Source organism: Danio rerio, chromosome 19 (assembly GCF_052040795.2).
Source record: "Danio rerio strain M-AB ecotype USA chromosome 19, GRCz13ab, whole genome shotgun sequence".
Lineage (NCBI taxonomy): Eukaryota > Metazoa > Chordata > Actinopteri > Cypriniformes > Danionidae > Danio > Danio rerio.
In genome coordinates, this window is record NC_141039.2 from 41,572,117 (window position 1) to 41,644,205 (window position 72,089).

General features: G+C 33.2%; 1 long non-coding RNA gene and 1 other non-coding gene across 2 annotated transcripts; both read left to right on the forward strand.

The window, feature by feature from the left end:
- Positions 1 to 8,188: 8,188 nt before the first annotated feature.
- LOC147832629 (uncharacterized) lies at positions 8,189 to 37,378 on the forward strand. The gene is made up of 3 exons (XR_015945399.1): positions 8,189 to 8,221; positions 19,985 to 20,093; positions 35,794 to 37,378. It is a non-coding gene; the product is annotated as an uncharacterized LOC147832629 (transcript).
- Positions 37,379 to 47,764: 10,386 nt separating this feature from the next.
- Positions 47,765 to 50,090, forward strand: LOC148679816 (uncharacterized). Its single transcript, XR_015945400.1, has 5 exons — positions 47,765 to 47,830; positions 48,613 to 48,657; positions 48,888 to 49,031; positions 49,215 to 49,294; positions 49,558 to 50,090. It is a non-coding gene; the product is annotated as an uncharacterized LOC148679816 (long non-coding RNA).
- Positions 50,091 to 72,089: the final 21,999 nt, after the last annotated feature.

The window sequence follows — 72,089 nt, forward strand, 5'->3', positions numbered from 1 at the left end:
CAAAAGACGCAAATGAAGGTGCAGCTGTTTGTCTGCATTGCAGACAACCATATGCAAATCCATATCCACAGACAACCATATCCATGCTGGCACATAAAACCTAAGGATGTTCCATATTGAATCTAGTTTCGTTATTTAACTATTTATAGTATAGTAAATATTTATATCTATTTTTTACTGAGGATTTGCATCATGTTTATTTGGACTTTATTTGGACTTTGACACATTATTTATTATTTTCTTATTTTTTTATTTGTTCATTGTAAGTGGTGTTGTTTATAGTAACTGAAAATATATTATTTGGAAAAAGTCAAATTTGCTTCACTGTTCTATTATTTTGTAACATTTGTAACATACCGTATACCGCGAGACCATCAAACCGTGGTATTGTTTTAGACGATTATCATACCGTAAAAAATTCATACCGTTACAACCCTATTGCTGACGCTTCCATCGGCGCTTGAAAAGTTTAGAAAGTCCCAACTTCTGCATCGAGCAACAGCACTGAATCGGTGCCGACGGATCCACAATGCAGTGGTGCACAATTCAAAGTGAATGGGAAGCCTTGAAGCTGATGCCCCGTGTAAATTTGGCGCTATACTTTTCCCCCATTCAAAACTATCCCAGTGACATGTCTTGTGTATTCTACAGTCTTTGGTATCTGTCGTTATGATGAATGAAGTCTCGCCTTCTAGTAGAGCCACTGATCAATCGAAATAAACTGACAATTCCCACGAGACCAAACGTGAATTCTTGAAGATTTTGTGTGATTTGAATGTTTAGAAATGAAACTTTATAAAGTAAACTAATGAGACAGTTGTTTATTTTATCGTTGGTTCCTTACATGAAATTTAATCATAAGCTTGGTAAGTAATTTTGGAGAATTTGATGTTTCCCCATTCAGACAGACCGCCCTAGAGGCGTTTTAAAGATGGCGGCCGAGTGAAATGACTTGCTTTACTTTGGTTTAGGTTTGTGGTATAGGGTATGAATCTAAAAATCTACTATGTATCTACTGTATCTACTACGACTCAAAATGTCAAAACTGTACATTTCACCTATTAAAATTTGCAGTGCCATTGTGAATCACTATTACCATTTACTCATAAATATATTTTAAAATATAATTTCTGTAAAAATTAAAGGTCACACTTTATTTTTTTATGGTCTGTTTGTTCAATTTAGGTTACATGGCATCTACATGCCAACTACTCTCATTAGACTATAGGTAGACTGTTAGGTTGGGGTTAGGGTTAGTGTAAGTTAATATGCACATGCAAAGTTTCTTATAGTCAGTTAAATGTCTGTTGAAGTAGCAGTATCAACATATTAAACAGAAAGTCTACTAATGCTCAAATGGACCATCAAAATAAAGTGTTACCATAATAAAACTAAATTTCCCAGCCCGATTCAAGAGAAAATGTAACAAATTGTCAGAAAAGTGGCTAATTCTTGAATTCATGCGATTTCATTTGCATGGTCACATAGGATTTTTAAAAAGGAAGCATGCACCCGAAGCACAACACCCCAAACCCCTACCATCATTGGGGGATGAGCAAATCATACTAAAATATATGAATGAGATTGCACAAGTTCATAATAAACCCTTAAACAGTTATGAATTCCTGTGAGATTACATAAAATTTTTCCAGTCTTTAGTGCCACATGATCCTTTAGTATTGTGTTGATTTGGTGCTCAGCAACATTTCCTATCATTTTCAAAGCTATAAATTCAACCCAAGCTCATTCTGAAAATGTAGTCCTGTGGACGTTTCTGGAGACCGCGAAATATGTCCCTGGAGGTACGTATGTCTGCATTTAATTTTTTAAGCGAACGCTGCAGGGCGGTGTGACGTTTCCTTTCGCGCTTGCCGGCTGACCGCTTACCTTCATGTGGAGGGTTTTCCCGCCACAATCAGTTTGTCCGGCCAGCTCATCGTGTGCGTCGGCGGACTTCAGATGCAGAGAGGAGGAGTTGACAAAGGCGTCCGGGTTCGAGCCCGGGGAAGAGCGGTTCCAGAAATCAGGTAAGACAAAAACAGAATCCAAAAAATAAAGCGAACGAGTTCATAACAGGGTGAGAACGTGGTGAAATCCGAAAACGTGGATAAAAAAAAAAAAAAATAAATAACAGGTGAGGGCTTTTCTTTTTCTAGACGGCTTTTCTAAATTGTTGCTCGGGTTTAGGGAAATGAGCGGGCAGTCGGATCAATAAGTAAAACTGGTTGGGTTCAGGGAAGAAGGAGGGTGGGTCAGCCGATAGGCCAGTCGCGCAGTCAATCATTCGGTCAGTCAGACAGCGCCAGAACAGCACGGGCGCGAACGGCACTCGCGAGAGACGTTCGAGATACAAAAAAGCGCACACAGCGGCCTCTCGCGGATTCGCGAAAACAAAAACTGCACAAATACGTACCTTGCTGTCTCCAGAAACCGCTGGACTACGTTTTCAGAATGAGCCTGGGTTGTATAAATTGCTGTTAAACACATTTTCGAGGATGTTCTTATTAATAAAAACACCAAAATGACACCATTTATATGAAATGGAAACCTTTTACTAACATTATAACTGTTTTGGTGACAGTTTGGATTGATGTACTGCATCCTTGATGAATAAAAGTAAGTTGTTGTTGGTGTTGTTTAATAAAATAAGTGCTCCAAACTATATTATTGCTATCATTAAGGCCAAAACGAAGAGAAAAATATGCGTTTATTAACAAAAATGTATTAGTTTGGACATGGCCAAAATTACCTTTAAAGCTGCTTAAACTGTGTTCAAAGCAGTGCAGTTAACTGATCTAAAATTATGTTTTCATACATTTACAGAATAATGTTTCCTTTAAATATATCTGTGCAGCTTGAGGCTGATTTTTTTGGTCCAGGATCACATAAAATAAAGAGCTGATTCTTTCAGCTGATGGTTCATTCATGCTTCCCTACGGTTTTGCGACAAATTCAGTCAAATTCATTGGAGAATCTCTGTTGGGGATTGGCCTTTCTGTGCCTTTGAGTAAACCACTTAACCTCCCCTCAATAATTATCCCCTCACTTAAGTCAAGTCATTATTTAAACGCTACTCACAGCAAAAAACAGGGCCTGAATGGACTACAGGGGGCTAATTTAAGAAGAGGAGCCATGTAAAATGAAAACTTCCCTCGATCAGGGATGATTTTGTCGTAAATGAAGCAAACCCGACTGATGGACCGACTTCCCTTTAAGGCTACTTTTATTATTATTTTTTTTTCATAGAAAGGCCCGGAAAGGTTTGATGTGTAATGAATTGAGTTTGGTGGATTAATTGAATTGAGCTTTATGGCCACTAATCACTCCGACACAAAATAATGATGAGCCCAAAAAGGGGGGAATTCCCTCAGATTTGGCCTCCAGGTTCTGGCTCCATCGATAAATTAGCGGCTGAATGTGACTGAATGAAAAGTAGCTCCCAGGCCTGGTGGAGGAAAATGAATTAAAAGAGGTCTATACGTGTGTCTTTCCGCCTTAATGTCATTCCCCTCCAACTTCCTTCCCTCCATTCCTGCACTAATTTAATTCCGCTAAAATCCAATCAGAATCATTTGACATTAAAATCGAGTCTCAGAGGAAAAAGACGAGAGAGAACTGTGGAAAAGCCAGTGAAAGGAGGATAACGCTCTTTCCCTTTCATCCGCACCAGACTCTTTTCATTAGGACTCTACATTTCGGAGAGAATCGGCTTGGATGGAGCCTGTTTGACGGCCCCGAGGCCTGGAGTGGATGACAAGCCAACCTAATGAAAAGTCTCAGTCACAGTAGCAAGGCTGACACAGCGACCCTGCATATAATTACACCTTAAATAATACATGTCCACGCGTACATTCTCATACTCTTTGAGTCCTTCTTACAATGGCTGGCCTGAATATTCTTGATTTTTTTTTTCGGCTTGGTTGTTGTTGTAGCTCAATGGCTCCTTCTTACTTGGTCTGTGATGAATAAGTTGTGCAATGACGGTGCCCGAGCGCTGCGAGGACGTAATCAGGTAGGCAGTCGTATCATATTACTCACACTTTCACAAGAAAAATAATTTACATGTCTAGCATGGCATGCTAATGTGTGTGATTTACATCCCTCCTCCTGCTGAGTGTGGAGCTCATGAGTCAGTAACACACGCTGTTGTTCAGCGCGGACCTTTTTCACCACTATAAATCACAGATTCCGATGCAAACGTGTTGTGACCCACTTTTCAATTATCTGCTTTCTTCTTAGGGCGTTTTTTGCTATTTCTCTGTCTAAAGTGGAGACAACTCCAGTTGTTTTGGGGGGGCAAATATTTTTTTCTTTCTACTTAAGGAATTCCTTTTCTGTGTTGGGGGATTTCTTTTTCTTTTTTGTGTAGCAAATGTCCTTTTTTTATTCCTGTTTCATGTCCTAACAACACGTGATGCGACATGATTCACCAAAAATGACACGACATGACAGAAACATTAAAAAACTAGCCAAAGCACTATGAAATGGCAAAGGTGTTTAATCTAATCAATACATATTATTCCTCTTTGAAAGAGTACATTTACATGGACACCAATAATCAAATTTTAATAAGATTAAAATAATACTCTGATTAAGAGTCTACCACAGGGGTCACCAATCTCAGTCCTGGAGGGCCGGTGTCCCAGCAGGGTTTAGCTTCAACTTGCCTCAACACACCTGCCTGGATGATTCAAGTATACCTAGTAAGACCTTGATTAGCTTGTTCAGGTGTGTTTGATTAGGGTTGGAGCTAAAATCTGCAGGACACCTGCCCTCCAGGAACAAGTTTGGTGACCCCTGGTCTACCATGTAAACAGCGATTTTTAATCCAATTAAGGTCAAAATCAAACTGAACAGATATCGGATTAGGAAATGTGGAGTATGCCGATTTTAGTAGCATTATTAAAGTGCAGCACAGACATGTACAGACCGTAATCAAACTATTACCATCCTGTAGAACTGTAGAATAGTCTATACACACACGGCTGTTTAACACTATTCTCTGCATGCAAAAACATGCAAAGTTGTTTTTGTTTTTTTCATACTGCGTGCGGTATCAAATTTTATTAAAACAACATTGTTATAGCAGTTCATACTCGTATCCTGACTGACGTGAGTCACAGTTGTGACTTTCATTTTCAGACCGTCTGCTAGTTCTGCAAGTTCTGAGGTGAACTATCTGCTGCTGCTTTCAGTAGTATGGCAGTAAATGTCATGTAACATGGTATTTAAATTCACCTTGGAAGCGTTTAACACTGAATAAAGTACATAATCAGTATCTGAGGTGATCTTTGTTATATAGTTGATTAGGGTTATATAGTTGATATGCTGTTGTTTTGCTGCGACTTCACAAAAACAGAAAGCATTTCTAAAATAGTGATTTCTTGCATCCCCGCTGTAGATGGTTGGGGTGTTCATTTGCGGAAAATGTTTTGTATGAGCCACATATGGGCAAAATCAGCGTGCACATATATTTTTTCAACCCAGGCTCATTCTGAAAATATAGCGCTAGGGCTGCTCGATTATGCGAAAAATCATTATCACTATTATTTTGGTCATAATTGTAATCACGATTATTCAAAATGATTATCAGTTAAAGTCAAAATTATTCGCCCTTCTGTGAATTGTTTTTATAAATAAATATTTCCCAAATGATGTTTAACAAAGGAATTTTTCACAGTATTTCCTCTAATATTTTTTTCTTCTGGAGAAAGTCTTATTTTTTTTTATTTTGGTTGGAATAAAAGCAGTTTAAATATTTTGAAACCTATTTTAATAGCTCAATATCTTTAGCCCCCTTAAACAATATATATGTTTGATTGTCTGCAGAAGAAACTACTGTTATACAATGACTTGCCTAATTACACTAATTAATATTTTGAATGTCACTTTAAGCTGAATACTAGCCTCTTGAAAAATATGTAGTAAAATATAATGTACTGTCATCATAGCAAAGATAAAAGAAATCAGTTATTATAAATGAGTTATGGAATCTGTTATGTTTAAACTGTGCTTTAAGCATCTTCACTGTAAGGAAAAAAACTTTAGCTACAAACGTCCTTCAGTCAAGAGCAGTGAGGGATTTTCTCCATTTGTTGTTTTAATGATAAAAACAGTCGGCAACAGGAATATTGCGCGCTGTCACTTTAGGAATAGTGCGGCTCTGATATGGTTTCTTTTTCACGTGTCTTTTGATTCTCAACTCATTTGTTTATAACACAAGTGAGGGTTAATTTGAATAATCACTAAACATCGCGCTCTGACAAAAAAGTGCATGTATTTGACCATTAAAGCACTCACATTAAGATGGCGTTAAATGTGTGTGCCCTGCTTGTCTCAGAGCCTGTTCGAGGCTAAGCGCGGTGCGCACACACACAAGAGTATGTGCTCTTTTTGGCGCTTTTAAAAAAATATGAATGATTCGAACGTATATCAATGAATGATCAGTGCATGATGATTGCAGCATCCTGTGCTGCAAAAGTTACATTACAGAACATGCTTTTAGTTGTTTTCACGTGGAACTGAGCTTTGCAGAGCAACACGTGTACAACTGTAAAGGGGGCGGTATAGGATGGAATAATCGTTTATCCTAATTAATGGTTTTTCAGAATCGTACGAAGCCAAATTCGAAATCGAAACAGGATTTTCGGTTAATTGCACAGCCCTGCATACCGCTCTACATTTCTGGAGAGTGCCAAATACATCTCAGGAGCTAAGTTTTTTTTTGCAGTATTTGATTTTGCGAGTCCCCATCCCCAGAGGCCACTGTGTACACTTCTTAAGACCTTAAATTTTGTGTCATTTGTGCCTGCTTTTCTTGCATAAATCCACCAGAGGCCCCTGTCGACTGACTGACCGACCGATCAACTGATCCAACCTCCTCCTTCCCTAAACCCAACCAATAGTATTTTCTAAATCACCAATTGACCTGTCCACCCATATCCGTAAACTCAAGCAACAGTGTTTTCAAAAGCAATCCAAAAAAAAAAAAGAAAAGCCCCCTGATTTTTGGGATATGGGGGTAAACTGTCAGCAGGTAAGCTTGAAAAGGAACAGTGTCAAACAGCACTATAGCATTTGTTTTAAAGAACAAATGCATTCATATGAACTTCTGGCTACATAATTTGCGATCTTCAGAAATGTACATAGGGCTACATTTTCAGAATGAGCCTATGTTGTATTTTTTTGGTTTGTTATCTCTTTGGGGGAATTTCTGTACAGCTTTGGATAATGAGCTGCATGTCACTGTATGTGTTCAGTTGTTTGTCTGCGAGAAGCTGTGAATGATTGGAAGTGTGAATGTTTGGTTGTTTTTGAGGTCCATTCTCACCATCTGGACTAAAATAATCTGATCAGTTCATGGCTCTGTGAAGCGCAAATTAGGCTGAGAGTGTATTGTAAGTCAATATTGATTTGCTCAAAACATTACCAATTTACTGAAGCAGTACAAACAAATCAATTTTTTACAAATTGTGCCATTTAAAAAGAAAACAAGTAGGCATCACTTTAAAATATAGAATAACATAGAATATGGCACCAACAGCTAGTTCATTAGCTCGTTTTTATGATCTGAAAAACAAAATTTTACCAAATCAATAAAAGACCAAGGAAATAGACATATCTTTATATTAAAACAGAAAAAGAAAATAGCAAGACATTGAAAAAAAAAAAAAAAAAACTGAATTTAACAGAATTATTTTTTACATTTTTTTTTGTACGAAAATACAAAAATGCAAAATAATCTGCCAATGGAGTGAGTAAAATAATCTTGATTTCACTTTGAAATCAGATTATTTTTATTGTTTTAGGAAAACATATTACTTACTTTTGACTTACTGTTTCTGAAAACAAGACAATAATCTGTTCCTGTCAAGTAAATGCTTCCTCATAAGAATGCTTCTTGAATTTTTTGATAGAAGTCAAAACTCTAAGTAAGAAAACTTAATTAACGTACACACAGATTTTTATTTTTTTTTAATTTTATTATTATTATTTTTTGCAGTGTATATGGTAACATTACAAAAAGAAATAAGAAATCATATCTGTAAAGTACAGTTTCCGCATTTCTCAGGTCCTTTGGGAACTGACAGAACATTACACCCTTATTGTGATCAATGGGTCATTTCACACAGCAGTTGATCATCGTGCAACACTTTCTCTGACTAATTGCTTTTTCTCCGTTTCTAAGGATCAAAGGTGCAGATGATTCTTTCACCACAGAGTAAGATGTATCTGGCATCAAATCCCACTCGTGTTTGCATTTTCCATTACCATTTGCATATTATTATTGATCATTATTTCTAAAACAAAGATAAACTGTGACTTTAATCTGCAAAGTCATATTTGAACTAAAGTTGTAAGACTTTGCAGTGCAGCACTGGTTGATCCTGTGGGAAAAACAGCTCTCGCTCAGCAATTATTGGGCGCCTGTCATCAGTGACCTAACAGAAGCATATGAATAAAGTGACATGTAAATGCTAGTTATTGTTTTGCATTTAATTTTATCCCCTGGCTGGTCTTCAGCTTATCAGAACTCTTTAAAACCAGTCTAAATTTTATGATATTAATCTCACATTATAATGACTGTAATCTTAAGATGTTTTTTTATTATTTATTTATTATTGCTTGGCCCTTTATATTATATTATATTATATTATATTATATTATATTATATTATATTATATTATATTATATTATATTATATTATATTATATTATATTATATTATATGTATTAAATGTATGATTTTAAAAAAGGAGGCGTGGCACGCAACCGTCATTGGGGAAAGAGCAAATCATACTAAATTGTACATATAAAATTGTACAAAATAGGCGTCACAGTGGCACAGTGAGTAGCACGATCGCCTCACAGCAAGAAGATGGCTGGTTCAAGTCTCGGCTAGTCCATTTTGCATTTCTGTGTGGAGTTTGCATGTTCTCCTCGTGTTCGTGTGGGTTTCCTCCAGGTTCTCCGATTTCCCCCTCAAGTCTAAAGACATGCACTATTGGTGAATTGGGTGAGCTAAATTTTCAGTAGTGTGTGAGTGTGAATGAGTGTGAATGTGATGTTTTCCCATGGATTGCAGCTGGTAGGGCATCCACTGCGTAAAACATATGCTGGATTAGATGGCGATTCATTCTGCTGTGCTGAATACTGATTAATAAAGAGACTAAGCAGAAAAAAAATGAATGAATGAATGAATAAAATTGTACGAATTTATACAAATTAGTCTCTAAATTAAAAATTATGAATTGGCGTAACATATATTATATTTGTAGGCATTTGTTGTCTAATCTAGATTAATCTAGATTAAAATGGCTCATATGAATTCTGTCGAAGGCATCCAGAATATGTGTGCTACCCAAATAATGACTAAAAGTAAGTCTTTGAGAACGGGTTTCTCAAGCCAAATGGTGGATTAGACCAGGGGCTCATCTCCTGTAAACAAAACGCATCACAAACTGCTTGAGAAACTGTTCTACTATGATAATTGGTGATGAAAATAAATGAGGTTCAATAAGATGTACGCGTGTTACTATTTATTCAGTTAAACATGAATTTTGAACTGCAGGCCTACATAAGCTCCAAACAGCGATTGTTGATCATCTTAATCCAATTAAAGTCATAACTGAACTAAACAGCAATGGAATTAAAGAGCCCCTATTATACATGAAATAGGCTCATATTTTGGTTTGAAGGGTCTCCAACAACAGTCTAATAAGCATGCAAGGTCAAAAAAAACTTTCGGGGTTTTATAATCTGCATTTATTTTACTTAATTATCCCAGCGATTCTAATATGAATCGTTCAGTGATTAATTTTTTCCCAAACCCCTCCTTAGCGTGAAGCTAATCTGCTTCTCTGGCTGTCATCTGATTGGACCAATGACAGCCAGAGAAATGGCTAATTCCCTTTAAACCCAAGTGAGCAAATATATCCATTTTCTACCCCATTAAAGGCTTCTTTTTCATTATGTAGTCAATAACAAAAGATATACATGTTTTTGGCTGTGAGACGTAGTTTGGACGAAGTTGTCAGCGATTATATAGTAAAGTCATGCAATGTGAAAGTCCCTGTCGCCGATCCATCTTGCAGTTTAAACAAAGCAGCAACGAAACACTAGCCCAGATAGTCAAGCAGTGTGAAAACACCTGTGACACGACTACTTTTAAAATCATGCAGTCTGAACTCGGCATTAGTGAACTACATCCATGTTAGCACGTCACAATTTATGTTGCAATTCGAATACACAAATACACACAGGTTCGAAGACTCGTTCTCGCCAACTACAGTGCAATTTGGCCAGTTATACATTCGCACGAAAATATCAAGGTGAAAGTTATCAAAGCTTGCGTAGAATTGCCCCAGCTCCCAACCCAGCTTTGAGAATAGATTAACAGCGATATTTTTTTTATCACCCGATAAGAGTCTTGCGTTAACACAGCACGTTAACGCTGATAACAGCTCACAACTAATTATATTACTTATAATTTATAGTATATCTTTCTTTTCTTTAGAAAAAAAAACTTTCGAAACACTTTTACAGCATTTTTATTCAACTTTTTAATGAGATAAAAAGACAACTGCACCTTTAAACCTTGGTCATGTTTCTAATTAAATCATTTTACTTAATGATTAGCTGTTCATTTCAGTGATACAAGCATATGCAAGCCACATAGATTAAATGAACATTTGTGAAATCCCTACAGAGCAAAAAATACGCTTGCCATTCTCTTTTATAAGCAAACTTTGTGCAGAATTAAGCACTCAGAAGGAGAGCGACAAGCTCATTTGGCTGCAGGCTGTCCGTGGTCAGTCATCACAGACTCACAGATCATAAAAGGATCTGTTTAATGAACTGAACCGGGATGAAACATTCCCCCCCAAATTCGAGTAGAAGCTCTCTGTGTGCGAATGTGCGGGCTCATGTAATATTCAGCTCTTTTCTGGCGGACTGCGATTAAAATGCGCCCGGCGTGAATCCAGCAGTTTAGATGGTTCGGTTAGATGACCCCCCCACACACAAATGTCTCTTTTTTTTCTGGCTTCATTCACGCTCCGCAAGTCCACTCGGTCATCCATTCATTCTCCTAGAGTACACAAGCAAGCTCTAACACACTCCAATTCACTCTTCCTTTTTCTTGTCAAAGCTTGCTGTTGTCTTATATACTCCGTTTCTCTTTCCCTCTCACACACACATCCTTCATTTGGCCTCATTCTGGGTCATCATCCTCAAAGCCAGCAGTCTATTAATGTTATTAAAAATATATCAGCAGATTCTGAGAGCCATCTTTCAGCTCTCTTGATCTGTCGTTTTTATCATATTTCTAACCTCCCACATGAGTTGAGCTTTTCTACTAAAGCCTCGGTCCCTTGTGAGCTGGAGGAGTGTCGAGAAGCAAAAAAAAATAACAGTGTCTCAAGACTTTCTGCAATATATTTTCTCTGGAGAGATCTCCACTAGTGTCTGTGGCTTGGCGAAGTTGCACAAGTTATGCATGGATTACGAGATGTACTGATGAGGGCATGGAACGTTTGAGAGGTGGAAGTATACTATCGCATTTGAAGCTTTCTTCTGGGAACTAATGCTATATAAACTGATTGTGAACATTATGTATGATGCTGCAAACATGCACTGTAAAAATAAATATGTAAATAAAGATTCATAAAAAAGTCACTCTTTTACTGTATATGCTAAACTAGGAGATTAAAGATGGATAATGCAATACAAAAAAATAAATAAACACACTAATTAATAAAATAAAATAAATAAAGTTTAATAAAATAAATCATGTTGGAATTAAAGATTAAAAATAAAATGAAATTAAAAAATAAATTAAAATAAAATAAAATAAAATGAATGCTGTGGTATACCATAAAAAGAAAAACAACTAAATTTAATAATTACAAAATACATAAAATTAAAAATAATAATAATTAATAAAATAACAAAAAATAAAAACAAATAAAAGAACAAACAAACAAACACACACTAATTAATCATAAAATTGTAAAAATAATAATAATAATAACCATAAATAAAATAACAAAAATAAAAATGTTGTAATATACCATTAAAAAACTAAATTAAATTTAATTATTTAAAAATATATAAAATAATAAAAATAATAATATAAAATAAATTAACATAACACAAAAAATAAATAATTAATAAACAAACAAACACACTTATTAATCAAATAATAATAATAATAATAATAATAATAATAATAATAATAATAATAATAATAATAATGAAATGTACCATAAATAAAATAAAATAAAATAAAATAAAACAAAATAAAAATATTGGATTATGCCATTAAAAAAACTAAATTAAACTTAATCAAATAAAAACATATAAAATAAAAATATATAGTTTATAATAAAATAACAAAATAAAATAAATAAATAAAATAAATAATAAATAAGCAAACAAACACACACTTAACAATCATAAAATAAAAAACAAAAATGATGAAATGTATCATAAAATAAAATAAAATAAAATAAAATAAAATAAAAATACTGGTATATATTATTAAAAAACTAAGCAAAATTTAATTTGTTAAAATATATTAAAATAATAGTAATATTAATATAATAAAAAAGTATATAATAAAATAACATAAAACAAAATAAAAAATACAAATTAATTAAAACAAACATAAATAAATTAATTAACCATAAAATAATATATAAAAATTCAATAATAAAATTAAAAATAAAAATGTTGGAATGTACCATTACAAAACAATATTAAATTGAATTATTAAAAAATATATACAATATTTTATTAAATATAAAATAAAACAATTAATATAAAATAGTAAAGTTTTTACAATACCTCTGACGTGAAGCAATTGATTTGCAATGCTCACTTTGTTACATAGTAAATGAAACTTCTACTATAGTGCAGCTGGATGTGATGTGACGCATCAACGCATCGATTGTTAAAGACTGTATTTTTCCACAACTGCACACGCTGCCCTGCACAGTATGTTGTGATGTATGAGGCATCTCTATCAGATTATTTTGTTCATGATCCTGAGTTTGTCTCTCTCTCTCTATTTATCTCCTACTATGTGCACAAATTGGTGGGTGGGGCTAAAGAGTCAATGATGTAAAAGTGGGCGTTAATCATCAACAGCAGAGGTGCTCTTTTGCAAATTAACACAGGGTCAAAAATAAGCAGATCCAATGATAATCAAGTGTGAGTCATTTACCAACAACACAGATGAAAATGGAACATTCTATTTTTTGGAGCGGGGGTGAGTTTGAGTGGCAATAAATAATGATGCATATAAAACAACATTAATTACTGTGAACATTAATAAATATCATTTGAATAATAAACATCCTCCACCCATAAATACTGCATGATAGAAGAACACTCCCACAAATGCATTTTCAATTAGGTTTGTGTCAAAAGATAATTGCCTATGCCTTTGCATCACTTTTTTATGTAAGCTGTTAGTTCATCTGAACGATAATGCAGAGAGTTAAATTAAATGTTAACTAATCAATTTTTTACAGTGTAAATATGAAACATTCATCAGCACTGTTATTATTCACATACCTAAAAATCCTCAGACCTGTAGCAGAGCTGACAGTTAGTCAGACATGAATAAAGGTGAATGAGAGCAGGTCTGTGCTGCAGGAAAGCTGACAGTGATTGGTGGAGAGGGAAATCAACGGACACATGCTGTTAAATCTGCAAACTTCTGACATGTTAGAGTATTTCTCTGAGGAGTATAGAGTAATGTCATTTGTTCACTTGAATCGAATGTGTATCTAAGCTTATTAGGTAAAAGGTAGCAAATCAATATGTTATTGACAACGTTGATATAGTTTAAAAGATTTTGTTCGTTGTTATTTGAAGGCGGAGTGTTGACAAGACAATTCTGACTTTGGAAACAAGCCAAACAGATCCATCCTCCAAATCAATACATGGTGGAAATGATGTTTAGGACTGGGTTCTGAAGTTTTTGAAATCTATAAAAGATGGTGTAAAACATTTGAGCAAATGTGAAGTTTAATTTAGTTTAATTTAATTTCATTCAATTTATTTAGTTTTATTTTAATTTGATTAATTTAGTAATTTATTTTAAATAAATTAATTTAAAAAATGTATCATTTAGTATGATTTAAATTTAAATACTTTAATATGTAGTAATTTAAATTAATTACTTTTGTATTTTATTTTAATTGTTTTAATTTATTTTAAATAATTCAGTTATTGTATTGAAATATTTTAATTTATATTTTATTTTATATTTTCTTACTTTAATATAAATAATTTAGTAATGTATTTTAAATAATTTAGTAAATAAATTACATTTGTTTAATTAATCTATTTGATTATTTATTTTAGTGTAATTTAACCTCATTTTAATAATTTGGTATTTTAATTCAAATAATTTCATTTTGTTTTATTCAAATTCAAATAATTTAGTAATTTAAATAATTAAATAATTATTTTTTATTTTTTTATTAAAAATACTAATAACTTAGTAATTTTTTAATTACTTTTATATTTTATTTAGTTTTATTTTAATTTAAATAATTTAGCAATTTAATTTAAATAATTTAATTTAAATTTAATATAATTTTGTTTTATATTTTGTTTTACTTTAAATTATTGTAGTTTTATTTAACCTAATTTTAACAATTTAGTTTTTTAATTTAAATAATTTAATTTAATTTTGTTTTATTTAAATTTAAAAATTTTATTAATTTAATTTAAATAATTTAAATATTAATGAAATAATTCAATAAAAAATTTTTTTCAATTTCAATAATTTGATAAGTTAGTAATTTAAATAACTTAGCATTTTGTTTTATTTTAATTAGTTTTATCTTATTTTTAAACAATTTAGTAATTTAATTTTAAATAATTAAATAAAGAAATATTTGTTTTAATTTAATTTAAATAATTTTGTAATTTAATTTAAATAATTTAATCATTTTTTTATTATTTTATTATTAGTATAATTTAATTTAAATCACTTAATTTAATTGAATGTTTTTGTACACAAAAGGCTAACTATAAACATATATATCTGTATGCAGACACTACCATACACATATAATGCAGGATGTGATGGATGCAATGTTAAATTCATTATCTCCAGTTTGACCGCTGTAGTAAGTAATGTGGTGCTGTTTCTTTAGGCTGAACTGTCAAATGTGATCTGCACTGTCGATCTGTCTCTGTTTATTTTGTCCTTGCGGTGTGCTTTTGTTTGCTACTGAAGAGTCATTTTCTCTCCGTTGTGATTGGTGCACCAGGCCTTTCCTAATTGCCAATTAACAGCGCTCACAAAGCAATCAAGCCCCAGCAATGCCAGATGCAAAGGAAAATTAGCTTGTTTATAATTTATCGGGCTTAACTTTAGGTCTATTTTGGAGAAGAGACACTATAATGAGGGAAATTATTCAGAATATTCCTCATTCTGGTATGTGCATCTACACAGGGCTGTACCCCTGAATGCAATCTGCCTAATGTGGGATTCACTTGATGCCATTTTATCCTTGTGAAGATTTTTCCTTTTCTCTCTTTTTTTTCCCAATTTAAAAGAAAATGCACTTTGAAGTTATTTTTAATTGCTTCTTGAACAGATAATGAAGCAACCGTCATTAAACGCAGTCATATTAGCAGAGTTCGCCCTCACTCGCAGATCTTTTAACACTGGGAGCAACTCCATTAAATGGAGATGTTTCGTTTTAACTGTCCCCCCGCACTCATAATTAGCCAAACACATTTTCTAAGCAATTCCTCCCCACCCCGACATAATACTAAAAAAAGCAAAGCTTGTAAACACTTTGTCATTTAGACATAAGTATTGAGTGTGAGGGCTTAAAGTAATAAGAAACAAATACTGTAGTTGTAGCTCTTATTTGTCCAAGCATCAGGTTCTTACAGCCTGCTGCAGTAAATCAGTTTTAATTACACAGTGTACAAAATGTTAGCTCAAGCTTAGCACTTAAAGTAGGTTATACATAAACACAAACACAGACACAGAGTCGGGCATGTTACTTAAAAAAGTAATTAGTAGTGCTGGGAAATGGTTCATTGCGATTAATCGAATCCAAAATAAAAGTTTTTTTTTTTTTTCTATAATATATGTGTTTGTATATTCATTATGTATATACAAATATACACATGCATGCAAATCTTTGAGCAAATGCATAATTATTTTAAGATCTAAAATATATACAGTATGTTTTTTGATACAACTTGTATATAAATATATTTGTTTTGTTTTGTTTGTTTTGTATCACATATACAAGATAAAAATATATAATACACACACATATATCAAAACGAACTCCTTTTTTGGGATGTGATTATTAACTAATCATCCACAGTTATGAGGTTGTCCCACCCCTAAACACAAAGTGCCAAACATAATAAGATATGTGCCCCACTACGCCCTGCAACAAACACACTAGAGCAGACAGACATTACTGCTGAGAGTGTATAATCAATAAAATGACTAAGTATTAGTCATTGAATTAAATATATTATATGTAATATATTGAATATGTGATAATATATTAAATGTGTAATACATTAATTACATATATGTAATAAAACTGTTTGTTTTTATGCATGTTTGTGTATCACAAAAACATAGTAAGATATATAATACACACACACATATTAAAGCTAACTCCTTTTTTTGGATGTAATTAATCACTTATCATCCTCAGTTATGTGGTTGTCCCAACCCTACACACAAAAGTGGTAAACATCATTAGATATGTGCCCCACTATCAACTGCAACACACACACACACACACACACACACACACACACACACACACACACACACACACACACACACACACACACACACACACACACACACACACACACACACACACACACAGACTAGAGCAGACAGACATTACACTCTATGTTGGGTTGTTTAAACCTAAATTGGATAAAACATGGACTAACACAAACACTAAGTTAAATTTGGTCCTATTCATTTTATTAAAAAAATAAATAAATAAATAAAATAAAAAACAGCAGTTGGTTTAGTCGGACAATCAAGGTCCCATAATGAAATTAAAAGTTGTATGGTAAATAACAAGAACCTCTGAATTACAAACCTAAAATACAGTATGCGGCCCTGGACCACAAAACCTGCAGTAAAATACTGTAGTTATAGCTCTTTTTTGTTGGTGAATCAGGTTGTACTGCCTACTGCAGTTTTAAATACATAGAGTACAAAATGTTAGCTCAAGATAACTCTTAAAGTAGATTATAGATAAACACACACATACTCAGCAATCATCAATTAATCATCGTCAGTTATGTGGTTGTTCCAACCCTACAAACAATTAAAATCATATGGTAAATTACCAGTAAGAGCCACTGAATCACAAACTTATAATACAGTATGTGACTAATATATTATAATATAATATTAGCATATATAACTGAGAACTGAGATACACCTATTTGAAAATGAAAATGCTAAAATCAAGCATTTTTCTAATGCTTTTTAGCATAAAAGAAACTAATTTTGATTATATAATATAATACAATCTACTTTTGACTATTGCCCCAAAATACCCACACAACATAAGACAACATACATACAGTGGTCACAAATAATCAATATGTACCTAAAAATAGTCTAAAAATCTACCAGAAAACAGTGTTAGTGACCAGAAACATCCCCATATTTTGTATATTAAATATGAAATCCTGACAGCAGCACTCATCCATAGGCATAAACTTTAAAAATAGCTCTTTTTTTTCTCCTCACCATTTCTGCAGCTGCTGTATGGAGTGAGAGAAACTATCAAAACCACTTGACAAGCTCACACAAAGAAGTCGCTAACTTGTCGAAACGATCAGTCACGTTGGCGTTTGTGGGTGTTGGAGTGGCCACAAATCTCATTTCCCATTTCCTCTCCTTGTACGCTCGTGTCAAGATACCAATTCTAGCTTCAGATGGCCTTTCTTGAGCACAGGGACACAGGTGGAATAAAATTAGTGAAGAGTGGAGCCACGTCCCAAGCCGCTTCCTACTGACTATCTAGTGCACTACAGTGAGTATCTGGGATTTTGTTGTGGTGGCCAACTCGTTCATTCATTCATGTTTCTTCGGCTTAGTGTCTTTTTTATCAGGGATTGCCACAGCAGAATGAACCGCCAACTATTCCAACATATGCTTTACGCAGTTGATGCCCATCCAGTCGCAACCCAGGACTGGGAAACACCCATACACTCACATTCACACACACACACACACACACACACACACACACAAACACACACACACAAACACACACACACACTGATACGCTACAGGCAATTTAGTTAATCCAATATATATAGTCCTTGTGTTTGGACTGTGGGGGAAATCGGAGCACCCGGAGAAAACCCAAGCCAAGGGAGAACATGCAAACTCCACACACAAATGTCAACTAGCACAGCCGGGACACGAACCAGTGACCTTCTTGATGTGAGGCAACACGCCATGGTGCTGCTTGAGTGAACAACTTAATACCCTAAATTCATTCATTGCTTTTTATCCACAATCCACCCTGTTTTTGTTGTACGATCATCCAGTACTGTAGTTTTTTTATGTTAAAGGAATAGTTTGCCCAAAACCAACATTTTTGTCATTATTTACCTCACGTTTACTTGTAAACAAACCTGTTTGAGTTTATTTCTTCTGTTGAACAAGAAAGAAGATATTTTGAAAAATGTTAGAAACTGATAACTATTAACCTAAATAATATTTGCTTTTCCTGCTATGAAAGTCAATGGTTACCATTTTTCAAAATTCTTCAAAAGATCATACCCATTCATTCATTCATTCATTCAATCATTTATTCATTTATTTATTCATTTATTCATTCATTCATTAATTCATTTTAATTTATTAAATAATTTGTTTATTTATTAAATATGATCAAAAAGTGAATATGCACGACATATATGTATTTTGTCCTCTTTTTCCCTTGTGTTCTCAAACAATACAATAAATTTCAGACATGGTAATTAGAAAAGTACACTGTAAATAAAATCTGTAATTTAATCTTTTTTTTTTTTTTTTTTTTGGCAGCTGGGGTGCCGGAACATAAAAAAACGTAAAATAACATCCGTTAAATTGTGAAAAAGTTCTCACATTCTAATTTCTGTAATTTAACAGTCATAATTTTACATTTTTTGGGGAAACACAAACTTTTTTATTTATTTATTTATTTATTTATTTATTTATTTATTTATTTATTTATTTATTTATTTATTTATTTATTTATTTACTCATTTATTTATTTATTTGTTTGTTTATTTATGTACTTATTTATATATTTGTTTATTTATTTGTTTGTTTGTTTACTCAATTATTTTTATTTATTTATGTACTTATTTTATTTATTATTTTATTTATTTAATTGTTTTTTTACTTATTTATATTTATTTACTTATTTTTATGTATTCATTTATTTATTTTATTAATTGTTTACTTATTTATATATTTATTTACTTATTTATTTAATTATTTTTTTATTTATTTAATTGTTTATTTATTTAATAGATTATTTACTTTTTATTTTATTTATTTATTTATTTATTCGTTCATTTTATAAATGTAGTAAAAATAAATAAGCATGTCATGCATGTGTATTTGATCTCTTTTTTTCTTTTGGTATCAAATAATACAATAAATTCGACAAATAAACAGTGGCATTCAACAGTATAAAGTCACAAAGGAAAGAATTGTTGTCATGTCTTTTACTATTTTAATTAATTAAACGAGAGAGCAGATTTGGACACAGCTTAGGGCAGAAGTGTCTGCTCTGAACTGTCACGACCCTTTTCCATAATCCTCCTCAGTCACACTCGCACACCTGCTCAAGTGATTCCTCAAATCATGTCTGATTACTGCAGAGAAACACACACACGCTCTCGTCTATGATTGCAGGACCAGTTATCTAATATCCAAATTTCTTCCACAGGTGCAAACGAGTCTCATATGAAGAGTCAAAGGAGGAGTGACATCATAACTGAGTCTGCAAAAGAACAGCTTAATTCACTGATCCAGAAGATCTCACAGATCAGAGTACAGTGAGTCGCTTCTATAGGATACTGAGAGCTTGAAAAGAAAAGCTATAGATGAAGGAGTAATTAGCATGAGGAATGGTGGGATGAAGCAATGCATTTAAAGAACACACGGCTGGTATTTGACACTTGTAAATTATATATTCATCTTCAAGCATATGATACTGTGTTGGAAATGGATTTTGCTAGGCAATATGGCTGGTATTTGCAGAGCTTCCCACAGTTTCTAATCGGATTTTAGAAGGAAATGTGTGAAATGTGGTAGAATAGATTGAAAGCAACATGGATTATATTATTTGGTAATAATAACAATAAAAATAGTAATAATAATATTAATAATATGACTACTACTAATAATAATACCCACAACAACAACAAAATAATAATAATAATAATAATAATAGTATTAATTTATTTATAAATTTTCCTTTGGCTTATTCTCTTTATTCATCAGGGGTCGCCACAGCAGAATGAACCCCCAACTTATCCAGCATATGTTTTACACAGCGAATGCCCTTCCAGATGCAACCCAGTACTGGGAAACACCCATACAAACTCATACATTACGGCCAATTTAGTTTATTCAATTCACCTATAGCGCATGTATTTGGACTGTGGGGGAAACCAGAGCACCCAGAGGACACCCACGCCAACATGGGAAGAACATGCAAACTCCACAGAGAAATGCCAACTGGCCCAGCCAGGACTTGAATCAATAAACTTCTTGCTGTGAGGATACAGTGCTAACCACTGAGCCACTGTGTCACCAATAATAATAACAAAAAAACTACAAATACTACTGGTAATAATAATAATAATAATAATAATAATAATAATAATAATAATAATAAAAGTATAGTAGTAGCAGTATAGTAGTAGTTTTATTTAATTTATTTTACTTTATTTTATCTATTAAATTAAATTAAACTAAATTAAATTTATTAATTTAGTTTAATTTAATTATTTTATTTAGTTTATTTAATTATATTCAATTTAATTGTATTTCTTTTAATAATTTAATTTAATTTAATTTAATTTATTTATTTAATTTATTTGTTTATTTTATTTTTTTGTGTCTGTGAGGGAACCACGATATACAACCATTCAGAAGACTGGGCTACAGTATACTTATGACAGGAATTCATAAGTAGTGTGAAAATTAAACTATAATATTTTTTTTTCACTTGTAATAAATAGGAACGAACGAATGAACTAATAAACAAAAAAAATATATATTTTATTTCAGCTGGTTTCTAAGATACTTTTTTTTTTAATTTTTCAATTTATGATGACATGACAAATGCACAAAAATAAGATATCTGACAAAACAAAGTTATTCTATATTAATAAAATAAAATTATCTACTATAATGATATAATATCTGAATTGTATTTAACAATTCATCAATACAGGCTGCCTGGTGTGAAAGTAAGAGTGTATAGATGTTTCCGAGTAATGGGTTGCAGCTGGAAGGGCATTTGCTGTGTAAAACATATGCTGCATTTGATGGTTCATTCCACTGTTGCAACCCCAGATTAATCAAGGGATTAAGTCAAAAAGAAAATGAATGAATGACTGAATGAATTCATTAATAAAAGTTTCTAAAGAGTTCTGTTTCAAACAACATCATTTTTTAATATTAATACTATTTTGAATAATTAAACGAATGGATGAATAATAACTGCAAAAAAATGTTTAATAAATATTTTTTATGGAAAAAAAAGATGTGAAAAAAAAGATTTGTCATTACTATTTATAATGTTTAGGGTAAAAAATGCCATTGATGTGCATTTTATGAAGCAAGGCCTATGCTTTCTTTTTAAAATGTTATGTTTATTTCACTTACATGCCATTTTTGTAAAGATTAGTGAAATTTTTAATACTAGATTACAATTGTCCAGTAAATAATAGTATACATTGTTTTTCTTTCAGTGCACATGTCACAGGCAACATAATAAATATTCTTGAGTAAAGCTATATCACTCTTTTCAGTTAGACATATACTGTAAATCTAGTCTATTGCATTAGACTGAACCGTCAGATTGTCTTTGGATCAGATTGACTGTAATTAAGCCTCATGGTGTTCTTGTTAGAGAGCTCTGTTTCCTGATGGATTACCAAAAATAAGAAAACACCTGTATTAATGTCCGAACAAAGGATAACAAAACTGTTATCACCTGCGCCCCTTTGTTGTATTGATCGTTTAATTGCACTGTCTTGGTTAAAACATGGATCAATGTTGAGGAAAGCAACAAGACCAGAGCACAAGCACTGAATTAATCATTCAAAATAAATGGCCAAGCACTTTAAGACCTGTCCACAAGCATCAACCTCCTCCAACACAAAGCAGATAGAGAGCAGCAGCAGACATGAGAATTCCACATAAGGACACATGAGAGACAGAGAGATAGAGGAGGGAAAGAGAGAAAGAGGCATTGACTTTATATAGAGCTTTTGTAGAAATTACAATATAACCTTTTTTCCTTTACAGTCCATGATTGTATATAAAATATACAAGACACTCTCCATTACATTAAAAGAGAGGAATAAAATAAAATAAACAAATTAACTAAAATAAGCAATAATATAAACAAAATAATAAAAATAAAAAATAAACAACCAAACAAAATAATTAAAGATTATGATTAATTAATAAGTAAATAAATAAATACACAAAATTAAACAATATAAATTATAACATATAAAAATAAACAAACAAAACAATTACCAAAAATAAGTAATGGTTAAGTAAATATATAAATATACAAAATCAAAACAAAACAAAACATAAAATATAAAAACAAACAAAAAAATATTTACCAAAAATATATAATTAATTAATAATTAAGTAACTAAATAAATACACAAAATGAAACAAAACAAAACATAAAATATAAATAAATAAATAAACAAACAAAATAATTACCAAAAAATTATAAACACTTAATAATTATGTAATTAAATAAATACACAAAATAAAAAAAACATAAAATATAAATAAATAAATATAAACAAACATACAAACAAACAAACAAAATAATTACCAAAATATAAAATTTATTAATAATAAAATAAATAAATAAAAGTATTAAAAAAAAAAAATATATATATATATATATATATATATATATATATATATATATATATATATATATATATATATATATATATATATATATATATATATACAAAATGAAAACAAAACAAAACAAAAAATGCAAAACTGAAAAACAACACAAAACTAAATATAGAGTATGTACAATACCTACAATAAACAAACAAAATAAAATAAACAGTAATATATGTCATTTAAAGTATAAAAACAAATTAAATAAATAACCAAACTAACTAAATAATTAACTAATATATATATATATATATATATATATATATATATATATATATATATATATATATATATATATATATATATATATATATATATATATATATATATATATATATATATATAACTAACAACTGAAACAAATAATATTATATAAAAATACATTAAAATAAATAAAAATACATTAGTTAAAAAAACAAACTAAGTAATTAACTAAATCAAATGAATAATAATTAAAAACAAAACAAAACCTTAACTTATTTTAATTTCCAGTGTGGCTTCAGGCAAATGAACTGGTTAATATGATCATTTCTAGCCCATTTTTGGAAGGGTTTGTAAGACCTCCAAAAATCTGTTGTGACATAAATGTCCTAATATGTTCAATTTCCATTACCTGAACTCTTCCAAAAACATGTCTTTTAAGTTGAAGTGGAAACAGATGGCTGTGAGTCTCAGTTTAAATCTAATTTGTGTCCCCTTTTTAACTGCGCTTCTACATCACAGGCTTCTGTGAAAGTGACTCTCAGTCTGAACTCACTCCACTTGATCAAACCAGCACTTCCTGTTTGTTTATTAAATGAAACATGTTCTTCTTGGACATTTGCCATCAAACTGGAACCTCTTGTTCTGAATCAAGTTCTTTGAAAGGGGAAAAAGGTATTTGCAACAAGTGTTTATGAGAATTAATGAGAGCGCACACTTATTAATCAAATATGTGGACGAGCACTTGACTGAATTAACTGTCTCATAAAACCTTTAATATAAATTAGTTTTGATTATTATCTTGAATAATTATGTATCGCATCTGGTTACTGTATTGTGTGTACTTTATTCAGTCATTCATTCATTCATTCATTCATTCTTATTTATTCATTGATTTGTCTATTCATTAATTCATTTTTGTTAGTCTTTATTTTTTACATGTTTATTGCTTTTATAATTTTTTAATTATTCCTTTTGGTCATTCAGTTATTCATTCAATCATTTTTTTATTTAATCTGTTCCATTCTTTTATTCCTTTGTTCATTCTATTTTCTTTCTGTCTTTTTTATCTATTCATTCATTCATTCATTCATTCATTCATTCATTCATTCATTCATTCATGCATGCATTCATTCATTCATTCTGTCTTTATTTTTGTGTTTATTTATTAATTTATTAATTCATTCTTTCTTGTTTGTGTGTTTTTTTATTTGTATAATTTTCATTCATTCATTCATTCATTCATTCATTCATTCATTCATTCATTCATTCATTCATTCATTCATTCATCATTAATTTATTATTTCGTGTGTTTATTTGTTCATTTATATATTAATTTCTATTTTCATTCATTCATTCATTCATTCATTCATTCATTTATTCATTCATTCATTCATTCATTCAATGATTTAATCATTCATTCATTCATTCAATTATTCTTTCTTGTTTGTGTGTTCATTTATTTTATAATTGTCATTCATTCATTCATTCATTCATTCATTCATTCATTCATTATTTCTTCCTTGTTTGTGTGTTTATTTGTTAATTTATATATTAAATACTTTTATTTTCATTCATCCATTCAATTATTATTTTTTGTTTGTGTGTTCATTTATTTTTTTTATTCATTTATTATTTCTTCCTTGTTTTTGTATTATTTGTTCATTTCTATATTAATCAGTTTCTATTTTCATTCATTCATTCAATTATTCTTTCTTGTTTGTGTGTTCATTTATTTTTATCATTTTCATTAATTAATTAATTTATTCATTTTTCGTTCATTTATTATTTCTTGTTTTTGTGTTTATTTGTTAATTTATATATTAATTAATTTCTATTTTCATTCATTCATTCATTCATTCGTTCATTCATTCATTAATTTAATTTTTTCATTCATTCATTTAATCTTTCTGTCTTGTCTGGGTGTTTATTTGTTAATTTTTATATTTGTTAATTCCTATTTTCATTCATTTTTTATTCATTCATTAATGTATTTTATTCTTTCTTGTTTATGTGTTTATTTTTTATTTATCCATTTATTAATTTCTATTTTCATTCATTTGTTCATTCATTTCTTGTGTGCGTTTGTTTATTTAATCATTTATTCTTTTTTACCCATTCTTCTTTATATTCATTCTTTCTTTCTTGTTTGTGTGTTTGTTTATTTATTCATTTAATTATATTTTATTCGTTCTTTCATTTCTTTTTTATTAGTTTATTTATTTATTTTTTATGTTTGTTTGTTTGTTTATTTATTTATTTATTTATTTATTTATTTATTTATTTATTCATTATTCTTCTATTTATTCATTCATTCTTGTTTGTGTGTTTGTTTATTTATTCATTTTTATTTGCTCTTTCTTTTCATTCATATGATCTCTTTCTCTGTCTTTATTTCATTTAATAATTCATCTTTTTATTATTTATTTATTATTATTTCTTTCTTGTTTGTGTGTTTGCTTATTTATTTAATTATGTGCTTTTCATTCATTTTTTCTTGTTTTCATTTATTCAATAATTCATTCTTGTTTGTAATTATTCTTTATTTGTTTTTTTATTCATTCATATTCATTCTTTCTTTCTTTTATTTATTAATTCATATTTTTGTTAATTATTTCTTTCTTATTTGTGTGTTTGTTTGTTAGTTTATTATTTATTTATTTAATTTTCATTCATTTGTTCTTTTGATTAATTTATTCATTATATTTCTTTGTTTTTTTACCTATTATTTATTCATTTTTATTCATTCTCTCATTCATTCATTCATTATTTCTTCCTTTTTTCTTTCATTGTTTGCATATTTATCCTTTCCTTCTTTTTGTTTGTTTATTAATAAAAATGAATTTTTATTAAATTAATTCTAACCAGTCAAAGAGCTGAAGAAAAAATTACTCTTAAATATATTGTCCTAAATATATTTCAATATTTCAAAAAATGTGTGCTAACAATATTATAATTAATAATTTATGTTTTTATTTACAAAATTTAGCCCAAAATAAATTTAAAAGACTGAAACTTTATATCGCTTGGGTTTAGCTTGTATGCATTTGTTTATTAATAACAATTATAAAATGAAAATATTTAATCAGTTGGTCAATTAATCAAAAAGTTCATTATTGCTTTAAAACAATAGTTAAATTAAATTAGTTTGAACAGGCTAAAATATTAAACATCTTGGCTTTAACTTGTAATTATTTCTCTGCATCATTTCCATCTATTCATCTAAATAGATTACAGTTTTCCTGACTTCAGCACTATTCTAAACAGCGGGACAGATATTAATAATAAGGAACAAGTACAGACACATCGACCCATTTGACTAATGGAATGGCAGGTGTCTGTACCTTAAAGCCAACTTTATAGAGCAATTTGTGTTGTTCCTCTGAGACAAGCAGCAAACAGAGCATCTCTAACTCATGTAAATGAAGCAGTAATAATGACAGGTGTAGTTCTCTCTCTCTCTCTCTCTCTCTCTCTCTCTCTCTCTCTCTCTCTCTCTCTCTCATACAATCAGAACAAGCTACACTGCAATATCTCTTAATTGCGACTCCATAATGATGATATAGCACATCCTCCAGATCAGAAAATAAATAAATACATTTATTTATTTATTTATTTATTTTTGCTTTTTCAAATATTTATCAAATGATGTTCAACAGAGCAAGGATTTTTTTCACTGTATTTTCTATAATGTTTATCTTCTGAATAAAATATATTCTGTTTTAATAAAAAAAGAAAGAAAATAAATAAAAGAAAACTAAGGCCAATATTATTAGCACTCTTAAGTAGGGCGTCACAATATTAGAAAAACATCTATCAATGCAATATTTTGTTATTCTGTCATATACAGTTGAAGTCAGAATTACTGACTTGATTTTTTTTTTTTTTTTTTTGACATTTTCCAGTATGTCTGATAAGTTTTAAATTTTTTAAAAGCCATTTTAAGGTAAAAATTATTAGCCCCTTTAAGCTATTAAACCATTGTTATACTACTAACCTGCCTGGTTAACCAAATTAACCAACGCAATCTCACGGCAATTCATAACTTTTTGATTCAGTGGCTAATTCATATGAATTCGTACAATCTAATTCGTACAATTTTGTACAATTTGCTCATTGCCCAATGATTGTTGGGGTTAGGGGTGGGGTTGGGTGCCACGCCTGCTTTTTAAAATCTTAGTATTTTCGTACGACTGAACTCTTACGAATTCGTACGAATTAGCCACTAAACTGGTAAAACGTAAAATACTTACTTTTCCTCATGAGATCAGGCTGAATTAAGTTAAGCCTTTAATCTGTGAAGAAGTGACTAGAAACATATCTAGTAAATATTATTTACTGTCATCATGACAAAGATAAAATAAACCAGTTATTAGAAATGATTTATTAAAACTATTATGTGTGGAAAAAAATCTTCTCTGCGTTAAAAAGAAATTGGTGTAAAATAAACATGGGGGCTAATAATTCGGGGGTGGGGGGGTTGGGGGGGCTAATAATTCTGACTTTATATATTGAAACATGAATACAATTTCACCAGATGACTTCAATATCTCTATTTGGAAAGAAATTACTATTTTAGACTGATTAGGGTGAATCTGTATGGGAGTATATCTGCATATAATCTAATAAACAACCTATAAATACAATAAAAAAAATGTATAATTGAAATAAATAGTGTTTTGTCCTTTTCCGAGTCTAACAGTGTTCAGGTACAGTAATTGAATAACACAATAATAATAATAAATCGATCAAATTAATCGTTATTAAAGTTACAAACAAAACAGTTTCTTATGCCTAAATGTTTTAAAATCATTATAAAGTCAAAAAAACACATGCAAATAATAAACTATATTACAATATCAGCATCATGGTTTCCGCTACATTCATTCTATGAATCAACACTGAAATTCATCCCGCTACAGGTACATTACATCTTCTCATTCAAAACATTCAGTTGTTGTTGTTTTTTTTAAATAGAGGGTTATAATTACACAAAAACATATTAAAAGGTAATTGAATTATAGCAGCGCAAACTTTTGTGTAACCCTAGAAGTGCTGTGAATAATTAGTTTAACCCTTTATGGTGACATGCTGACTGACTGACAGGGCTGTGCGATGCGTGAGGCCAGCAAACACGACGTAGATTTCAGTTAAGATGAACACAGTTTCCTTAATCATACTTTATAGATAAAGGTCTGTTCTGCAATAATGACTTATCTTGCTGGAGTTTTTGGCGTTTCACTTTACTTCAGGACGCATCAATGCTGTTCTGTAGATCTAATGGAGACATTTATAAATTTTCCTAGCAAATCTAATAAATGTTGGAGACATACTCGTTACATAAACGCACTATATCGCACTTTAGCAGCCTTTATTTGAGCGCGCACAAGAAAATGCGCTTGAGCAGCGTATATTCGAGGGCGTGCAAGAATTTTTGTGCACAAACAGAGGAAATCAGCATGGAAGCAAAGAGATTTGCATGCTCGTATTACATGAATGCAATCTCAAATTAAAATACCATGCTCAGGACTTTTGTCATTGAAATAACGCCATATGGTAGTTGGTAGATCTGCGTAAAAGGTCTGCCACCACAGCTGGAAAAAATGCTAAAGGAAACACTGAACATTGCATATCCTGTCATGTGACTATTGTGACTAATGATCAGACTAACGATCAGATTGTGATATCGATGCTGCAAGGGTACATTGTACAGCTGTAATCTTACGCAATATTTTCTCCCTCATTGTCTACAGCAGTGTTTCTCAACTGGTGGGTCGCGACCCAAAAGTGGGTCGTAGAAACATTTTCAGTGGGTCGCGGAGTGTGTGGTCAAAAAAAGAAAACAAAAGTTTAGTTTAACTTATTTTGCCTATACTGGACTTTTACTTTGAAATGCATGCGCGACAACCCTACAGTTTGACAAGTGAAATTTAATTTCATTATAGCAACAAATATATTGAAGCGCAAGTGTGACCCCTAATATGTAAAGTATGGATTTACATATTTTGACGACAAAAAAGACCTAAAGCCTCAGTGTCATATGTAGGGAGGTGCTCTCAAAAGAGAACATAAAACCTTCTGAATTAAAACGACATTTAGAAACCAGACAACATGTTTTATTAACAGTTCAGTTTAGTTCATGGTAACTGAACCTATCATTACCCTAACCACTGTTTACAGTATTTGTCGTTTTTACTCTGTAATATTTCTATAGTTTGATACATTTTGTTAAATGACAGCAATAAAATATAGTTTATTTGTAAGTCTTGGTGATTTTCTTATGATTTATCTGTCACTACTTGTGTATGTTAACATATAAATACAAATTAATTATAATTCCTAAAATTGTATTATTGTTCCTAAAAATTTGGGCCGCGGCCTGATGACCATGTAAAAATGTGGGTCCCATGGCCAAACCAGTTGAGAACCCCTGGTCTACAGAACAAACCACTGTTAATAATAGCTTGCCTAATTACCCAAACTTACTAATCACTAATTAACATAGTTAAGCCTTTAATAGTCACTTTAAGCTGAATACTAGTATCCTAAAAAATATCTAGTAAAATAGTATTTACTGTCATCATGGTGGAGATAAAATAAATCAGTTATTAGAAATGAGTTATTAAAACTATTACGTTTAGAAATGTGTTGGAAAAAATTTTCTGTCCGTTAAACATAAATTGGGAAAAAATATACAGGGAGGGTTAATTTAGTACGGCTAATAATTTGGCTTCAACTGTAAGTCATTGCTGGAATTAATGATCTGCTTTACATTCAGATGTGGTGATGAGGAGATGTTGTGATGCTCTGATTGGTTGAGGGATCTAGGCTCATAGTGGCAGGAGGAAGGGAAGTGGACTGATTGGGGACAGAGCAGAGAGGCGGAGGGCAAGGTCCTCTTTAGTGAAGAGAATTGCTTTGACCAACCGAGCTTGGCAGAAGATCACCTTTCTCACCCCAGTCAAGAGGAACTTTAAATGAAGATGACTGGGCGGAGAGCTGAGAGAGAAACCAAACAAGGCCTTAAAGCTGAGGATTTACTCAACTTTTTTTGCACACAGCAAATTTTATATGATGCAATTTACTGCACAATAGCAATCCATCTGAACCAAATAATAGTTCTAGAAAAGATATATGAATTAAATTCATTTTAGTGCAACTTGATTTGCTTCTACAGTATGTAAATTGGGATTGTTATACAGCTGTCAATTATTAACCAATTATTAGTCAATGATTAACCATCTTGTGAATCTTTGTATAAAATATTTTTATTTTATTTTATTTTAAGTAATGTTTAATAGAGCATTTTCATAGTATTTCCTATAATTCTTATAATATTTCTTTTTCTAAAGGATATTTTTATTCTAAAGGAAGTCTTTTATCTTTTTTTTTAGTTTGGCTGGAATTAATTTTTTTTTTTTAGCCGATGGATGGATGGATGGATGGATGGATAGATGGATGGATGGATGGATGGATCGATGGATCGATGGACTGAAATATAGAATAATAGATGGATGGATGGATGGATGGATGGAAAAATATCCTTTTAGTATAAGTAAATGTATGTATGGATGTATGGATGTGCTCAACGAACAAATGGATGAATGGAAGGATGGATGAATATAAACATACTCTTTAGAATGGATGAATGAATGGATGTGTTCAATGATCCATGGATGGATGAATGGATGGAGGGGTGGATGGATGTGATTAATGAACGAATGGATGAATTGATATAAAAATACTCTTTAGAATGGATGGATGGATGTGTTCAATAAATTAATGGATGAATATAAAAATACCCTTTAGGGTGGATGGATGGATAAGTTAACCTAATAACCTTTAAATTGCAGTTTAAGCTGAATCCTAGTATCTTGCAAAATAACTTGAAAAACATGTGTCATAAACAAATTATTCTAATTCTAATGAGTTTTTTTAGTTGATCAACAACATTCAGCAAACATTCAGTGTCAAAAACATGCTAGAAACAGATTATTGAATTAATTACTCAGTACCTTTTAGTGAATCAAAAACATTCAGTGCAAGCAGCATCTAATTCTTGAACTAATTACAAAACAAGACAAAACAAATAATCTAGACTCAAAACAAAACAAAACAAGACAAAACAAACAATCTAGTCTCAAAACAAAACAAGACAAAGCAAATAATCTAGACTCAAAACAAAACAAGACAAAACAAACAATCTAGTCTCAAAACAAAACAAGACAAAACAAATAATTTAGACTCAAAACAAAACAAAACAAACAATCTAGTCTCAAAACAAAACAAGACAAAGCAAATAATCTAGACTTAAAACAAAATTAGGCAAAAGACAATCTATCTATCTATCTATCTATCTATCTATCTATCTGTCTGTCTGTCTGTCTGTCTGTCTGTCTGTCTGTCTGTCTGTCCGTCCGTCCGTCCGTCCGTCCGTCCGTCCGTCCGTCCGTCCGTCCGTCCGTCCGTCCGTCCGTCAATCCATCCATCCATCCATCCGTCAATCCATCCATCCATCCATCCGTCAATCCATCCATCCGTCAATCCATCCATCCGTCAATCCATCCATCCATCCATCATTACTTTTTTAACTCAAGGATTTATATCAGTATAAAGATGAACAGAACTAAAATGTCTTGCTGCCTCACTACCACGTCATCCACTTATTTCTCCATTTCTAATGACTCAGTACTATCTCCAGACTCTGTCATATCCGCCGTCAGCAGATGCTGAACTGGAAACGTCTGCATGTGTTCCCAGCATATGGGACACAATGACTGGCACGGACAGATCCTGCCCTGCACTGCAAAAACTCTGCCAGGCACACTGGATGTCCCCTCAGACTAGATGCCAGGGTGCATTTGTAATAGGATGGATTATCTAGACGCAACCCAATCCTGTCTGGGAAGTCATGTGCGGTAATTCACTTTGCCACTAAATGACAAGTTACCAGGTCACCAAATGAACAGACTGTTGCACAAGCAAGAATTACAATTTTCCGTAATCACATGTTGTCAACCTGATGTTCAGACCAAGTAAATAATGCAAAACAACTTCATGTGTTTGCAATTCAACAGCTCTGTTGCAGGAGTTTAAACTGACTTTAAAGGGCACCTATTTTGCAAAATCAACTTTTGGAAGCTCTTTGGACCGAACTGTGTGTAGGTTTATTTTCATATTGGAGTGATATAAATGCACGTCTCTTTTTTTCATTCTCTGCTTCTAAAATAGAATCAAAATCCCTGTGATTTTCAGGCCCACCACAACATGACATAGGAATGCTGTTTTTCCCAACCACCGAATTGATTGACATGCGCGTATTAACATGTCTCTAAAGTAACATGCATAAACATGTCCACAGAACAGGATTTGCAAAGAAACTGGGATTAAATTTTCTGTTCCAACTCTCTGTGATCATCTGCAGCTCGTAAATGAGTTTTACAAGTTTAAAGAGCCCATATTATACATGAAATAGGGTCATATCTTGGTTGTAAGGGTCTCCAACAACAGTTTAATATACATGCAAGGTCAAAAAAACACTTTCATGGTCTTATAATCTGCATTTATTTTTACCTAATTATCCCAGCGACTCCCGTATGAATCGTCCAGTGATTCATTTGTTCCCAAACCCCTCCTTAGCGCGAAGCTAATCTGCGCTGATTGGACCAATGACAGCCTGTTGCGATTGGTCGACTGCCTTCAGTCAGAGAGTGAAAAGCCAAACAGCTAATCAGCAATATAAAAGTAATCACAGTTCATACACGCTCGATAGTGTAGGCGTGGATTTTAGCTGCCAGTGGGTCAATGTAAATACAGACTATAGACTTGAAAATTCAGACGACTAACTATTTTATTGAGCAAAAACTCCAAAAACAGTTGAGGAGATCTCCTAGCTTCTCACTCTGCTCTTTTCACAGACACACACACACATATTGCACACACACACACACACACGCACTTAACCCTGCTCCGGACGACAGCGCGCGCACACGCACACACAGACACACACACTTCTCATCGTCCACGGAGCTCCGTTAACAAAGCAGCACGCGTCGCGTTTTTAACGTGACTTTGCACACGATAAGAGAATATAGCCAGTTAACCTGATACAGTACACGCGGTTACAAGTAACAAATCACAACTAAATACATTTGCAAGCTAGAGTAAACGAGGCAACTTTAATCGCACGTACTTACACTTGAGAAATGGAGGAAGAAAAATCCATCCTGACGTCCAGCAGTAAGTTGCTCTTTACTGATCCTTCCTTTAACAAACGCTGATGAAGTATTCTTTGTAGCATGTAGTTTCCAGAAGTTTCCAGTAGTTTCTAACTGCTTGGCTATATTGCTGAGGTTTCATCTTTGGGTAGAGACTCAATATAATATCCATCTGCATTGTGACTTCAATCGACCGGCATGTTTGTGTGTGTGTGTGTGTGTGTGCGTGTGTTTGTGGGTGTGTGTGTGTGTGTCTGGGTTTCTGCGTCAGAGGGCGGGGCCTCAGGTTTGAAATCTCCCGGGTTTGCGCGTGCACGTGAATAACTTGGTTTCGTTCGTATGTCATGGCGAAACACCTAATGAATCGGTATCAAGGCGACTCGTTTGAAGCACTATGAGTCGACTCTTTTATAGATGAATCAACAGTTTTAAACACTGTATTCTTACAGATTTAAGCCTTAGCTGGATACTTCACTTCACTTAGAGCTGTGTTACACACTACATGGAGGGGAATTTTCAAAAACCCATAATATGGGCTCTTTAAAACATTTTAAAACAGTGCATCTAAAAATAATTTAATTAATTAATTAATTAATTAATTAGTTGTTTTGAACAATAATTATTGTGAAATGCGCTATACAAAAATACTTGAATTTAATAATAGGACAATTTTATGTGTATTAAAGATAGTTGGGTCTTAAAGGGATAGTCAAGTTTTAAGCAACATGAAAGTGATTATCACGATTTCTTTTTAAGTAAATTATCCAACTAACTTTTATAAACATGGATACTCTCAATGCAGCTATCGTATAACTCTACTATATACAGTAGGCAACATTTGAAGAGGATCAAAAACAATTATTTAAAGTTTAATACACATTGGTTTAAGGACAACTTTGATAAAAGACTTTGATCCACTTCAAATGTGGACTACTGTATATATTGTACTTTATATATACAGAACTTTTTTCACCTTATTCTGCCCTATTCGCACTCTTCTCAGCATCCACTATAGGCCAAGGCATGAATAATTAATATGTCTTTTGCTTGCCAGGTTTATTTACATAGTTGCTGATTTTGTTGTCATGTTTAATAATGTATTGTTTTGTTGAGATTTTTCAAGGGTATTGAGGTGTTGTTTTTCAGTATTTTAAGACAGCAAGCACTTCTTTTTATCTCTAAAATAAACTGTACATTTCACATAAAAACCTGAGATTGAACTTATATCAAGATTAGATCATGAATATACAAATATCATTGTATAACAAATAAAAATAACAAATGCTACAACCATAAAATTCTATTTTAAATTGGCATTAGCTTTCTTCTTAGGGGCCAATTACATGACAAAGTTTTCAGCCAAACCCAGGAATCGTTAAATGTGTTTTGCTCATTTATTTACTTTTACTTTTATGGATCAAACCCCATAATCTTGAAAACGTGCACTTTTTTATTTATTAATTTTTAATTGAGATGCATCATATACATATGAAAAAATTCCAAATACAACACCTCTCAATTCTAAATCAACCGCTGTTATGTAACCTTTTAACTCTTCTAGAGAATAAAAATACTATGTTTTTTTAAGAAACACGTTAACAGTGTCTCAACAGGGTGTTTTCACACCTCTAGTTTGAAAAAAAGTCAGGTGGGAGTATCGAGCTGCGAAGGAGGGAAGGGTTTGCATGAAAAGGGGAGTTTCATTACATGCACAACAGCTAATTTCACAGTGGCAACACGAACACAGATGCAGGGGAGCTAGACAGTGATTTGAAGAGCAGCATTTACAGCGGATCTGCTGACGATATTAACTAACTTTTTTATCTGAATAAATGACAACCCAACACAATATAATTTAATGCAGTGTTTGGTCTGTTAACCACTTAAAATCATATCTCAGTCAGTAGAGCTGCACGATTCTGGCTAAAATAAGAATCACAATTTTTTTGCTTAAAATAAAGAACACGATTCTGTAGATGATTAATAAAGATTAATATGAGTAGGTTATTATTATTGTTAATTCTCAAACATATGGTTAAACAACACTAAGAATATTAGGCCTATGTGTTGGTCTAATGATGGTTAAAATGCTACATTTTGTATAGACATGAAACAGTGGACTTGAACAGACTTTAAATATGTCCTGTTTGTTAATTCGCAGAAAAGTGATTATCAGAAGGCGACGCAGTGGCGAAGTGGGTAGCATGTTCGCCTCACAGCAAGAAGGTTGTTGGGTCGCTGGTTCGATTCTCGGCTCAGTTGGCGTTTCTGTGTGGAGTTTGCATGTTCTCCCTGCGTTCGCGTGGGTTTCCTCCGGGTGCTCCGGTTTCCCCCACAGTCCAAAGACATGTGGAACAGGTGAATTGGGTAGGATAAAATTGTCCGTAATGTGTGTGTGTGTGTGTGTGTGTGTATATGTTTCCCAGAGATGAGTTGCAGCTGGAAGGGCATCCGCTGCGTAAAAACTCGCTGGATAAGTTGGCGGTTCATTCTGCTGTGGCAACCCCGGATTAATAAAGGGACTAAGCCGACAAGAAAATGAATGAATGAATGTGATTATCAGAATACAACTATTCTTAATTATGTTATAATTAAGTTATTATGTTTAAGACATGTGCTTGTTTTTTGTCATTGACAACATTATCAGACCATTTTTTTTACAGGTAAAATCAGACATTTGTCATTATCAGATTCCTTCTTGCATTATGATCATATCACCCCAATTTTATTCTCCTTACACTGGCTGCCTGTTAAGTTTCGTATTAAATTTAAAATATTGCTTCTTACCTAAAAAGCTTTAAATAATCTAGCTCCTGTTTATCTAACCAACCTTCTGTCTCGCTACAATCCAACTCGCTCTTTAAGATCTCAAAACTCAGGGCTTCTGGTAGTACCTAGAATAGCAAAATCGAGTAAAGGAGGTCAAGCCTTCTCACTTATGGCTCCTAAACTCTGTTTCGAGACTCAGACACACTCTCCCAATTCAAAACTAGATTAATTATCTATCTGTTAAGTAAAGCATAAACTCAGTACATCACTTAGCGGCATGATACATGAATGTGCTAAACACAGGTTTCTGCATCTTGTTTATATACACTATGAACAGCAGCTACGCTAATTATTCTCTTTATTCTCTATTTCCACCTTGGGATACTTATCCCGAGGCCCTCAGCCTGTGCAGAGTCACTGATTCGATCCAAGACCAGCGACGAGATGATCCCAAGGTTTCCATATCCTTGACCAGGCCGTATCCTGAGCAGCTGCTGTGGTGGTCATAGGGGAGTGAAGAGCATGAGACTGATGTGACGCTCCCAGGACAGACGAGTCTTCGCTGAGTTCCAGCTTCCACCCTCCGCCGCTGAGACTGCAGCTCTGCACACGACATTTGACCAGTGGAGAAATGAAAATGGTTGTGCCCGTGGTGGTTTCTCTCGAGTTTTTTTTTCTTCACTTTCGCCATTGGTGAAGTTTTTTTTTTTTTTTTTTTCTAGCCGCTGTCGCCAGTAGCTTGCATGGTTTTGGGATCGGTACAGCTATGCATCAATGGATTTATTCCTTCATTCCTTCAGTGTATGGACTCTCAGTAGTGATTAATAAACCACACTGAACTGAGCTAAACTGAACTGAACTTAAACACCAAAACTGAACTACACTGTTCCAATTTACTATGATCTTTTATGTGAAGCTGCTTTGACACAATCTACATTAAAAAAAAGTGCTATACAATTAAAGGTGAATTGAATTGAAACCGTTTTTCTTTAAAATACCTCCATTCTATACCGGAGAACAGAAGAGCCGTTAAAAAGTGCATCCACATACAATGCTGTTTTTCTCTTATTAATATTCACACATTTCTTTTTCCGCATTAACTGCTGGATGAAGGCAAACTCAACTTGTCACCTCATTCTACACAAACATGCATAATTCTACACTCAGTACGAGGCCATCTGACAAAGCGTGGCATAAATCAAAGCGAATGAGTGCATGGGGAAAGAGCAACGTAACAGTAAGCGAGAAGGGGCTTGTTTGTCTGCAATAAATATGGTTTCTTCATCTCGCGTCTCTCCTGAGAGAAGCGCTAACAGAAGGAGCCATGAGTGACCCTCAGGAATAGCTCTCTGATTTGCTCTAGTGGAAATGCAGTAGTAAACATATAGGACCATCTGCAGAGGGAGAAGAGCACGCAAGTGAACACATTCAAGTGAACACACACAACACTGAGGGAGTTTAAGCACATGGGCCACATTCTGCTGGGTGAAGATAGATATTATGCCAAAAAAGCTGACCTAATTAAAATGATCATTCTAATTAATTATGGCATTTAGTTTGCAGAGTGGTGTGTGTTTTGGAATAAGTGATTAGATACAACAAGGTTGTGAATATTAGATTTAGAGACAGAGCTTAAGTCGAGGAGGAGTTTCAGACTTAATAATATACAGTTGAAGTCAGAATTATTAGCCCCCCTGTGAACTATTTTTTTTTTTTTTGTTGCTTTTTTAAGTATTTCCCAAATGATGTTCTTCTTGCCTACGGTAAACAGAAATTGTGGGAAAAATAAACAGGGGGGTTAATAATTTAGGTGGGCAAATAATTCTGACTTTAACTGTGCATAAATACTTTTTTACATTTTCAAGTTCCTCGTCACATTAAACAAGAAAAGCTGTTTTTGGAATATTATATATTTTAATTGTGACTTAACATTCCCACATTTCTAAGACTACAAATAATTATTTTGTTTTGTACAATTTGATTTATATACATCGCAAATTCTCTATTAAAAATATGAAACATGATTTTTGAATTAAATTAAATTAAATTAAATTAAATTAAATGTATTTAATTTAATTTAATTTAATTTAATTTAATTTAATTTAATTTAATTTAATTTAATTTAATTTAATTTAATTTAATTTAATTAATCATTCATTTATTCATTTTCTTTTCGGCTGAGTCCCTTTATTAATCTGGGGTCGCCACAGCAGAATGAACCACCAGTTCATCCAGCACATGTTCCATGCAGCCGATGCCCTTCCACCTGCAACCCATCGCTGGAAAGCATCCGTACACTCTCATACACTACGGACAATTTAGCTTGAAGCACCCACATAAACATGGGGAGAACATGCAAACTCCACACAGCAATGCCAACTGAACTAGCCGGGGATCAAACCAGTGACCTTCTTGCTGTGAGGCGATTGTGCTACCCACTGTGCCACCGTGCTGCTCTAAATAAATTATTTACAATTCATTTTAATAATCAATTAAAAACACAATGACATTCCTATATAATCCCTAAATACAATAATTCTATTATTTCATATCATTCAGTGTCATTTTAATAAATAGGGATGTGGGAAACTTCCAATATGTGCTTTTTAATTATTTATATTTATATAAAATTTTAATAAACATTATAAAAAAAAAAAAAAAAAAAAAATATATATATATATATATATATATATATATATATATATATATATATATATATATATATATATATATATATATATGTATATGTATATATATATATATAGTTTTTTTTTTTTATAATGCTTACTAATGCCCTTACCTAATACCCTTCTTTTATCTATTTTCTAAGTTTTTGCTTTAAAAATGTAATTTTCACTAAAACAACACCAGTCATAAGTCAATTGGCTTTTACAGAACAGTTTTATTTTATTTTTTTTACTTCATTTACATTCTCAAGTTTTTTATCATAGAGGATTTTATTTCTTAACTCTGACTTAACATTCCCACATTTTTAACCCTCGAAAAAAATATATTGTATTGTACAATTTGATTTTAAACCTTGCAAATAATGAATTGAAAACATATTAAACAAACCACCATTTTGTAATTTTTAATTTTAATTTAATTATTTACGTTTAATTATTTATATTTAAAACACAATGTGGAAAATGTGGGATACAAAGCTCCAATTTAAGATTGTTTTAATAAATTAAAATTAATTTTAATAATCAATTAAAAATTTATTAAAAACAAAATAGTATTCATATATAATCCCTTGATACAATCATTGTAATATTTCATATAAATCAGTTTTACTTTATTAAATAAAATTGTAGAAATTGTGGGAAACAAACCCCCAGCTTGGGATTTTTTTTAATGAAATGAAATAAAAATTTTAAAAAATTAAAAGCGACTAAGCCCAAAATAAAATGAATCAATGAAATGAAATAAAATTAAATTTAGTTTAATTTTATTTAAAAAGTATGAACAGTAATATTCCTAAATAATTTCTTACAATCATTTTAATATTCAATACAATTTAGTGTTATTTTAATAATGATTACTAACATAGTACATATTTATTTTAGTTTGCACAAATCTTAAATAGTCACTCTTCTTTTATTTATTTTCTGCACTGGTGTAAACCAAAAATTCAAGTTTTGCTTTAAAAATGTAATTGTCACAGATATTTTGAGCAAAACAACACCTATTATAAGTGCATTTGCACATACTGAGTGCTGATTCCGGCTCTAGGTTTGTAAACACTTCATGCAAACCCTTTATTGGTACACCTGAGAAGAAGTAAATTAATAGGCCAATGAGTTTGAACACGCCTCATCTGTTGCTTGATTGCCTTCAGAAGTGCAGCAGTCATATTACTGCCTCCAGAGATGATCAACAACTCAGTGAGTTTCCTCTCAGTACACACAGAGCACAAAGTGTTAGTAAATGACAGAAAAGGAGATGCACAATAGAAAGAAGTGCCACAGAAGTACATGGACAATCAGGAGTGATTATCATTTTTCTCCTACAGTACAGTATGTTCTTCCGATAATGATAAGAGTGTATACTGTACAGTGTCCTACATCAATAGGGATGCACTTATAGGATTTTCTTGGACAATAACGATAATGTTTTTTAACAAAAAACACAGTAGCCTATAATATAATACACTAAATTAATTTTACTGAACATGAATTAGATCAATTTACATTCAACTGTCAAGCATTTTAATAAGCACAAGTTAAGATAAAAATTACAATATGGTACTACTGTAGGTTTATTTATGTTCTTTTTAGTACGCTTTTCTGTAAAAATTATGATAAACATTTAAAATGATCAGTCAGTGTTTGAAAAAAATAAATAAATAAATAAATCGATCATTTACACTTTATAAATCAGCAAATACTTTGTTTTTCTGTATCTTTTATTGTTTTTTTTATTTACAATAATTGTTATTATTTATTATGTTATCATTATCATTATTATTTATTTATTTAATTATTTGTTTGTTTGTTTGTTTGTTTTTTGTTTTTTGTTTTTATGACACACCAAGCTGAATCTAAGCCTGCTCTGAATATTGCGTTTATATTTATAGCTCTTAAAATAAATATATTCTCTACAAATATAAATTAGCAATTTTTTCTTAGTTATTTTATTTATTATTATTTGATTGTTTATTATTTTTTATTCATTATTATTTTCCTTTTTTAATATTTCAATTTATTATTATTATTATTATTATTATTATTATTATTATTATTATTATTATTATTATTATTATTATTATTGTTATTAATAGTAATATTATTATAATTATTATAAATTATAATATTAATATTATTGATTCTGAGCCTGCTCTGGATTTTGTGTTCATATTTATAGCTCCTAAAATAAATATATTGATTTCATATATTCTACAAATATAAATTAGCAAATGATTTGTTTTTCTTTATCTTTTATTATCCATTTTACTTTTTATTATTTTATTATAATTTATTATTATTTTGTTTATTCTCTCTATTATTATTTTATTATTATTATTATTATTATTATATACTTACTTTATTTTTATTTGATTATTTTTAAGGCCCACCCAACTGTATGTGAGCCTGCTCTGGACTTTGCGTTCATATTTATAGCTACTAAAATAAATATAGTTTTTACAAACATAAACATAAATATACTTCACAAATATTTCTGCTCGTATAAATTTATCGAAGTGCCAATAATTGTTCACTTACCAACAGTATTTAGCAATGTCTAATAAAACCATGCTGCGTTGGCATTTCTTCTCAATGACAGCAACGTGTTTGTCAATATTTTGAGCAAAAGGTTAAATGATAAAGACATATTTACCAAAAGGGCGCTGATATTAAGAGGAGGGTGCTGCAGGTGAAGGGACCACTGTCCTGAAAACAGTGGCGAGAATAATGGCAGTCTAAGGTGAAGCATGAAAATGGAGTTAATACCAGTTATTCATCTCTCTGCTATTGTGAGGGCACTTACACAACAGGATCATCAAATGAGTTGAGGTGGAAAATTACCCTTCAGATAAAGATAAACCTGTCACACAATACAGCAGCCTCTAAACATCTCACTGCAGGCGCATCAGCCACCCAGCAGGAGAGAAAACAGCCAGCGGCTTTCCATTAGGACATCTACAACACAGACAATTACAATATGAAGGCAAGTGTCAGCATGCATCGCTTTTTTACACTCACCTGTCTTATTATTTTATGTAAATAATTAGATTGAAATTAATTGTTCACAAACTGTTCATAAGATTTACAAAAGTTATCTAAAACATTAAACTGCATGCCTTAATTGATTTATATGTACAGTAGAAGTTAAAATGATTAGCCCTCCTGTGATTTCTTTGATTCTCTTTCAAATATTTTCAGATTGCTATTTAACAGAGACATTTTTCAAATATTTGTTTGTAAATATTAGAACGACTGCTCACCGAACTACTAGAGTAGGTGACAGAGGAGACTGCATTATTCCTCTCAAAAAAAGTAAATTCGGTCAATCTGTATTTTCAGTGAAAGCTGCTAGGGAATGGAACTCCATCCCACCAACAATTAGAAGATCATGCACTTTTCGTTCTTTTCAGTCTCATGTTAAAAATTGGTTATTGACAAATCAGCATTGTCAGCATTAGTACTGTATTCTTGACACATTTGTACTGTTGTCTTTGGCTTTTTGTCCTCTGTCATTAGTCTGTTCTTTTTTTTATTTTCTTTACTTTTTCAACTGTATTTTTTATATGAAAGTGTATTTAATGTTTAATGTTGTGCTTCTATTTTAGGTGTGACTTTTTAACATTCTGTAAGGGGTCTACGGATGAAAAATAGCCACATTTTACAGTAATGTTTATTAATGTGCATTGACCCTGTAAACAAATAAACTAAACTAAACATATTTGTAAACATAATAGTTTTAATAATTCATTTCAAATAACTATTTTTTTTCCTTTGCTACATTTACAGAATATATATATATATATATATATATATATATATATATATATATATATATATATATATATATATATATATATATATATATATATATATATATTATTTTCTTGCAATTTTTCCAAGATACTAGTATCCAGGGGTGTCGCGGTGGCATAGTGGGTAGAACAATTGCCTCACAGCAAGGTGGTTGCTGGTTTAAGCCCCGGCTGTGTCAGTGGCATTTCTGTGTAGAGTTTGCATGTTCTCCTCGTGTTGTCGTGGGTTTCCTCCGGGTGCTCGTAGTGTATGAGTGTGTGAATGAGTGTGTTTGGATCTTTAATAGTAAGCGAGTTTAAAACAATAGTAATAATAAATAATTAATATAACAACAAAAACATGAGCTATAGGTAAATTGGGTAAGCTAAATTGACCGTAGTGTATGTGTGTGAATGCAAGAGTGTATGGGTGTTTCCCAGTGTTGGGTTGCAGCTGGAAGGGCATCCGCTGAGTTAAACATATTCTGTATAAGTTAGTGATTCATTCCGCTGTGGCAACCCCTGTGTCACGACTGTCAGTGACCACCTCAGGGCTCTGTAGTTCAATGGACACTGAGTGAAACTACAGCGCCCAAAAAGACTACATTTCCATACATTCTTTCGTGCACACACCCGGTCTGTCATCTACACTGATTTCAACCACAGTTGTCTCCAATCTCCGTTGTTTACCTGGACTATATATTAAACCATTCCACCTCTGTTTGTTACTGCGTCGTTTGTCTATCTTGTCATCAGTTTCTAGTAAGTCTTGAATATCGAGTTTGTTGTTACCTTAGTCTTGTTCCTGATCCTGTTTCAGTCATAGTTTCTTGTTTTGCTGTTTATTTGTTACTTTGTTATTTTTTGAACACTGGACATCTTGTTTTTCTGTTTGCTGCACGATTGTAAATAAACCTGCACTTGGATCCACACCTTTTTGTTCCTGTTTTGATCACGCTAACGTGACACCCTGATTAACAAAGGGACTAAGCCGAAAGAAGATGAATAAATGAACTAGTATTTAGCTTAAAGTGTAATACTTATGTTTTTTTTATTTAACCAGATAAAACCCATTGAGATCAAGATCTCATTTACAAGGGTGCCTTGGCCAAGAGGTCTGCAACACTTGATTTATATAAAAAAATAATAATAATAAAATAATAATAATAATAAATAGAAAATTAATATAATATAAAAATACAGTTCAGTTTTTCAGCTTTACCACATTCATTTCAACATATTAAAAACACATACATTGAGGAAAGGACAGAGCGAAACGATGTCATTGGGTTGAGCTCAGGCATTTTTAGTTCAGACTGAAGAGTATTCCAGGATGAGGGGGTGGCATGACTAAAGGCTCGCTTCCCTATTTCAGTTTGAACCCAGGGAATATTCAACTGATAAGATTCACTTGAGCGTAGGGTATACTGGCTTTTAGACTTATGAAGGGAACATGGGTATAAAGGCACCAGTCCCAGAAGAGCCTTGTGGACCAGAGTCATCCAGTGGGTGTACCTTCTTACATTTTAGAGAAGGCCACTCAGCTTTGGCATACAATTCACAATGGTGAGTAAGTCTCTGACAGCTTGTAACAAACCTTAGAGTACTGTGATAGATGGAGTTTAAAGGCTGAAGACATTTGGTTGAAGCATTCATATATAAAACATGCCCATAGTCAATCAATAGTAAAAATGTTGCAGACACCAAATGTTTACGAGCTTTAAGAGAAAAGCAGGATGCATTGTGATAGTAAAATCCAAGCTTAACTTTCAATTCTCTAACCAAATTTGCTATGTGTTCTTTGAAAAAAAAAAGCTCCTGATCGAGTAGAAAGCCTAAATACTTATAGCTGGACACTAAATGTATTTGTTGACCTCGGGCAGTGGTAATTAATGGTTGGTTCTGCACAGGAGTGGAACGATTTGTGAAAATCATTCATTTAGATTTGTCTACATTTAAAACCAGATCCTTAAGACGAGACTGAACAATATTAAAAGCAGACTGTAAAAATTGTATGGCCTGAGAAAATGAAGGGAAGCAACAAATCAATAAATCACTGCATCATCAGCAAACAGATGATAAAAGGCATTTGGAAGTGTTACTTCCTTTTAGATGTTAATATTAAACTAGGAGTAGATGACATAACATACTTTAGTTTAATGTGTGTGACAAGCGGATGGAGAAAGAAATAAACTGAAAACCAAATAACACTGCAATTATTTATTGCCCATATATCCAATGAAAACCAGTGAAAATATATTATACAGTGAAAGAAAAATATTTACAATGATTAAATAATGAACTACCTGGGGGGAGAGGGAGTAGTTGAATGTGCTTAAATCAAAGAAATAAATATAACAAAACTCAGTAACTAAACTAAATATGAAAAGAAAAGCATGAAAAGAAACATCTTCAACGTACCAAACGTCTTAACTAAACTGCTCTAACTAAAAATAAAACATACAGAAAACAGCACATTCTCCTGAACCTAGTGAACTAATACAAAATGTCAATCTGAGTGTTGTATATGTATATCGCGCGACTTACTCCTACACCTCTCCGAGGCATCACTCAAACATGTCAGTTAACTGGACAATTTCACAAGCATTGTTAAATCGCAAACTTTAGACAAGAGCATAAAACAAGCAAAACACATTCTCTCAGACTAGCCCTCGCAAGAGAGACTGTCCTCACAGAGACCCACAGAAAGAATAAATGCGAGAAGGAAAGAGACAGAGAGAGAGATCGCCATTGCAGTTTGGGCTCGGCTTTTAAACGCTACGCCAACCAGCGATTGGTGGCGCAAACCCAGCGTCAGCGGCCAACGTCATCAGCACGAAATGCGGATCCTCCAATGCCGTTCGTACCTGTAACACATGCATGAAACGACACACCCACATACAAACGAACGCACACACTTATCCAAAATACGTTCTGTAAGCGAACGTTACAGGAAGGTAGTCGCACAAGTTATTAATGTAGATAGAAAATAATATAGGCCCTAATACTGATCCCTGCGGCACTCCTCATGGGCATCTCTAAAGATAAAGAAGTCAGGCAGGCCATATGGACACACTATGTTCTATTGGACAGATAATTAGCAAAGTTGTACAGTAGCTTGATTTGACATACGTAATTTAAAGGCTTATCTTTGTTATTAAATTAATTAAGGGGGTTGGGTTAATCAGGCAAGCTATTGGATAATAGTTGTTTGTTCTGTAGACAACAACAAAAAAATAAAAATCTTAAGGGGCAGGACTCACAAAACAGCTAGCCTCAAGAGGCTACTATGTTTTCCAGTTGGGCTACTAATAATTAATCCACCCTGCCCATCAGAATATCTTAATGCGATGAAACATATAGCCCATTTCAATGCTTTCACATTCTCTCACTTATTGAGTAATTATGTTTTTTATCATTTTCATGCATCGAGGAGACACCATACAGTGCTCAGCATAGTACACGCCCACAAATCTCTCATTATATTAATATTTTTTATAGGAAGCTATATAATACTATATTTGTGCATATACATTAGTTTAGTCTGTACTGAGGCTAAATCTGGAGCTTATCTAACAAAATAACTTACGATAATGGTTAAAAAAAAAAATAGCAGCCCAAATTTATATAAGGGAAAAATATTAAATTAAATTTTTAAAAATAGCAAATGTCAAGAGAAACAAAAAAATATATAAAATTTTGTTGAAATGTTGTAGGTTGTCATTTTTTTGTGTGTGTGCAATATTTAAATGTATTATGTTTCCATTTCTAAAGCTGTTCTGTGATTTAAATACTATTTTAATAAATGGGGTGTAGGGTGGCGCGGTGGTGCAGTGGGTAGTGCTGTCTAAACTAAACTGTCCCTAGTGTATGTGTGAATGAGGGTGTATGGATGTTTCCTAGTGATGGGTTACAGCTGAACGGCATCCGTTGTTTAAAACATAAGTTGGCGGTTCATTCCACTGTGGGGAACCCTGATTAATAAAGGGTCTAAGCTGGAAAGAAAATGAATGAATGAATGAATGAATGAATGAATGAAAATGGGGTGTACTCACATGCTGAGGAAAGTAACTATTTTTTGTTTTGTCAGTTTAGTGGCTAACTTGTACAAAATCATAAAAATGTATGATTTTAAGAAGGAGGCGTGGCACCCAGCCCCGCCCCTAGCCCCAACTGTCATTAAGCGCTAAGAAAATCATACTAAATTCTAAAAGTAAAGGAACAAAGTAATTGCCACTTTATCAGTGGTCTTGATGCTCAGGCGCCTTTTCTCCGCAGAAAAATATATAAAATATTTAATAAATACAATTATTAAAAATAAATAAAAGAAAAGAATTAAGACTTTCTTTAGAAGTAAAATAATATGGGGAATACTTTGAAAATGTCTTTCCTCTGTTAAACAAAGCTTTATTACATAAATAAATAAATAAATAAATAAATAAATAAATAAATAAATAAATAAATAAATAAATACATTTACCTTAAATGATTTGTAAAATCACTTTTGTACAAGTTTTGTTATCTTTTTGTACAATAATCAATATAAATTAGCTCAATTTCATGTATACAACAATAAGGTTATACAAATAATTACTTTGTACACTTTGCGCACTGCAGTTCTCTGATTAGTAAAAACATTCAGTTTTGCATCATGGGTAAAGTAGTTACACTGTTATCCCTAAAGTTGTATTAATTCAAAATACTTAGATTCAATAAACATAAATTCCAACTTTTTTGCTCAGTTACTCAATTTGTTTAGTTTGTTGTACGATTTGCATGACATTTTTGATTCTACTGGATTGTTTAAATTGAATGTACTTAACAGAGCTTGTTTTAGTCTCTTGTCAAAGGAGTGATGTGTAAGGGGAAATGTGATTGGCTCTTTGTCTTTGGGCTGACGTCACTGGTGAACACAGCGTGAGCGCGCATTTTCTAATGGCTGCTGATCACTGTGAGTACGATTTCATACTTTTGTCTCAAACAATCCACATTGTTTTCCATTAATAAACAAAGTATGTAACCGTTAGCAAGAAAACCACATGTAAGATTAAACTGTGTCTGACGTTAGGATGTTATTGTTCCGGTCAATCGCAACCGCCATCGCCACATTTATATACAGCTCTAAGACGTGAAAAGTGCAAAGACGTGCGTAATAGGATCATGATATCGATCATATATTATGTAAAATAGTTCATGTAAGTTTTGCCTGTGTTTGCGTGTTCATTTATGCCACGTTATAACCGATTGCGGCTGTAACTAACGTTACAGTTGCTGTACGTGAAAACATGCTTTATGAGGTCGTCACATATAAAGTTTAATATTGATGCTGTATTCGATGAGTCATCCGCATTATCTGTTGTGTAAAATGATTATTTTTGCAGTGGTGGATATGCATCGTCAGATGTTTAGCGTAACATTAACCTGAGCGGTTTTAAACGTTTTTTTTTTTGTAAGTGAAGTATTAACAGACTAGAATACATTGAGATTTGCCCCTTTCTTTGGAAATACGAATTCATGTTAGTTGGCATTTTTTGAAAGATATGCAACCTCGTGCTCATCAGTCTTAAGTGAATTTTCAGTTAATTAGAATGAAAGCTACATAAATAATTAACTGTAGCTTTATAATTCTTTTGGTTAACAATAGCTGTTTGTGGGAAATTTGGAGATAACAGATCAAAATATGTAAATGTGTTTTGTCAGCTAGTAATCTAATGTATATTTTTGTGACTGTAGATTCCAGAAAGGTCAAAGCAAGGCCAACCAGGATGAGATGAAAATGTAAGTATTGCTCATTTGCTTGTAACAAAATATGGTACTTATTAAAACATTGCAGATTTAAACATGGGAGCTATGCAAGAAGCCAGCCATTTCCATGCATATATCAGGAATGTATTTGTAATGAAATGAGTACAGTATTGATACACATGATAGCATGCTAGTTTGACAGTTGTTTAATTTTGACATTTCTCTGATGTTAATGAACTTTTTTGTGTGTTTTACTACTACAGGTGTATCAGGAATTCAACCAGATAGTTAGCAAGAATTATATTGGTCTCTTGATCATCACTGCCCACAACTGATTCAGATCTTCAGATCTTCAGGTCACAGAGAGGTCTCACTGGACAGATTTTTATCTACTACAAGATGTCAAGGTTTGTGTATGCCATTGTTTGTACATGCCATTGATATAAATTGATGCCATTGTGTGCTGAATTTTGAAATTGATATAATTACTTTAGAAATGCTCAGTAACAGAGACTAAATTATGATACATGAAAATGCACTTTCTCTCATGTTGACAAATGATATAATGTTGTTTCTCTGCAACACCTCAGGCCTCTGACCTCACTGACATGCGAGGTGTTTTCATTTGAGTGCTTCCAGTAGTTTGAAGCAGTTCTTCAAAGCATGTTTTGTAAGTATCATTAATAAAATCTTTAGTAATTTAATTATATCAAATCTTTTTATGCCGTATGCAATGACTTGTATACAAAAAAAAAAAAAACAATTTAATATTTTGTAGTATTTTTATATATCATTGAATACTAGATATGCTTGGGTATACAATTAACAATTTATGCTTGCATACAACTAAAAAACATTAAATACAATTCATATATATTAAAATCAAATGTACACCTCTAAGATATATTTATGTTATCTATGTATTGTTGTCAGGCTTCAGATGATGGAGACTCTAATCAACATGTGCTCGTTGGAATTCTTAACCGAGAAAATGACGATGTGGCTCTGCAACCCCTGTCCTTCCACCTCCACCCATCCCCTGTGGGAATCATCTTGGAGGGAAATGTTGTAATGGACAATATAGACAATATACCCCAGGCCATGTGTCTTTTTGGATCAACCTATGCACAGCACCTAGGCTACACAAAATGCATGGACAATACCCTTCTTTTTATTCAACAAGTTTGGGTAAGAAGACGCTGAAGGGTAAGATTCTGGCTTGTCATGTAAACTGGTACAAAAAAGGCATGTTCCTTCAGGCTTGCTGTCCTAACTGTGAGTTAAAAAAAACTTAAAACTATGCCTTAGTGTTTGGCAAGTGTAAATATTCGATAATGTTACAATGTAATAATGTCTTGTGGTTGTTTATTATTTGGAAATGTTTGTAAAAATTTATTGAAATATTTTAAACAAGTGTTTTAATAAGATTTATAACAATAAATATCGACAAATTGTTATACAAGGCATTTTCTAGTTTTGTCACTTGTTTCGGAGTGATATTTCTAAATGGTTTTAAATAAAGTGTAAAGTAAATTATTATTCTTTGTCCTTGCTTGTAATTAGGGGTATTTTCATTAAATCAGTTATAGTGAATAGCTAAGTTTAAAATTATTTCTGTCATAACATTCAGCTCAAGATTTTATGTTTCAAGTTTAGGTTGATTGAACTTGAAAAATTTATGGAAACTCGCTGCCCTAAAAAAGCTAATTTCGTCTTGTTGAAAAAACAATACTTTTTAGGTTTATTGTACCTAAGATTTCAGTAGTGTTGTACTAAAAACCTTTATTTCAGTCAACTAAATATTTAATCAAATGCATTTGAAAACTTAAATACAATAAACTTAAAAAGTTTTGTTTTTTCAACAAGACGAAATTAGCTTTTTTAGGGCAGCGAGTTTCCATAATTTTTTTAAGTTCAATCAACCTGTCCGGGCTTACAGTGTATAAATCACCAATTCCACTAATAAATCATTCATTTATTAATTTTCCATCTGCTTAGTCACTTATTCATCAGGGGTTGCCACAGCGGAATGAACCATCAACTATTCCAGCACATGTTGTACGCAGCGGATGCCCTTCCAGCCACAACCCAGTACCAGTACAACCCATATGCTCTCACATTCACACACACTCATACACTATGACCAATTTAGTCCATCCAATTTACCCGTAACGCATGTCTTTGGGCTGTGAGGGAAACGAGAGAAAGGAAACCCACACAAACATGGGGAGAACATGCAAACTCCACACAGAAATGCCAACTGGTCCAGCCAGGACGCAAACCAGCGACCTACTTGAGTGCTAACATAACTAATGTAAGTTGATTTATTGCTTAGATTTGTTCAACAACAACAACAACAAAAAAAAAACAATATACTGTACGTACAATTAGCAAGTTTATAGCTCACAACATGTCTGTTTTTAAAGCTTTATCAATTATTGATACAAATCTATTTCCCTGTGGAGAAAATGAATAGAGCTTTAACTTCCAGTCGTGCTCCATGTTAATTAAAATTAAAATAATTAAACTCGCCTGCTGTGCTTGTTATATTACAACAGAAAAGCACATCTTACCTCGCATCTTAAGCTGTAACCAAAATAAATAAATATTACAAATAAATCTTAGCTTTTTTGTTCAGGATTATTTACTTCATCTAAAAATATATCAGTGTAGCAAACTGAGCTACCAATGCAACGGTTCACAGATTCCCTTTTTGTTTCTTTTCTTTTTTTTTCAGCATGCTTTTAACATAATGGAATTACCACTGACAGCCATGCTGAGAGCCGAGAGAAAGAAAATAAAAAGCTGCCACTGTGCCTTCCATTTTGTTAACAGTGCTCTAAAGTAAGTCGAATCAATGCAAACAGATTTGTTCAACAAAAGCACATACAACCAATTAACAACTTTACAGCTCGCAACATCCCTGTGTTTAAAGGTTCATCGGTTATTGTTAAAATCAATTTCCCTGTGGAGAATGAATTTAAACACCCAGAACACAACTAATTTTCTTTGAAATATTATATATTAAAAACTCTAACTAAATAAAGCATTTTTGCAGAGCACATGTGGGAAAAGTTGGATAAAATGCACATTGTTCTTAAAAACTCTGACCCAAAAAAAGTTATTATTATTTTTTTTTTGCATTATTTACAGCAACAGAAAAGCACGGATTACATACATCCCTGAAAGATATAACAGGGTTTATAAAAGTTAAATTTAAAACTATTACATACATTTTTAAGATCATTGTGAATGGAATTCTAGACTCAGAAAGGGCTAAATCTAAAGTATTATAAACATGTTTAAATGGGCCAGATGGAAAATATTTTTATTTGCAATAATAATAATAATAATAATAATAATAATAATAATAATAATAATAATAATAATAATAATAACACAAATAATAATAACACAAATAATAATAATAATAATAATAATAATAATAATAATTAAAAAAAAATAATAATAATAACACAATCGACTAGTAGCAAAAAGAAGGTTGCTTGTTCGAGCCCCAGATGGGTCAGTTGGCATTGGTGAATTGGGTAAGCTAAATTGTCATTAGTGTATGTGTGTGAATGAGAGTGTATGGATGTTTCCCAGTGATGGGATGCAGCTGGAAGGGCATCCGCTGCTTAAAACATATACTGGATAAGTTGGCGGTTCATTCCGCTGTGATGAATCCAGATTAATAAAGGGACTAAGCCGAAAAGAGAATGAATGAATGAATGAATGAATAAATAAATGAATAAATAAATAAATAAACAAATAAATAAATAAATAAATAAATAAATAAATAAATAAATAAATAAATAAATACATTTAATAATAATAAATAATTTGATAATATTTTAAACATTGTGTAAAACAAGCAAGCTCTACTGGTATCCATACACTTTTTTCCCCCAACATAAGCTTCTCTAAAATAAAATAAAATTCAAAAATAAAAAATGTGAATGAATCAAAACTACACAATTAAGAATATTCTAAAATATATATATTAAAAACGTTAAAACTATAATAAACTAAATATGTGCAACAATCTGTCAGGTCAGTGTCCTCAGCAGCGAATACATGGAGAACATTTAAACAAATGTTATTGTAAGGAAAATAATTAAACCATTCTGGTAAATATAGTTAAAATTACCTTTTTAAATATATAGCTTATTGTTAGTTTTAATTTACTTTTTTACTTAGACTAGCTTCTTGACTTATACTAGAAACAAGACAAAAACACTCTAAATAATGTAAGCATTCGCAGTGCACAAGTGGGATAAAATGTGCATATAGTTCTTAAAAGATGTAACCCAAAAACGAATCTTTACTTTTTCACATCATTTACTACAACAGAAAAACACAAATTATCCCTGAAAGCTAAATCAACATAAAAATACTGATAATTCCTTGCTTTTTCTCAGCATTATTATCTGAAAATAATAGCTACCAGTAATAGTTGCCAGATTGTTTTGCTTGTTTTAAGAAACAACTCACTTAATTGACTTATTATTTCTGAAAACAAGACAATATTTCTGCTTGTCTAGAAATGCTTCTTGATTTAAAAATATTTAAATATTTCAGACTAGAAACAAGACAAAAACAAATTTTTTATATAACAAAGCATTTTTTTTGCAGTGCACGTGTAGGAAAAGTTGGATAAAGTGCATTTATTGTTCCCAAAAGATGTAATTAAAAAAATCAACATAAAAAAGTTTTTTTTGCATCATTTCAGAAAAGCACAAATTACATCCATCCCTAAAAGCTGTAATCAAAATAAACATACCAAATGTATTCCTTTTTTCCAGCATAATTTACAACTTGAAACATTGCATTGCTCCAGTAAATAAATAAATAAATAAATAAATAAATAAATAAATAAATAAATAACAAATCTTACTTTTCAGTCCAAATATCAAAACAAAACAAAAAACAAAAAATCTTCAAACAAGAAGCATTTCCAAGACAAGTAAACAAATATTGTCTTGTTTTATGAAAGAATATGTCAAAAGTATACATCAAAAACAAGCAAAATTGGCAACAGGGTAAGCGGAATAATCTGAATTTAAAGCAAAAACAAGTTTATTTGCTTTCCCCATTGCCAGATTATTTAGCTTGTTTTAGAGAAAAACTCAATTTTAACTTATATATATATATAATTTTTACAATTTTAGTTTTTGACTTTAGAATATTTAGATATTTTTGACTAGAAACAAGACAAAAGCTCTAATAAGGTTTAAATAGGTAATGAAGGCATTTTTTGCAGTGCATGTGTGGAAAATGTTGGATAAATTGCACATCTTGTTCCCAAAAGACATCACCAAAAAAAAAAAAAAAAAGATATATATTTTTTTGCATCATTTACTACAACAAAAAAACACAAATTACATCCATCCCTGAAGGCTATCATCAAAATAAACACACAATGTCTTGTTTTTTTCATCATAATTTATCTAAAAATAATACATTTCTACAAAATATGCTTTTCTTATTTAAAGTTTGTCTTGTTTCTGAAACTCTCAAATATTGAGAGTCACGTAAAAAAAATATTGTCTTGTTTTTAGAAAGAATGTGTCAAAAGTTTGCATCAAAAACAAGCAAAATGGCCAACAGGGTAAGCGAAATAATCTGAATTCAAAGCAAAAACAAATGTATTTTGCTTTTCCTGTTTTTAAGGAAAAACTGACTTAATCTTGACTTAATATTTCTGAAAACAAGACAATATTTTTTACTTGTCTAAAAAATGCTTCTTTTTGGACTAAAAACAAAAAGAGTCCAGTTGTTGTTTTTATTAGCAATGTATTATTTTTAGATGTATTAAATAATGCTGAAAATACAAGGACATATTTTGAATACAGTCTACAGGGACAATTTGTGCCTTTTTGTTGATGTTTTTAATAAACAGTAAATTTTTTAGAGTAACAAAACAAGCCACCAATTCAACAGTTCAGACTCCCTTTAGTTATTTTTATTTATTTTTTTACAGCATGCTTTTAATATAATGTGAATTACCACTGACAACCATGCTGAGAGTTGAAAGAGAGAAACTCAAAATCTGTCACAGTGGTTTCCGTGTTGTTAACAGTGCTCTGGAAAGGGCTTCAGCAGGCACTCTGTCCTCTTAGATAAAAACGGCGTGCATCGGCTGCCGACTGGACAGTGCGTGCCACACACTGAATGGCTAAAAAGTCGAACGCGGTGGCCTGCTCCCACACCAGCAACCCTGAGGGAAGCGCAGGCTTAATTGTAACATGAAAAGAGGGCCTGTATGACAGCGCGACTATAAATAACTGCGCCTGTGTAATAACTTGAGTGGTGGTGGATGCTCAAGGCTTAATAGTGGGGGAAAAAAGCGGTCCATCCCAGGATGCTCCAGAACTCTGCGTGACCTTTATTCCAGCTTTCGGTGGAGATGTTTCATTGGTTATGCTGATACACATTAAACAGATCTATCATGGTGCACAGACTAGCTTTTATGCACCGATTTGTGCCAACAAAAGATCTCTGTTACTCAATGGCCTGCTGTTTCAATGTGGCGCAAATAGCATTGGAGATGGTGTTTTTGTTGACATCGCTGGGCTTCTTTTATACTCCATTTTGTTAAAAATTAGATGGAAAGGGTTTAAATTGTGTTTGTTTTTTGTTTGCTAAATAGACCAGTTCTGCTTCAGAGTTTACTGTAAAAAAAAAAAAAGTTCCACACAAGCAGCAACCTCCCGCTCTCCCTCGTGAAGCTACTACGGAAGTAACTGAAACTGCAATTCATTGACATTCCGCTAGTCCTGGCTCCATAATAGAGCACATTTCAGTTCACCCCAATGTTAAAATGGGCTACTTTACAGCAGAATTAAAGGTGTTAACAGACTGGTACAACAATTATTTTGATGTAATTAGCTAATGTTACACTTTATTATGTGTTTATGTTTATAAAGTAAGGGCGATAGGCTTGGGTGGTATACAAATTTTGATATTGTCAAACCTCCTCCCTATTTTACCCCGGTATCCGGTGTTACCGTGCATAAAAAAATTCAAAATGCATTAAAAAAATATCACCAAACTGTTGGCTTGTGCCTAAACCATTCAGAAACTGAATACTGTATATGCGACCTTAGGTTCGCGGTCACCTGTTTGTCTTGTTCATATTAGAGATCTGCGCAGGATGCTTTCTCTCATTTACATACACATGCACTCACGCAATCACGCACACACACACACACACACACACACCCACACAAGCGCGTGCTCGTTCGCTCAGGAGTGATATTGTTAGACCGCGCACCCGCTTCCTTTAAAATTACACCAGTTACCGACCACTCCCGCACTTTATTCAGAAATTTATTCCTGCACCACATGAAATCTGTTCGATTCCCACAGCTCCAGCCGTACGGCAGCGGGAATGCAGGCCACTAGTTTGTATTTACCACGACTCCCTTCTTGTTCGGAAATACTGCCAAACTGTAGGTCACTTGGTGCGCAACTCGCCATCTTACCTCACCTCTCTCCCTCTCTCTCTCCTCCACACTGTCCCATGATGATAATCAAGATACACATTTTTAGGCATTAAATAAATAATGTTTATTATTAAATACTTGTCTCCTATTTAAGTGCATTGTTTTTTAGGACCTTATAATGGAAATTGACTTTGTTACTATTTTTAGATCCCGTGGCATACCATAGATTACCTCCCAGCTTGGGTGGTGATTTCTTTATAACTCATCTGTTTCATTTATATTAAGTATGCATAATTAGGGGCGTGGCCACTTGAGTGGCAGCTAGATCTCCCTGGTCGCCGTCACGCTGATTCCAGCTGATAGCAGAACTCTGCATTTACATCGTATTTTTGTTTTATGTCATTTGGCTTTACACAGTCAGTTTGGGATTATTTCTTACAATTATCAGATATTATGGCATGATGTGCACTTGCTTATGCTCACAAAACAGTGGCCTCCATTTCCCAGGTGGGTGAAATTCTTGGATAGTTTTATCTATAAATGTATTTGTTTTATTCACGAAATTTATTTACTTGCTATTCATTTATTCATTTACTAACACAACTGTATTGGGGGAAAAAAGAAGGTAAAAAAAAAAAAAAAGCCCCTCCCAGACTGGTCTTAAAGTAGGACAGTGTGAGACCAGGGAAAAGCCCCATCAACAAGCACATAAACACATAAACATAGACATAACATTGCAACATGGGAGGAAAACAGGGGATGTGGAGATAGTCTGATATATGCAACAGCCACAAGTGCAGGTCGCAGACCAGCCTATCCACACCGAGGGTGATAAGCTGATAGGTGTGGGATGCGGTGGGAAGAATTTGATTGAAATGCAATAATGTGGATCTTTCTTAATCTACTTTTGAAACAGTAATTATTAGGGATGTAACAATACTGTAAATACCGTCATACCGCAATAGTAATTTTTTTTTTCAACATTACCGTAGGCGCATGACTCAATAAAACTATATTTCTGAGAAAAGTTTGCTTAGGCGAATGAAGCGAACAGGAGGTAGCGGGAACTACAATTCCCATCAGCCTAGGCGTGGCCATCATCCTTTGCGGTCTGTTGTCACTACAGATCCAGTAATGCGGAAATGGAGTGTGTTGCTAGTAGCAGGGAAAAAAAGAGCTGGAATTGATCGAACCTAAATCGGGTTTTAAATCGGATGTGTGTAAGCATTTCGGTTTCTTTCTAAAAAGTTACGAAAAAGTAGAAAAGGTGACAGACAAAGAAAAAAACAGTATGCAGGCACTGCCAGACTGCTGAAATATAAGTCGGGGAATACGACTAAAAACAGTCATGGGGACTGCAGAACACAGCACACTTGTTAGATTGATGCAGACGTTGACTTGTACCGCAAAGAGACCTCTATCTCACTCATGGTTTGTCCTCTCAAGTGGTGGAAAGACAATGCACAACGTTACTCACTGCTGTCAACCTTGGCTAAATCATATCTCTGTCCCAGAAACCTCAGTCCCAAATGAGAGGGTTTTTTTTCTGTTGCAGGGGACATTGTAAATGCCCAGAGATCCCAGCTTTTACCAGATTATAGTTATATGATAATTTTGCTTAAAAAACCATCTCTATCTAAGTGAGTGGGTGATTAAATGTTGAGTGTGGTGAGTTTTCAACAATACTAAATTGAAACTTTATTTTTTTTTATATGGTTTAATAGTTTTTTGTTATTAAAATTGAAAAATTAAAGTTCCTGTTTTGAAACTTACAGATAGATGCCTAATTTGTATGTCATTCATATGTTCAGTGCTAAGATAAATAAACACTTTTGAGTCTTCTCATTAGTTTTGGTTTTCCTGTAAATTTTTTAATAAATACCATACCGTGCCATTCATACCGAGGTATTATCGTACCGTGAAATTCTGATACCGTTACATCCTTAGTAATTATTAAATTATATCAACATTTTATGAAATAAACTTTGCATTTGGGGATAATCCAACACAGCTCTTTGATAAGGATAACTCTCCTTACTCTCAATACAGTATTGGATGAAAACACTATGTAGCATATTCCTCTTTCTTTTTTAACATTGGAGAAGAAAGAGGAGAACAAAGTATTACAACTTGAATTGACTTTGAAATGTTTTGCGTTTTCTCCTAGAATGGATTAATTAATACTCATCAAACTCAGTGTGCAAGGTTTGAGTACTTGACGACTATTTCAGATATGAATGCAAAAAAAAAGCAGACTTCAGTGCGCAAAGACCTTTACTGACCCCAAACTCTCGAACAGCAGTGTGTGTTTCATTGAACACCATCCAGCCGCTTCTGTCGCCACTGTACTCTCACTGTCAGACTAATGGGCCGCAGGGTGTCCGTGGATAAAGAGGTTTCAACCAATGTTTAACAAAGTAGCTCTAGTCGAAATCAAAGTCAGCATTTTTCTCTCTCTTTACCCAGTTTTCCCCACAGCTTTCCCTTCCTCGTATAGGATAGACTAATGGATCTCTCTGCTGAGATGAAAGCAGGTTCCTCCATTGTTTGGCACCTTTTAAAGTCATCTTCTGTCTCCTTTTTTCCTCTCCGTTCCTCCAGCTCCGTCTTCTCCCCCCCTCCCTTCATCTCCGCAATGTTTATATAAGATTTGTTAGGTTGATAGGAGTCTCTGGGCAATCGCTCAGACTATGAAAGTTTCATTTTTCTAGGCCTCATACATCAAATGGAGATGTGCTTTGTCTTTCTTCGACAGAAACAAAAGAGACACTGCAGGCGGTGGCATATTTATTTTTTTAAATAAATTTCCCTTGCAGAGGAAAGAGGAGATAACGCGGATAAGACGATGTTTCCCCTTCCCCCTCATTCCTATAAGACTCAGTAACGGGGATATGCCAGAAGCACAGATAAATTCAGCTCCTAAAGCAGAATTAAATCTGGCTGTCCAGAAGGATGTCTTCTGTAGGAAATGTCCCCTTTCCTTTTCTTCTTTTAAAGCTCATGATCTGCACAGCTTCGGTGAAATGACCCTGAGGTAACTCGCCATGATTCACACACTAAAACGTGTTAGTCCATCACGTAATTGATTTCTGTGATGTTTCAGCATGAAAGGAACGTACCCAAATGACTACAAAATGTCTCCCTGAATTTGTAAACATACAAAATGATGAGTGGCAAAACGTGTCTGCGAGGAAAGTCTGAGAAAAAATACGTGTGGGTTGCTGATGTGACAAACTCATGACAAAAATTAATATAATCTGTACTGTTGACATTTAAAAAGCTGTAAATGGTAAAGATTTGTTTGTCTTCCATAGACCAAGGCCTGTCACGATATCTATTTTTTGTTGTATGATACATTGCATCAAAATATATTGCAATAAATGATATTACTGTCATTTTAAGACCATTTATGCCACTCATGACAATATGATATCATAACAATGCAAGAACAATCAAAGAACACATCATATTTTATTCTTAAGAATATTTAATTAAATTATAATCATTTTAACAATTTAGGCATTGAAATCAAAATGTAAAAATGTATATCCTAAATTAATAAATGCTTACAGAAAATTGCAAGGTAAAAAGTATCAGAGGCTGCAATATCTGCTATCAGATCTATTTTCAGTTGTCAGATACAGACATAAAGTATACTACAGTAATTTATAGTAAAACTACAGTGTATTTTAACCATACTGACACCGACACCTCCAATAGAGATAGAGATGTTCACAATAAGCTAAAATACTGCTAGAATTGTTTTGCTTTTTTTGTTTTTTTTATGTATTGGCGATATATATTGCATCAACAAAAATGGTTGTGGTCATGTCCATGTGTTGTGTGATGAGTTGATTGATTACTTTGACAGGCCTACATGGACCTGTTGTTATAAAACTGCTGCTAAAATTTAATAAGCCTTCCCGATACTGAAATGTGGCTGGAAGAGCATACACAGCGTAAAAAAATATGCTGGAATAGTCTAAAGACATGCGGTACAGGTGTATTGGATAGGCTAAAATGGCTGTGGTGTATGTGGGTGTGTGCAAGAGTGTGTGGGTGTTTCCCAATGTTGGGACGTGGCTGGAAGTGCATCGGCTACATAGATATGCTGAATAAGTTGGCAGTTAATTAGCTGTGGCGACCCCTGATTAATAAAAGAAATAAGCCGAAAAGAAAATGAATGAATATATTGTTTTAAACTACTTAAACGTCAATAAAGGTCACATTGTTTAATGTTGAATTGAATATAAGTTGACAGAGCAGAGTTAAAAGTCCTACAAAGCATTTCACAACCGTAAATAAACAGAGTACACATGTTAATCACAAAATACGAAAAATTTTATTTAACAGATTTTTTTTTACAGTTACCATTTGGGTTTTTGGCTCAGAATTTTTTTAGATATTCTATTTTGATCTAATGTGAAATTGTTAAGTTCTGTTTTCTCCTGATGTTAACACCCCATTTATAATAAAAATGTCCAACAAGTCCAACCAGTCGTGGAGAAAACTATGTAATTTAAAATTTTATAGAATAAAAAAAATTTATTTAAAGATAAGTTTCCAACAATGAATACTAATCGCTCTCACACTCTTTGTATATTATTAAAAGTTCTTTTTCTTCGTTTTTGCAATGTCAAACCATTTTACACAATTTTATGGTACAAAAAAGGACATTTTTATGGTACAATTTAGTGAAAAGTAAAATTAAAAAGTCAAATAATTGATAAGGTAAGTGACCCCTTATATTGTCTCCAACCTCAGAATTTAAACCACACAAAAATAAATATTTTATCATCACAAATAGTTTGAAAAAGAAGAAAAAAGAAAAGCATTCTTTACTTCCTTTAAACTACCAGCATGCAGCCAATTCATTACACATTGCGATGCTCCCTCTAAAGGCTCGAGCTGCATGAATACGGATTGTTAGTAAATCTGATCAGGGAAAATTACAGACCAGAATGATCACTGGGATTGTTTGACTTCTTGGATTGAAGACAAGCATGCTGTTCGCAAACATGGCATGATGAAAGATCAATTCAAGATATTAGCAATGCACAAACAATGTTGTAACAGTTCAATGATAACGGAGAAACCGTCGAACAATGAACACAAACTTTATCAGCAAATAAACAAACAATAATGCCAAACCCTCACGGACGACTGCTGCAAATACAAACAGTAAACAACACTGGTTCTCTCTCATCTACCACTGTCATCCCTCCTTTTTTTATTATGCCAGAGCTCTTCTGTGAAACTTTAAGTTTTCATGGAACGAAAGATAAGATTGTCTTTTTTTCCCTATCGTTATGTACATCCAATTGTCCTTTGAGAACTGATTAGATTATTGGAAGATGAGCATTAGCTCGAAGGAAGATCTGAATGCCAGTTCGCACTCAGTTGTGTATTTGAATTTATTTATTTGACAGGGACGAGAACAAGAATACATAGACTTTAAAAAGGAAATAAGTTTTGTGCCAGGCTTTAGCAAAAACTGCTGTTTTCCACCTGCAATCCCTGGACAGCCAGATGAGGATGAGAACGAGAAGATACATTTTATAGATGGGTTCATATCGAATTTGATTGAACCACTGCCTTCTGTGAACAAAGACAGGAATGGAGAGGAGGCAGCTGATGGATATGTTCACCTTCAAGAGCACCTTTGAATGGTAAACATTCTTTCCTAAATCTAGGTATTGACTATTACTGTCAAAAATATAACTAGCATTTATCCACTTGACAGCCATCACAAATTTGACAATTATTAACTGTTTATAGTATTGTTGAATGAGAGCTACTAATAATACTGCCCTATAGGCAGTGATAGCCCCACCTTAAAGGCTTTCCATGTGAACAGAAGCGAAGTTCATTTCGAAAGGGAAGGGAAGATTATGCACTCCAAAAAATGCTTTTCGTACTTAGAGTTTTTGTCTTGTTTTTAGTCCAAATATCAAAAAATTATTAAATAGAAGCATTTTATGAAAATTACGTAATTTGTTCCTTAAAGCAAGAATCATATCTGCCAATGAGCTAAGTAAGGCCCAATCACAATTTTAACACTTAGCCCTTCCCCTAAACCCTACCCCTCGTTTTGAACATTCATGTGAAGGGGTAAGGGGTGTCCTGATTCTTTTTAGCCTGAAGGTGTAGGGCTAAGAGGAAGCACAAGGGGTAAAGACAGCCTCTATATTCTTACAAAATCTGGCAGAATAGTAAAAACATTTGGTTCAGTAACCCAAACATACAGTCAATTGTTCCTCAACAAGCTAGCATGCTCCATAATGAATGTATTTTAACTTCCCCATTTTCTGATAGCTGCTGATGGCATTCCCGTTTTCTCTCTGCTTCTCTACAATATGGTGAACAGAAACCGGCCTTGGATATCAGGACCCTACAGTAACCCCTACATCTCCTCTTGGCTGGCTAGTGCTCTTTCATGCCCAAGCAGACACCGACAAGTCTATCTGTCCCCTTTTCCTGCACCATCAGCCTCACTTCTCAACACTTCCCCCAAAAAAGTAAGGGTTTTGAACAGTGAATCCCTTATCATCACCTGCTGTCATTCCCTCTCCTATTATCCTTCCAGAGCTCCTTTGTGAGACTCAAGAACTGTGAGGTGTGCAGGTGTGACTCAGAACCATCTGCAACAATGCCCTTGATCTGCTTTCAGAATTGCCACAATCGACACATGTACACTGCAGTAAACACCTCGGGTCAAGACAGACTGTCCTTATCATTATGAAAACAGACAATCAATCAATAAATCAATCAATCAATCAATCAATCAAGCACCTTACTACAACCAAAGTGCTTTAAAACAAATTAAATATTTAATAAACAATACAAGAATGTCAATCAAATAGAAAAAAAGCGTCAAATTTGACAATTATTAACTGTTTATAGTATTTTTGAACGAGAGCTACTAATAATACTGCCCTATAGGCAGTGATCGCCCCACCTTAAAGGCTTTCCATGTGACCAGAAGCGAAGATAAGTCATTTCAAGTGGGAAGGGAAAATTATGCACTCCAATGAATGCTTTTCGTACTTAGAGTTTTTGTCTTGTTTTTAGTCCAAATATCCAAAAAGCTATTAAATAAAGAAGCATTTAAGGAAAATTAAGTAATTTATTTCCTTAAATCAAGAATCATATCTGCCAATGAGCTAAGTAAGGCCCTTGATCAGCTTTCAGAATCGCCACAATCGACACATGTACACTGCAGTAAACACCTTGGGTCAAGACAGACTATCCTTATCATTATAAAAGCAGACAATCAATCAATCAATCAATCAAACAAAACAATAAATATTCAATAAACAATACAAGAATGTCAATCAAATAGACAAAATGTGTCAGAGTGCTGCCATTTTGAGTAATTGATGACTATACATGCCTAAATAAACGAATAAAGCTACTTACAATAGTTTCAGGAATATACTGTCTCTTAGTCCTTCACAAGCTCACAGGTACGTAGCAGTGGCGCTGAATGTCTTGTTAGACCATTTTTTACTCCATTGTCTCTTGTAAGTTGGTCATGTCCCCTCAATCTGTGAAATCACCCCAAACATCACAAAATGCACCACACTGACCACCTAGGACAGTAGACTAAACATTAATATATAAATAAAACAATAGTCTAGTTCCTTGAATATACAGACTCTTGGTCATTCACAAGCTTAGGTTCCCAACAATGACACTGGATGCACAGTGTTGGATGACTTTTACTCCCCTGTCTCCTTAAGACTGGTGTTGGCTCCTCCATCTACCGACACCCAGCAGCAAACTTCTTGCTCCTGCTGGCTGCTTCTCGTCATGGCAGATGGCAGCAGGTCTTGTCCTTCGGCAAATGACGGTGACTGTCCTGTCTCCAAATGGATGGCAGTGGCCCCTCGGTGCTCCAACATATACCAATGATTCTATCTGTCCCGAGGCAAGCTCTTCCAGGGTCTCCAGGCTGAACCATCTATGTAATGGTGAGGGCTCTCCAACATTGTGTGCCTTCTCCTCGTTTATTTTGATCCTTTTTGAGACACATGAGACTGGTGTGGCGCACTCATTTACCACTCAAGCCTCCGGCCTTCCTCTACTCCCATGGCTTTCACTCATGCAACCCACTCATCACAAATGTTTTAAGAAACATAACTTTTATTTTAAGTCAAACAGGAACTTTGGAGTGCCTAATATTTAACTTTTGAATAATACAATGAGTAAAGTAAAAACCAGCGACTCTTTATTTTTTTGTTAAAATATAATAAGACGATGTACAAGAATCATCATTGTGGGATATATATATATATATATATATATACTAACACTTTCAGGTTGGAGGGTCTCCGTGTTATCTTCCTAATTTTTTTCACAGATTCTAAATTGAATTTACTGTAAATCAGGGCTATATATATATATATATATATATATATACAATATCAAACAAGTAGCAGTGCAATATTGCTATATATCGGCACTGGTGGAAGGCGTGGGTTGGCTCGAGGCCACAGGCCGAGTGCCTTAGTGTCCTACCAGTAACGATATACAGCCATATCACATTGCTAAGACTATGATATTGAGTTCATTCAACAGTTTGATCGCATAATCATGTATATAAAAAATCATTTTGTATGAGGAACTACTTTCTTCCACCATTCATTCATTTACATGTTGCAATCAGGATATAACAATAAAAAGCCAAAGCAATGCAAACACTACCAGATTCTTGTTGTGTTTGAAATAAGGAAAAATGCTTGCGGGCAAAAACATGTGGGCATTTCTTCTTTCTTTAGTTTTAGTGAACTAGTCAGCACTAACGAAAACAGGAGATGCATTAGAAACAAACAGATGGACAACCAAAAATTATATATATATATATATATATATATATATATATATATATATATATATATATATATATATACATACATATATACATACATACATACACAATATCACACAAGTAGCAGTGCAATATTGCTATATATTGGTACTGGTGGAAGGCGTGGGTTGGCTCGAGGCCACAGGCCGGGTACCTTGGTGTCCTACCAGTAACGATATACAGGAGATGCATTGGAAACAAACAGATGGACAACCAAAAATTAACTCAGGGTTATGCAAAGAGTGGCCAACACAAAATACATACATTCCTGAAATAAGTCCTATATCACACTCAATCTCATCCCTAAAATTACTATGGTATAAATACAGCTCTAAAACATACAAAGGAGAGAGATCAACTTAGAATGTCACTTGTCAGTTAAATAATGATTTGATCAGCTGTAGAAAGAAATTACGCCAAGTTTTTCTCCTCTAAGGGCTTATTATTCGGTCTCCGTCACCATCTTGTGAAGAAACATCAACAGTCTTTGCTCTGCTAAGCATGATAGGCTGATAAATGCCGACGCACTGAATCTCCAAAATTATAAATATTTAAAACAGGCCATATCCTTATAAATGAACTGCATAGTTGCAATCTTAACAACTACATTTCCCCCTAAAAAGCCCCAAAGGTACATTATGTTGTCCAACAGTTGCAATATTTGTCAACCTGTAGTGAGTTTATTGATCTGCTGGCACTCTATGTGGGCGGAGTAATACACAAGGGTGAAGAGGCTGTCCAAGTGCAGTTATTATGGGCATATTGCACGGCTATTAGCCAATTATCAGCATGTATTTGCAGTATGTATTTGGTGAACATACTTTACAGATTTTGTGAATGGAAGTAATGAAGTATGTCTTATTTCACGGATTTATTCTATATAACGCAGGGGTGGGCAAACTCTGTCCTGGAGGGCCGGTGTCCGGCGTAGTTTAGCTCCAACACTGATCAAACAATCAAGTCATCAAGATCACTAGAAATCTATAAGCAGGTGTGTTTGATTAGAGTTGGAGCTAAACTGTGCAAGGCACCGGCCCTCCAGGACAGAGTTTGCCCACCCCTGATATAAAGCACAATTTTAAGGCACAAAGCAAGACTCAAACAGATATCAGGATATAAACTGCATAAACGGTTCTGAACTGTAATGTTAAAAATAATTTATGTTCACAGATTTGCTCACTCAGAGAACATAAAGCTTTAAGTGAAAACCAGGCTTTAAAATATGTATTGCACTATAATCTGGATTTCTTTATGCATGTTAATCATGTGCTATTACTGATTTTAATATTAAATTGGTGCAATATTCCATCATAATCTGTGACAGTGGGTGGTGAAGGATCCTGGGTTATGGAGCAAGTCCCAGTGGGGGAGGATGGATTTATCAGGAAGACACATGCTAATTCTCTGCTGTAGTAGCATCCACTGACTAATGAAAAAGGGCAGGCACTATACTACAGGCACAGGGAATATAAGCGGCCACGTTGGCTGTAATCTCTTCATTACACATCTCACTTATCGAATGACATGTGATGGCTAATTTAATGCCCCCCAGAATCAGCTTTTCTGCCAAACGAGAGTAAGAGAATTGAATCAGAATATCTGCAGGCTAAATGAACATCCAGTGGAATCCAAAAGTCTGAAATCAATTGTGAAAATACTCAAATTTTGAATATTTCCTGAATGAACACTTTGAATTATTTAATACTGTAAACACTTTCCATTACTCAACATCCTATGAGCAACAATTTGAATGAAATATTTATATGTATTTCAGAAAGCCTTCATATGGTTTGCCCTCATTTTGCTTTGATGACAACATTGATCGAGCTTCCTATAATGAATACAGAGTACAAATTTGCACTCTGCTGGAATGTTGTAACCAGGGCCAGACGAAATCTGCGGACGTTTTTTGCTATTTCTGCTGAGAATTTTGGTAAAAGTCTGCAGATTTCTGCGAAATTACTTTGGGAGTATCATGACTAAAACCTTAATAGATTAAATAAAAATAATATCTTTTTAACTTTTATTTAATGTTTACAATGCAAATCCAGTTAGATTCACTTTATTTGGTAAATAAAGCAAGTTTGTCATATAATACATCTAGTAAAAGACAGAAAATATTACTGTACAAACTGTACAAATACATTAGTCAATAATATTACTGAAATTGATAAAAAAAAAACTGAATAAATTTAGGTTTACACACATTCACTCAAGTAAATAAACAGAATTAATGAAGGGCTAAATATCTGCTAAAATCTGAGGAATATCTGCGGAATTCTGTGTGCGCAAATTCCGGGTGGGCCTAGTTGTAACCCAGTGTTGGGTGAAATATAGACAAGCTTAAATGACACTTTTTATCCCAGTGGTTAAATTTGGCCAATTTTTACTTATTTTTTTATTTTATTTATTTATTTATTTAATTTTGTTGAGTGTAAACAAAGTCTCCTGTGCTCACCAAGGCTGACTTAAATGTTCTATAGTTTACAAAATAATAATTTAGAATTTTTTATTTTATTGTATTTTTATTTTATTGCATTTATAAATAAATTTAATATAACCAGATCTATCGGGGAAGAAGAGTCTTGGTGAGGGAGGTAAAGAAGAATCCAAAGATCGCTGTGGCTGAGATCCAGAGATGCAGTCAGGAGATGGATAAAAGTTATAGAAAGTCAACTTTGAAAGTCAAAGTTGTAGAAAGTCACTGCAGCCCTCCACCAGTCGAGGCTTTATGGCAGAGAGGCATGATGGAAGCCTCTCCTCCGTGCAGGACGCATGAGAGCCTGCATGGAGTTTGCTAAAATGATTTTCTGATCTGATGAGACCAATATAGAACTTTTTGGTCTGAATTTTAAGTGGGATGTGTGGAGAAAGCAAGGCACTGCTCATCACCTGTCCAATACAGACCCAACAGTGAAGATTAGTGGTGGCAGCATCATGCTGTGCGGGGTGTTTTGCTGCTGCAGGGACAGGAGGACTAGTTGCAATATAGGGGAAAGATGAATGCGACCAAGTACAGGGATATCATGGATGAAAACCTTCTCCAGACTGAGCTGAAGGTTTACCTTCCAACAAGACAATGATCGTAAGCACACAGTTAAAACAACGGAGGAGTGGCTTTACAACAACTCCGTCACTGTGTCCACAGCCCTGACTTAAACCCAATTGAGCATCTCTGGCGAGAGCTAAAATGGCGGTACACCGTTTACAATCCAACCTGACAGAACTGGAAAGTATCTGCAAGGAGGAATGGCAAGGAGGAGCCCCAAATCCAGCTGTGAAAACACTTGTTGCATCTTTCCCAAAAAGACTCATGGCTGTATTAGAACAAAAAGGTGCTTCTAAATGCTGAGAAAAGGGTCTGAATACTTAGGACCATGTGACAGTTTTTCTTTTTTAAATAAAACTGCAAAAAACATCAACATTTCTGTGTTTTTTCTGTCAATATAGGGTGCTGTGTGTGCATTAATGTGGAAAAAAAACATAAGAATCGGCTTAGCAAATGGCTGCAATATCATAAAGAGATTTAATTATCAACAAAGAAATTAATTTCAGTAATATTATTGGCTGATATGGAAAATAGCATATGGTTTATTTAGAATACAGCTTGTTATTAGTAATATTTTTTTCTTTTAGTCTTTTAGTAGTTTTATTATATGAGAGTCTTGCTTTGTTTACTAAATTTGTAATTTTTATTGGATTTGCATTTTAAACATTAAATAAAAGTTTAAAAGTTGTTATTTTTATTTCATATATTAAGTTATTTCAAGATTTTAGTTATGATATTCCTAAAATCATTCTCCATAAATCCACAGATTTTTTTGCAAATTCTCTGCTGAAATAGCAAAAAAAAAAATTTGCAGATTCTGTCTGGCCCTACTCATTACCCATTTTTGTGGCATCAATTATATGACCATATCAGACAATACATAATTTTTAAAAAACTGTGTAAAAAACTTTCTGGATAAGTTGGCGGTTCATTCCACTGTGGCGACCCCAGATTAATAAAGGGACTAAGCCGACAAGAAAATGAATGAATGAATGAATAATAATATCCATAAAAATCACTTTGTTAAACTTTTAAACTTCAAAAGTGTTTAAAAGCAGAGATCAAGATCCCGTTACACAATTCAAAAGTGAAAATAAACTGAAATTAATAACAAATGTTACTTAAAATCATATTCAACAGTGTACATATGAAAACTGGCATTTGTTATTTATTTTTAATCTTACTTATAATTAATCAAAAAGCATTTTCTAGACAAATTAAAATAAATGTTTTCAGAAATAATAAGTCAAAATTAATATGCCAGCATAATATGCCATGTAAGTAAAATTACCCAAATTCAAACTGAAAACAAGTTATTTTACTAACCAAAATGGCAGACAATAAATCTTGCTTTAATGAAAAAATGACCCTTAATTGACTTATTATTTCTGAAACAAAACAATATATATTTTTCTACAGGTCTAGGAAATGCTTTAATGATTTGTAGCTATTTAGGCCAGAAACAAAACAAAAACTCTAAATAAGAAAAGCATTTTCTGTTGCACTAAATTATGAGTGGATTTTTTAACAACACATTATTACTGATATTTAAAACCCCAGTTGTTTCAAATCCACTAGATAATTTTTGTTATGAATCACTTTCCCCTTCCGTTAACTCCTATGAGATTTATATCATTTCGCATAGCTTGTGTGGCCAAAATTAATTACCAGCTTGTATTATTCCGAGTAACACCGACCCCACTGGCGGGAAAGACACTACAGTGGCAAGGTTAATTTGTGAGGTATCTTGCATTTGTATGTTGTCATTAGATTAAGCCCTCAGAAGACTACTTGTAAGCGTCTCAGGGATTTCCGTCGTCCTGCTTCATAGAGGTGTGATATGCAGGTGGGTTTGAACGCGGCTCACTTCAGCGACTAACCCTCCAGAAGAAGCCTACATCGCTCTCCTGAGTAATTACCCAGCAGCGCTAGAGCGAATAGACTGGAAAACAACAGGCCGGTGCTAAACGTTCATTACAGCAATCACTTCAGAGGAGCGCGCCACTTAGCAACTGCACCAGAAACACTTAACAAAAAAAAAAAAATGGAAAAAAAGAGGCATCCAATTACAACACCATCCTTGACGAACCGAGCCTCATCCACTTAAAGGTGAAGCTCATGCTGAGAGTCTGAGTAGGAACAGATTCTAGTGTCTGTTAGCATTAGCATTAGCCATGCTCCAGCTTTTTTGGGGTCCGACGGGAGAGTGACCGGCCCATTCCAGGCCCAGAAACAGATGGCCGTGACTCTATTAATACATCAGACGACCCGCATAGTCTAGCCAAACACACACACACACACACACACGTCTGCCAGTTGCTGCCGGCCGTCCACCTGGGAAGCAGCAGGGAATCATTTGGCTTAATTAGCCTAATGAGGAAAACAATGGGAGGCTTGGTGTCCGTCAGTCAAGGAAACGAGGGGCTGAAGAGGTCACATTGTTTTACCTTCGTTTAGCATATGTAAGGCGTCTTTGTGTCTCAGCTTTTGGAGCGGGACAGACAGGGACAGCGGGGCATAACTAGGGTCACAGATTAAGTTGCAGTTACTTTATGGCAGGTGAGAGTAGCAGGAGATTTGTGCAATCCTGAAAACGCAGACGGAATCTGGTCCAAAAGATGGAGTTTTATGGACAACACAATATTTGGTTAAGAAAGACAGAAAGAAAGAAAGAAAGAAAAACACAGTAGGAAGGGTGGATGGATGGGTGGATGCTGTAGAAAGAAAGGAAGGAAGGTAGAAAGGAAGTATGGCTGGATGAATGGATGGATGGATGCTGTATAAAAAAGGAAGAAAGGAAGGAGGGAGGGATGGATGGATGAATAGATGTTGTATAGATATAGAAATAAAGAAAGGAAGGAAGGATGGATGAAGAGATGGATGAATGGATGCTGTAGAAAGATAGAAAGAAATTAAGAAAGGATGGATGGATGGATGGATTGATATTGTAGGAAGAAAGGAAGGAAGGATAGATGGATGCTGTAAAAAGGATAAATGGATAGTGTAAAAAGAATGAAATAGAGGATGGATGGATGGATACTGTAGGAAGAAAGGAAGGATAGATGAATGCTGTAAAAGGATGGATGGATGGATGGATGGATGGATGGATGGATGGATGGATGATGCTGTAGAAAGAATGGAATAAAGGAAGGAATGAAGGAAAGATGGATAGATGGATGGATGGATACTAAAGAAAGAAAGAATGGAAGGTAGGAAGGAATTACGGATGAATGAATGAATGAATGTATGGATGGATGCTGTAGAAAGAAAAGAAGGATAAATTAATGGAGAGAGGATGCTGGTAGGAAGTAAGGAAGGAGGGAAGGAAGGATTGATGGATAGATGGGTGGATGAATTGATGGATGGATGGAAGAATGCTGTGAAAAGAAAGAAATTGAGAAAGGAAGAAAGGATGAATGGGTGGTTGGATAATGTATAAAAAAGAAATGAAGAAAAGATAGAAGGATGGATGGAGAGACGGATGCTGTAGAAAGAGATAAAACAATAATGGAAGGACAGATAGATGTATGAATGGATACTGTAGGAAGAAAGGAAGGAAGGATAGATGGATGCTGTAAAAAATGAATAATGGATGGTGTAGAAAGAAAGGAATAAAGAATGGATGTATGATGGATGGATGAATGGATACTGTAGGAAGAAAGGAAGGATAGATGGATGCTTCAAAATGGATGGATGGGTGGATGAATGGATGGATGCTGTAAAAAGAAATAAATGAAGAAAGGAAGGATGGATGGATACTGTAGGAAAGAGAGAAGGAAGGATGGATGGATGTTGTAAAAAGGAAAGAAGGATGGATGATTGATGGGTGGATGCTGTTAAACGGAAAGAAAGGAAAGATGCATGGATAGATGGATTCTGAAGAAAGGAAGGAAGGTAGGAAGGTAGGATGAATGGATGGATGGATGTATGGAAGGAAGGAAGGAAGGAAGGAAGGAAGAAAGAAAGGTTCTTTATTCATTCATTCATTTATTCAATCATTTCACTTCAGCATATTCCCTTTTTTTTATCAGGGATCATCCTAGAGGAATGAACTGTTAACTTGTCAAGCACATGTTTTACACAGTAGATGCCCTTCTAG